The following is a 71,084-nucleotide window of genomic DNA, read 5'->3' as shown; positions in this document are numbered from 1 at the left end:
TTGGAGTTATTGGTGGCCCCCAGATGCTCGGATTCGGCAAAGATTCCGTTGATTCGGATTGTCTTAGTTGGGGGCTCGACATCGACATCTGCTTCTCGCCTTGGTTGGGCAACTGGTCTATCGATATACTGGTCACACTTGCCTTCCTTCACGAGCTGCTCAAGGTACCTTTTCCATGTGGTACAATCATTGGGTTATGTGCCCAGGACCTCTGCGAAATGCGTTGTATTTGGTGTTGTCCATCCTAGAGGTGTCGCCCTTTAAAAGTGGTGGCAGCTTGAACCATAGCTTGTCCTTGAGGTCGTGAACGATCTAGTTGACCAAGACTGAGAACCTAGTGTATGTCTTAGGCGTTGTGCTTTCTTTGCTAAGGATCGGTCCCTACGTTTGTCTCTTAGCTTGCTTTTGTTGTTATGCGGTTTATCGCTCACCTTCTTCCAAGTTAGTTTCGCGTCTTTGCACAGCTGCTCAGGCAGATTATGGGAACGCTTTTCCTCATCCCAGAGGGAATGCTTTTTTGCCAAAGCATAAGAGTTTGCCAGAGACAGGTTTTCGCCCATAATCAATTCTCCAAAAAGCGGGTGATCTACTGGAAGCCTATTTCGGAAAGCTGAGCATGCGATGCTGTTATCACATCCAACAATCTTTGCATTCACCGCCTTGAATCTCTTGATGTAAGGACAGAGTGACTCTTTTGGTTCATTCTTCATGTTGAAGAGGTGGTCAAACTTCTTCTTGATCAAGTGGTAAGACGAATATTCCTTAGTGAAAACCAAGGAAAATTCGCTGGAGTTCCAGATTGAACGTGGCAGCAAGGTGTGGAACCAGTCTTGTGCTTCGCCTTGAAACGTCATGGTAAAGATCTTGCACATGAAAACACCATCGTTGGCGTAGAATGTCATGGCACTTTGGTAGTGCATCAAGTGCCTATCCGAATCTTTATCTCCCTTGAATAAGGTGAAATATGGCAGGCTGAACTTCTGCAATGGCTTTAACTGCTCGATCTCATCTATAAAGGGTGACCTGCTCAGGTTGGCCACATCTCTACGACTGGCATCGTTGGTAGTATCAATAAGCTGGAATCCGTGCAGCTTCTCTGCTACAAGTCTTTGTACTTTCTCCTGGATTTACGCCTGGTGAGTCAATGGAGCCTTTAGCTGCCTAAGGTGCCAAGCTGCCGACCTATGTTGCTCTTCGGCATGTCCTATTCATCTATGTCATGGATGTTGTGCACGTGCTTCATTTTGTGCTGCTCGTCATCGCGCCTAGCAGGGGCTGCTAGTGGAACCTAAGCTGGAATACTCACATGCTCTTCTCTATGCGTCATGCAGTTGCCCACTCCGTTGCCTCGTAGGAGGATATCCTTGTGGGCCTAGCCTCATGTAGATGCTTCTCCCGAATTATCTTGAGTGCTCGTCGGAGTATGAACCCAACCTCGAATGCACACTGACTCATGAGCTGAGTCTTGAATGAACGCTTCTCTGCTTATCTAGGAAGGAAAAGACGTTTCCCCAAGGGCCCAAACGAGAGTGCACATAAATCGAAGGTATAGTTCGTGGCGGGCTGAGCAACTCTTAACTGGGACATCGCTGGAATCAGTCACATTTTTCTGACCTTGTCTTGCTTGGGGACACCTCATCTGGGATGCCTTGCATCTCGATGCGTTCAAAGAGCTGGTTCACCAAGGTGGTCTGCTGTGCGAGGGCGTTCGTCAAATTGGTGACCTGCTGTGGTAGGTGGCGCTCGCCATTTAGATTGGAAGAGCTTGGATAATGGGCCTCTCTATGTGTGGTGGAACTATAGTGGACTGCATGTACAAAACTTGAGCTAAAGCAAGGATTCCTGCAGAAAAGTAGGGTGTAAATAACCCTGAATCGATCGCATAACCGGTGGTCGGAATCTGGATCGCTGGAGATGGCTTTGGAATGGATCCGCAGGCCGGATTGTCGGAACGGGTCGCAGGGTGCGTTGGACCGATGCCTACTCACCTTGGGCCTGCATGGCTGTGGGCCCTCCTGGCTGTTGGGCTACCACATCATGGCTTACTGGCTGGGTGGATTGGGCTTGGGCCCATTAAGCTGCCCGACTAGCAGTAGCTACCAAATTCTAGGCTCGGGCTTGGGCCTATTGTATAACAAGGCCTGCTATTGCATTAGGCTGGGCCTCCTACCCAGGGCTTACTGTGGCAGCTGCCAAGTTCTGGGCCTCCTGCCCATGAGCTTGCAAACGGACCTGGGCCTCCTGCCTAGGGTTTGGTGGGAGTGGTGTCGTGGCCTGGTGGCCTTGACATGGTTGCTGGGTCACGATGGTGATGGTGGTAGCGCGGCTCCACGGCGATGGGGCTCCTCATGCCATCGCGTTGAGCCTTGAGGATCTCTATCGTGGGGCTATGCCTTCTTCTCCACTCTTCGGTCCAAATCCTTCCACATATGAGGTTCCATTCGTCATAGTTTCTGAATTTCTTGCCATTGTATCCTTTCTCCAAGGATTGATCAAGAAACTTTTCTAGGAAAAATTAATTGATACGATGTGTGAGAAATTCAACGTAACAGAAAATTCAAGAAATTAATGCAAGAGGCTTCTTTGAGTGTTTTGAATCAGCTCTTAATGAAAGCACCAATTTGTCGATACAAATTTATGCCGTCTTCAGTCTTGATGAAAATGCACCTGCAAAACAATCAACACATTTGATCAAAGACCTAAGCCTCACGCGCCCAAAAGGTGGGGGGGTTTAGGTCAACAGATCTCCAATGCTTAAGTTAGTTTATGTGAGAGAGTAAAGTGTTTAAGGCTTTTAGGATTGCAAAAGCTCTCAAAATTTGGTAGAATATGAGGTATTTATAGGGCTAAGGCCGGTCATATAGTGTTTAATGGAGAGATATTCTCTAATTATTCCCAAGATATTTAATAAGAGATAATATCTTGAGATAATAGGATAATAATCCTTAATTGATTTAAATTAGGATTACTTACTTGATTGGAATCAATCTTCAATTAGGAATGCATTAAAGATAGGATTTGGTTAATTAATCCTTATCTTTAATTCCTTACCAAGGGCAAGTGAGTTGTGGGTAGTTGTGTTCAACTGCTGAGACCTCCAAAGGTGTGAGCTGCGCGTGGAAGCATCTGAGAAACCTGCCCATTAATCTTGTCTTTCTTGAATAAAAGTTCACGTGTCGCCTTTAGAATATTTGAGATTATTTTGGGCACCACAATAAATATTTTATATGAGAGTATCCTAATACTATAATCCTTGCTACACAGAATAGACCTGCTCTTAATGTAACCAGATATATTTATATGACAGTCCTAGAATACTAGAATCCTTGCAGCCATTGATAAGCCTCCTTTCAAGCGTAAACTCCTAAATGAGGGTACCAGAATACTATAATCCTTGCTACCATGAATATGCCTCCTCTCAACCCTTAACTGCTAAGGCATGCATGTCTATAACATCCAAATTTAAGACTTGTCTATAACATCCAAATCTATAAAATCACAAAGCTCCACGTGGTATATGACTCATCACAAATGGACAAGTCATCAATGACATGCGGCACAAATCAAGCAAAGGAAGCTCAAAAGCATTCCTAAAATTCGGCAAAGGGGAAGAAATATCCTTAAAAGCAAGGGGTCCAAATTGCTCTCAAAACTGAAAAGAAAGCTAAAACATCTTCACAAAACAAGCAAGAATTGAAGATTGCTCACAAAATAGGTAAGAAAGCCCTATAATTCGGCCCAACAAGGGAAAGTGGTTGAAATAAGACACAAATCAAAGCCAAATCCACCCAAAGGCATGGCTTTGGAAGTCTAAATACAAGGTCCTAAGACAAACAAAAGGTCGACAATTTCTACATTCAAAGGCCGAAATTCTCACATTGAGAAGAACCACTACCAATTCTTTGAAGACTAATACGCTGCCAAAGCTCTCTTCAAAGAATGCATAACCAAAGCCGAAGCTTTCTTTCAACCAAAGCCGAAGCTTTCTTTCAACCAAAGCCGAAGCACTCCCTTGAAAAATTAACAAGCACTTGTGCCGATTCCTTAAAGACTTTGCTGTAAGCTCAAAACTTGTAACGACGTTCGATTCAAGATCAAGTCGTCAAGACCCTTGAATCAACGAAATCCTACATCAACATCACCTTGGCGCAGGTCATACACAAACCTTAAGGTGAAGACTATCCACGCATTGTTTCAGCTCAAAACTTAAAGCAAATCGTTCAATTGTTCATCCAAGATCAAGTCATCGTGACCCTTGGATCAACAACCTACGCATCTACATCAAATTTGAAGATTGAATCAGAGGAAAATTGTAAATAGAGATTGTAATCCTACAAATTCATCAATACAAATCTACTTCGTACAAATGTTCTCGTTTCATTCATTACTGAATTTTTGTGTTTACAAATTTAGCACGCCTAATGGACATCTCTGCCTCTAATCTATGTCTTCAAATCCACAAGAAGCACAAATGGCATCAAGAAAGGATCAAGTTGTTCCCACAACCAACACAAAGAACAAGAAAATCTTTGCTGCAAGTGATGGCACTTTGGGCGCCACAACCCAAAGCAAGGTAAGAACTCTTTTTACTGTGCCTTTCACCCTGCCGAGTGAGTAAAAGCACCCGAGGCACGAGCCCGGGATCACCATGGCCTTGCTAGGAGCACCAAGGGAAAAAAAACCCTAGAAGGTACTCTAGGTCATTGACTTCCGATGTCGACTTAAACAATAGCTCGTATCCCGTAGCCATGCAAGTCATGACTACTGGTGCAACTTCAATCGAAGAGCGGCTGGCACAAATGAGTGAAGCAAACGCAAGGCTGATAAGGATCGTGGAAGAAAATGACATACAGATTACTACACACGTCAACCGTCTAGAGGTGCAGCACGACGAGAAAGCTGACCCAAAGGTTGATCCACCAAAAAAAAGAAACTAACGAAGAAGAGGAGCCTTTGGTAGAGAAAGTCGAAGAGAAGTTGGAGGTGGACCGAGTTACCATGCTCATGGGATCTCTCTCTATCCAACAGCTGTAAGAGATGATGATAAGCACCATCAAGGCGCAGTACGAAAGGAGCTCACATGATTCCGTGTTGTACTCAAAGCCATACTCTAAAAGGAACTTATTTCCATAAAAATTGACAATCTGGAATCATAATAAATTTATTAAAATGTAGTAGTACAACAAAAGTGTGTGTGTGTGTGTGTGTGATTCAGGATGTGACAATTGTAAATCACGTAACAAGCTTCGCAGCCATGTAAGTTCGCAACATGTCTCTATCATTGCTCTATATTCAGCTTTCATTTAGGAAAGAGATATAGTCATTTGCCTCTTCGTTCTCCATGTCATTAAAGAGTTCCTGAGGAACACACAATACCCGATAGTAGACCTTCGAATAATCGGGTAGCTAACCCAATTTGAGTCATAGAATGCACTCAACTTCAGGTTGTCCTTGGTTGAAAGTAGAAGTCCTTGTCCATATGCACATTTGAGATATTTGAGTACACGTAAAGCTGTCTGCATATATGGTTTACAAGGCTCATGCATAAACCTGCTTAGGACATGTACAACATACATAATATCAGGCCTTGTGATAGTGAAATAGATTGAGTGACCTACCAATCGCCTATTAAGATGGATCCTTGAGTATTTCTCTAGAGTCAAGCTTGGTTCCTTGCTCCGGAGACAGGACGTGCACCTAATATGCCACCATCTTTGAGAATGTCAAGATTGTACTTCCTTCAAGAAATGCAAATACCCTTCTTTGAATGGGAAACCTTAATCCCACAAAAAATAAAAAATAAAAATAAATAATAAATAAAAAAGAAAAAAGAAAAAACTTCAAATCTCTAAGATCCTTAATACAAAAACGAGTATGAAGAAATTTCTTAAAGGACCTTATAACCTTTTCATCATTTCTGGTGATCAATATATCATTAACATAGATCAATAAAACTGTGAAATGTGTACCTTGCTTTCGAGTGACTAATGAGTAATTAACCTTTGATTGAATAAAGCCAGTAGCTTTAACAGCTTCTATAAATTTTGCAAACCATTGACACTTTGGATATGCGAAGACCACGCCAGTGGAAGATCACTTGCACAAAAGGTGTTAACGGGTGGATACTACTGGCTTACCATGAGATAAGATGCTTTGGATTGCACCTAAACTTGTGAGAAATGTCAAAGGTACGCACCCATGAACCATGAACACGCATATGAAATTAGCATTTTAATTGGGGCATGGCTTTTCATGCAATTGGTCATTGATCTTGTCATTCCATTAAAGAAAGCTCAAGGAACAAAGAGTATATGATAGTGGCAACATACTATTTCTCCAAAAAGATAGGCATAATGTATGTCTAGAATCACAAGGCGGCAATCAAGTTCTTCGTTTAGAAGAACATCATCTGTCATTTTAGAACTTCCCACACCATACTCACAATCTAGAATCAGCCAAGTGGTGGCTTTTAACTTTGACCCTGAGTACGATTACTTCTATCTTGGACCAGCGTGCTAAGTCAAGTACGCTCTGCGACACCATGTGTCTAAGTAGGTCCAAAGAAGACATCCTGACTAGGAAATCCTCAAGAGGAGTTTTATTCCAAAAGAACTTTTGATATCCAAAAAAAATGCCTTAACCAAGTCATCTAAATGTAATCTGATTGGAAACCCTCAGGTCCGATGGATAAGGTATGGCAAAAGGATTCCAAAGGTGTTTACAACTCATTTGCAGGCGACCAATTCTTTAATAAACTTTCATCTAAGATTCACTAAGGACGAACACACAATTCGGAATAGGAAGGAAACCCCTTCTTGGTGACAGTGCGACAATAAAAATCCTCATTCCTGAGGCAAGGTGAACAAACAAACAAATAAACAACATTTTAATCAAAGAGAAAATGACATATCCATTGAAATGCCGGAGGCCATTCCGAACAAATTTCTTCACTTTCTAATCCTTAATTCAACAAATGCACTATGGCAAGTTCAGAGTAAAAGATTTCTTAAGTACTCGGTGTCAGAGTAAGGTGATATTTCGACTATTGCAGTGAAAATCTTTACAAGCACCAAGTTTGAGAGGTGATGTTTCTTCGGATCAATGTTACCTAGGGGCTTTGCCCTGGCCCTACAAGCTTGCTCGTATTTCACTCTGTTATTCACTACTCTAAAGTTAAATTACTTTGAAAAAATTAGTTGAATTAAAGTTTCATTTTGCCAGTAAGAAGTAAAGGATTAAAAGTTTCAAGTGCTTTATTCTAACAAGATCAATGACTTGAATAAAGTGGAATTTAATACAAAGGTGTAAACACATGTTTATTATCAAAGTCCCATGAATAGGGCAAAAAGAGTAGAATTCTTAGGGAGAGACAATGCCTTTACCCCTGGCACGAAAATTTTCCCAAGGGTGCTACTTTCTACCAAGCAGTGGTGCTTGTTATCTAGCTCGTTCGAACTTATAGAACACCAAGAGAGATCTAATAAAGAAGGACCTTCTCAAGAATTTCAACACTATGCTCAAGTTGAACCCATATGCGAAAATTGTGAGGAGCATATCGTTTTTGGTTATGGAGCAAAGTGTGGAGGCCTTAAGGGAAGAAGAGTCTATTCTTGAAATGTTACGGTTCATCCTTATTTCACTTAATCTTTTTTGACAAAGGTAAACAAGGATGTGGCAAGTTCCTTGGCTACAAATCCTAATCATTGAAGGCTCAAAGTGGAGATTGGGTTTGAAAATTGAGGGACGGAAGAAACAAAAGGGATCCATGTTGAAACTCAAAAGAAGGTACTTAGAAAAATAAAGTCAAGTTTGAGGTATTTAAAGAAGAGCTGCTGAGTAATCTCATCGTCAAATTTAGAAAGCCTCGCTTAGAGATTTGCGTGTACGAAAGTTGAAGCTACTCAGAGATGCAAAGAGCCATCTCTTGTTATTTCGTGCACAAGCAACATGACGTCCCTCATCATTACTGGTATATGCACCACAGTTCTCGAGGTTACACGTCTGAATTTAGAATGTCAAAAGTGATGCAGGTTACAAAGTCGAGATGCCATGTGTTAGAAAAGTTTGAAACGGCACATTTATCAATTTACTCTAAAAGACATGATCTTTGGATAACTATCAATTCTCAAGAAAAACAAGTCATTTTCAGGTACATAGTTATGGACAATTGTGAGACCATAAATTTTCAGGGCCAGAATAAGGCAGATCAGAATACGAATACTTCGAACGTCTGGTCATAAACTCAACAACTTCTTCAACAGAGATGCTTAGACGGAGCATCGACGCCACCATCATTTTGTTTCAAAGCATTGGGTGAAGTCCGACGACTTCACTGAGATTGATCATGTTTGTTCCGCAAGACACGGGAACCTAATCCAAAAAGGAATCAATAGATCTCCTATATTCTTGGAGTCCTTACAACCTAAGAATTGGTATGCTCCACAAGTAATCATGCTCCTAAGAGGAAGTCATATCTACTTCCTAGATATCATCTCGGATTCTTTCGGTTTAATATGGATTTCATATCCTAAAAGGTTTCTATCTCAATTAGTATAAATACACCCTTCTAAGGTTGATCTTTGGTAACAAAATTATTGCTCACTTATCCACTTGTCTACAGCTTGAGTCTCATAATATTGCTTACTAACTTGACTACTAGAGAGTCTTTGGCCGGCGCATACTACCGGTTATTTGTTCTTTTATAGGTAAACAGATTTATACATCTTTCACCATATATGGCGGTGCGCGAATTTGATTTCAACGGTCACGAAATGGGAAGCACCGGAGAAAGAAAAATCTAACATATCCAAAATTGGAGCAACTTCCGACGACTCTAAAATTTGCCTATACAACCTCCATTACATCCCAATATTGAAGATTCTTTAAGAGTACTATTTTCTTTAGAACTATTTTCGTGACGATTCAGATGGATACACTTAAGAACACAATGTTGTCAGACTCTACTAACCATGAAAATCTTATGCCACGGGAAAAATTCAATGAAATCCTAGACAAATATAACAGGGTAAAGTACAAAAAACTACCTCAACTATTGGTGTCACGACACTTTCATACCTTATCTTTTAAAATTGACAATGTCATACCTCATCTTTAGAATTTGTGCCAATGTTATACCTTCCGTTAGCTTGGCCGTTTATTTCTCAGTTAAATGCTAACGTGGCTTGATCCGAGAACCATTTTTTAGTAAAAAATTATTAAAATATTATTGAAAACTAAAAAACATCATTTAATATTTTTAAAATATTAAAATAAAAAAAAAAGTAAATAAATAAATAATAAATAAATTAAAAAAAAAACTTAGGTCTGTTCGTCCCTCCCCCCTCTTTCTTTTCCCCATCTTCCTGCAAAGAAGGAGGAAGAAAGAGATTGTTTTAGATATGCGTCCTTTGTGAGGCAGAGCAACGGAGAAAGAGAGAAAAGAAAGGTACAAGTCATGTTTAATTGCAACCACACGATCTGACTAAAGAGATTAGACCGCTAAAGCAACAGTTTTGGGGTAATCTGTAGAATGGGTTCAAGGATTCGAACTTCATTTTTCAAATTTTAGAGGTAATACCAACTATGTTCCCATTTGAAGGTGAAAACTCATTTGATTCTGATTAGAATGGGTTCACAGTTTTGTTTTCTGGGTTTTTTCCCATTACTTTTTGGTACCTATATATCAGTCCTTGTCTCCTTGAGGAGCCTAAGTTGCTGCCCATAAATTGGGAAAAAAGATCCCAAATAATTGAACCCATTCTCCAAAATGGGAATTTACAAAATTCAGGAAAAGGTGTTGTGCAATTTAAATCAAGCAGGAGGACACCCAAATCCATTCTCCAGAAAATGTCCAACTGGAAAAACCAACAATTCCAATTCCTTGAACCCATTTTTCCAGAAAATTATAAAGAAAAAAATAAAAATCAAATCGTTTAACCCGTTCATCGAATTGCCTATAATGATAAGGCGGAGGAAACCCATATCTGGATTTGAGAAACAACATGCCAGGAAGAGATAGAAAGATTAGGGTTTTGGTTTGCGGTTCGTCATTCGAGGGAGAGAAATGAAAGGACAAAAAGAAAGAACAAGGGAAAATGGTCAGGTGTTTGATGTTCTGGTCTGGAATACCAACTGTCACTAGTGAGTTGGTGTTCCTGGTACTTAGAAAAATTTCTCCCCCCCCCCCCGCCCCTCTTCTCTCTCTTCTCCCCCATCTTCATCTTCTTCTCCCTTCCAGTCCCCTTCCTGCAACCCAAAAAAAAAGGAGGAGGAAGAAGAAGAAGAAGGAAAAAAAAAAAAAAAAAACTGGAATCTGCAACCCAGAAGAAAGAAGAAGAAGAAGAAAAAAAAACCCCCAAATCTGCAAAAGAAGAAGAAGAAGAAGAAAAAAAAAAAAACCCCAAATCTGCAAAAGAAGAAGAAAAAAAAAAAAAAAAAAAACTCGAATCTGCAAAAGAAGGAGGAAGGAGGAGGGAAAAAAAAATCCTAGATCCCATTAAGGTGGAATCGGGAAACCTTCATGACCTCCTTCCTCCTCCTCTTCTTCTTCCTCTTCCTCCTCCTTCTTCCTCTTCTTCTTCTTCTTCGAGCGCGGCCCCCGAGGGGTGGTTGTTACCGAGGGTTTTTTTTTTAATTTTTTTTTACTTTTCTTTTAATATTTAAAAAAAATTTTAAATAAATTTTTTTTTTTTAGTTTTTAATAATATTTTATTAATTTTTTAACATAAATTGGGCTCCGAATCAAGCCACGTCAGCATTTAACTAAAAAATAAACGATCAAGTAACGGAAGGTATAACATTGGATCAAATTCTAAAGATGAGGTATGAAAATGTCGTGACACTAATAATTGAGGTAGTTTTTTTGTACTTTACCCAATATAATAATAATGATCAATATACAAATGATTATGTTGTGGTAACAAAGTACAATTAAGACAATGACTGCTTCAAGTTTTTGTCCTCATATGTGCAACACAAATGGCTCACACTTTCACTAGAGCTGCTTCAACTTTAGGTTCATACGGATTATTGCGAATGGATTGCTTATTTGATGCAAAATAAGATTTTTTTTTTTTTTTTTTTTTAATTTTTTAGAGCACTTCTTAAGAAGATAGTAATTGGGTAGCAAAATTAGATTTGCTATGACACGTAAGAACAATGCATTTGAAACGAAGGTTGCAATCCAATTAATAAATTAAAGAATTGTAAAACAGTATAAAAGTGGGTCGAGGAGACAAAACTGTAAAACAGTATAAAAGTGTCAATGCGATAGCAAATTATACATTTAAAAGAAATTTTTGCTATGCTTTCGTATAAAAGTTAATTAATCAAAACAACTCCAACGATGAAGATTATTTAAAAATAGGAGAATACTTTTCGTAATTGAATCTCAAACCACAAGAACTTTAAAGTCTCCTGTAACATTTCTGATAAAAAGAAACTTGCTATATATTCAGATCAAAAAGAAAAACAAGTGCTTGTATATACAATTGGAGCAAAAACAAAAGAAACTGGCGAGATCCCGTATCACAAAAAGTGCACGTGCCATTTCGTTAACCGTGATTGTCTGGAATATCTATCCCTCTGCTCGTGTGTCTAGTCTAATGTCTCCCAGCGCTTCACACTTCCATCCCTTCTACCAATATAAAATAGAAAACGAAAATTACAATTTCACACCATTGGTGAACAAAAATAAAAAATATTTTGGAAGGTAGTGAACTGGCTTCCCTTCAGTTCTCTTTGGCGCCTTCTGAGTAACTCTATAAAAAATAAACGAATAAACAACTAAATTTAAAACAAAAAAATAACCTGAAAAATGCTAGCAAATGGGCGGTGGAGCAGTGCGGGTGGGAATAGTAGTACGCTCCGTCCGTATCGCCGGTCGCGAGAGAGAAGAAACCCAGGCCAGCCACCTGGCCACAAGCTTGAGCTGTCGTTGTTGTTGTTGTTCCTGTTGGCTCTCATTGCCCCACGTGGCTCTGTTCGAAAACCTGCTCAGGCCCGTGATTTCCAACACGCTTCTCGAATTTATTACGCTCCCGCCGCCGCCGCTGCCACCGCCGCCACCACAGCTCCATGATCTCCTGTTCCCATCAATCCCTCCGGGCCCTCCTCCTGCCGCGGGCCCCGCGATCACCTGCTGCCTATTACTATTCTCATTCTGCTGCGCCCGCTGACGTGTCATGCCCTCGCTCATGATCATTTCTGACCGTAGATACAGAAGATCCGACGGCAGTACGTCGCTCCATCTCTGCTGGAGCCCACCGGGATCAGACCCCGACCCGGTAGGAGACACGATGATCTGGTGCTCCAACCTCGTCCTGTCTTGACCCAACAGGAGTCCATCTTTTCTGGGTCGGTCGAAGCATCCGACGGTGGCCGGCTCGCTCTTCATTCGGATTGCTGTCCAGCTGTCCAGCGACCTCCGAAACGACCACGTTTGGGTTTGATGATGTCCCGGTCTGTGTTCTCCGGCGAACGAGTGCCGCCCCGAAATCCGACGAAAAACCGGGTCGTTCTCGATCTCCAAAACGACATCGCTATTCTTCGGATGCAACAGCTTTGCGGCGTCGTCGACTAAGAGGACGTCTTCGGGGTCGACCCGGTACCGGCAGAGCGGGCAGGTGGAGTGGGCGTCGAGCCACGTATCGACGCACTCGACGTGGAACGCGTGTTTGCATTTTGGCAGGAGACGGAGGACCTCGGTTTGGTCGAACCGGGTCAGGCAGACCGCGCACTCGAGCCCGTCCTTGTGGCCGCGAAGGGACCTGAAGCGGAACACTGGTAGGGACTCGACGATGGAGCGGTCAATGCCGGAGTTTTTACGTGGGGCGGGTCCGGTGGGTCCGGAATTGGAGTTTGAGCCGACGATAACTAGACCACCGCGCTTGCAGTGCTTGGCGTAGAGGAGAATAAGGAAGACGACGGAGAAGACGGTGGTGAGAACGGCGACGATTATGGCTATGCTCGGCCGGAGAGAGGAGGACCTGGTGGGGCCCGCGTTGTTGGGTTGAAGAGGATGGGGCGGTGAGGGAGATGGGTTGACAGAGCTGGCAATGTCGCCGAAGCCGGGGGTGGAGAGATGGGAATCTGCTGCTGCTGCGTGTGGGTGCGCGCGAGTGGGTTTGGTGATAAAAGAGAGGAGGAGGGTGGGGAGGAGGAGGAGGAAGAAGGTGGCGGGGGTGGTGGGCTTGAAAAAAAGAAAGAGGAGGCCCATTTTTCTGTTTTTTTTTTTTTTTTTTTTTGTGTGTGTGTGTGTGTATGAGGCGGGAGTGGCAGCAGGAGGCGGAGGGAGGGAAGAATCTTGGCGGCGTGAGGGCGAGAGAGTTTGTAGTTTTGTAGGCGCAAAAGGAGGAGGGGCGTCTTTCTTGAGATTCTTGCCCAAACATACAACCAAAATTAAACCTGACAATTGCATATGTCGGTATTCGTTTAGATTCGCTTTCAAAATAACTGAAATCACTTTTAGAGAAAATGTTTTTGGGTTCCAAAAACACTTAAAGTGATTTCTATAAGAAGCACCAGTTATGTGCTTCTTCCAGGAAGCACTTTAAGTGTTTTTCCAGGATTTGCTTACATTTTTACTAAGGATTGGTTCCAAAAACATTTTTACTAAAAGCGCTTTCAATTATTTTGAAAGCACATCTAAACGGGTTCTATATCTCTATCATTTCTAACTAAAACTATATCATCATTAATGCATTTATTTCATCTTCCTCTCTTTGGATAATGCTAGGGATATTATTAGGGTAAATTATACAAAACTACCTCAACTATTGGTCTAACGATACTTTCATACCTCATCTTTTAAAAATGACAATGTCATACCTCATCTTACGAATTTGTGCCAATGTCAGACCTCCGTCAGTTTTTCTGTTACTTTTTTTGTTAAATGTTAACGTGACTAGAGACAAAACCCACTCACTAATCCAACTGGATTAAAAAATAATTAAATATTCAAAAATTAAAAAAATTAAAAAACTAAAAAAAAAATAAAAAATGGCCTACGGGATCCGGCCTTCCCTTACACCCGCACCAACCATTTTTCTTCTTCTCTTTGACAACCACCAAACCCTTCCCTGTCCCCCCAACCTTCCTCCACCACCCTCTCTCTCTCTTCTCTCTCTCCTCTCTCTGGGATGCGGTCTCCCTCCTCCATCCCTCTCCCTACTTGCACTTGTCCTTCCCTCACCACCACCTCCCAACCCGACCCATCCCTCCCTTAGTCCCTCCATACCCAACATTCCTTCACCACCCCATTGCCGCCTCTCTTCCTCCATCTTCACCACCCTACTGAAGAAACCAAAAAAATCAAGCCCACACCTAGATCCCACACCAAAATAAAAAAAAAAACAAAAAAAACAAAAAAACTAAACTCACACCCAGATTTCCTTCCCCTCCTACACACCCATCACCCTCTTTTTCTCCACCCAGCCCATCCTCCGACCTCTCTCCTCTGTCTGATTCGTCGTCGATCCCACACCTCCTCTGACCTCTATCCTTCGTTCGACCTCTCTATTTCCTCCTCCTCTTAGCCGTCAAAACCCTTATCTTCTTCCCACCTCCGCTCTCTTCGCCTTCAGACCCTCCTTCTCCTCCCTCTCTTTGTTGCTCTCTTCCTCGACGCCAGTGGTTGCAGAGAGAATAGGGAGTTAGAGTGGGAGAGAGATGCGGGAGAAGATAAAGAGAAGAAAGAGAAAAGGGTTGGTCTGCGGCGGTGGTTGTAAAGAGAAGAGGGAGTTAGAGTGGGAGAGAGATGCATGAGAAGATAAAGAGAGAGAAAAGGGTTGGTCTGCGGCGGTGGTTGTAAAGAGAAGAGGGAGTTAGAGTGGGAGAGAGATGCATGAGAAGATAAAGAGAGAGAGAGAGAGAGAGAAGGGTTGGTGCGAGTGGAAGAAAGGAAGGCCCGTATCCCTACGCATTTTTTATTTGTTTAGTTTTTTAATTTTAAATTTTTGAATATTTAATTATTAAAAATATATTTTATTATTTTTTAATCCAGTTGGATTAGTGAGTGGGTCCTGTCTCTGGCCACGTCAGCATTTAACAAAAAAAGTAACAGAAAAACTGACGGATGTCTGACATTGGCACAAATTCTTAAGATGAGGTATGACATTGTCCTTTTTTTTCAAAAAAAATGAGGTATGAAAGTGTTGTCAGACTAATAGTTAAGGTAGTTTTTGGTCATTTACCCTAAATTTTGAGTAATGCTAGAGAGACTCAATTTGTAGACTAAATTTTGTAAACTAAATGGCATAGAAGTTGATGATTGGATTATTACTTAATCGTTGATAAACGTGCTCATTTTTTATTGTTAACACCTCATTTGATTTGCTAATTTAGTCTACAAATGTAGTCTCCTTAGCATTACTCTTAAAATTTCAAGAGTATGCTAGAGAGATTAGATTTGTAGACTAAATTTTGTAAAATAAATAACATGGAAGTTAATGATTAGATTATTAATTAAACTTTGATAAACGTGCTCATTCCCTATTGGTGACACATCATTTTTTTTTTTTTTTTGAACAATCTACACCAAATGGAGGAGATGAGCTTTGTCTGACAATGAACTAACAATAATGGGGTTCAAATTCTTCTTTGGCAAGAATCTAACCTAAGAACTATCACTTATAAGTAAAGAGGAATACCACTAGACTGTAGTATTACAAATTTTGGTTGCAAACTCTACAAATTTAATTCCTATAGCATTACTCAATTTTTAAATTAAATTTGTAAACTAAATAATGTGTCACCAATAAAAAATATAAGTACGGTAGTCGACGTTAGTTAATAATCCAATCATTTATAATCACATCATTTGGTTTAAAAAAAAATTGATCTCTCGAATATTACCCTTTCTTTTTACAAAATTGTGATATTAGGAGACGAATTAGAACGAGGATGATAAATTCTCTTCATCATTGCAACTACAAATATTTTAAAGGGGCTTTTAAAGATGAGGACTTGTCAAAGACGATTTTTTTAAAAATACAACCTGAAAGGCTTTCAATATCTAAAAAAAATCCCTCATTTTAATGCATCATGACACATCACTTATAATACAACCACAAATTTTACCACTATTTACAAGAATGCCATTTTTATTGTCTACAGTCTAACATCCACCATCAAAGTTTGAAAATATAACGGTATATTCATTATCAGCAATAAAAGTAACTTCCATCTTTATTGTCTAAAAAATGCCATCTTTACGTCTATAACTACCTACCTCTTATTGTTGTTGTTGTTGTTGTTGTTGTTTTATTTATTTTTTTTATATTTAAATATTTATTCAAATTTGATATCGTGTGGAGGATGCACTAATTTAGGTCCAATAGTTTCGGTACAGTCAATTAGATATGTAATATAGTTTAGGTCCGATAGATTTTGTATAATCAATTTGGTACGATTTGTATTTTTTATGTTTTAGTTCACTAAGTCCGATAAATTAGGTCCAATACATTATGTCCGATAAATTAGATACATTATATAGTTTAGGTCTAATAGATTCAGCACGATCAATTTGGTATGGTTTGTATTTTTTTATGTTTTAGTCCATTAGATCAAACTCGGTATCGTAAATTTTTTATGTTTTAGTCCATAAGGTCCAATCAATTTGCTACGGTTTGCATTTTTTATGTTTTACATTATTCATTCATTAGGCCTTATACATTAGTTATGATTTACAAAATGCTTTTCAAATTTTTTGTGTTTGATCCCTTAAAAGGAGAATATATGCAAACTAAAAATACAATAAATTCATGAAAAAGTAATTAAATTTGACATGAAATATATAATTTGACATGTAATGTATAACTTGACATGGACACAAGTTAAAGGACTATTTTTAGTTTTTCATCTTACATACGGTATTATTAAAAACATGATTTTTTTAGCGATTAAAATGAAGTTTTTTATATTTTAAATTATAGTAAAATTTTGTTCATTTTATGATGTAATAAATGTACAGATGACGCTTTACCACAATATAGGAAAATAATTATACCTATGCAATTTGGTACGAGTTCGATCCTACCAATTCTCCTCTTTCCTAACAATCAACCATCTAACCCACTAACGCTATTATTTTACCTAAAACAAATGATGTGACATGTTTTTCTTTTGGGTCTAAATGATGTGATGATGTTTGTTTAGGTAAGTTTGTAACAAATTTGGATTCATTTATTTCTAACAAATAAGATTTGCTCACCATGAATCATGATAAGTATAGAGTACAATGAATTTATCCGATTTATGATTTTTGTTTCGTTTTCTCTTTAATTTTTTAATATGAATCTACGAAATTTGAATTCAGTCATCTTCAAACGAAGCAAAGATAAAAATGTTACTACTACTAGACGAAATAGTCTTAGGAGCATTATTGAATCTTGATTTCAACCAGCTAGGGTTTAGAAAGATTTGCATTATTATAGCCATCGTTGCATTATTGTTCCTTAATTGGTTAGACAAAGACCTTACGGAAAAGAAAAAAAAGAAAGAAGAACAAGGACAAGAACGGAACAACATCAGCACTGAGCCAATAAGAATGGCTGGTTTTGATGTGGAAGATAGGATGTACTGTAGGCGAAGGAAATTCATCCCCGCGTGCGTCCAATGAAGTATATACTTAAACGAATCCAATCAATCACAATGATACCAGAGAGGAGATGGAACAAGTTTACAATTAGCTAGTGTTCATGTTTAATAATATGTTGTCACGTATAAATTTGTATTCACGTGACAATGCATTATTAGACTGAAATGTTATAATAATAGCGAATAAGAAAAAGAAAACACTATAAAACCACACCATGGTGTAACAGAACGCGTGATAGATGCTTGGGATTGAACTCAACAACGAACAGCGCACAAGGTTGGTGCCCCGCTGTTCCTGCGCCCTTCTGGTTGATGATGGAATGTATTGGACTGGACTGCCAGGACTGGTCTAATTGTTCGTGTCCCGTGCGTTATTTCATGTTTGCTGCCAGGACTGGACCAGCATAAGAAATTTTGTGAACTTTTGGTTACATATGAATCCAATTTCCAAACCAGCAATTTACCTTTATTCCGTAGAGGGCATGGGATTGGGATTGTGCCTTTTGAAACGGTGGTTTGCTTAAAAACTTTTTATCTGAGCGCATCCACTACACAAGTAGTACAACCTGCAGACATCTCCTTTCAAGATCCACCCTGCTTAAGTTAAAATACAACTTTATACCTTACAAATAACAATATCAATATTCTTGTAAAATATAAGATAAAAGAGGACAATCGGAGGCAATTTTATAAAAAAGTGCATTAAATGTGATGGAACCTAATTTTTTACGATTTTAGTGGTAATTACTAATTAGGGTGGTGCCCGAACAATGTTATGGATTTTATGTAGAAACTTTTAAGATATATACATGTAGAAATCTGTACACATATACAAAGTTCTAAAAGATGATAGGCGCTCAACTTAATACTACAGTCTAGTGATATTTTTCTTCAGTTGTAACTGAGAAGTCTTAGGTTCAATTCTTGCTAAATGTGAGTTTAAACCATATTATTGGTAACTCATTGTGAGGTTAAGACTACACGGTTAGGCGGAGACTAGGCCCTAGCACCTAGACGATTAGGCGGACTAGGCATATTTAAGTAAACTCATTATATATTGTACAAATAAGTGTCTATTTATACTTAAAAAAATATAATTGTATCAGGATATATAAATTAATAAATAAAATGATGTATAGATTATTCTATTTTGTTTTTAAGAACATTTAAACCTAAAAGTATTTAAATTCTGATAAGTAATGAAAAACTAGTAAACAACCTCATTCATACACATATGAGTATACAGGTTCTAATTTTAATAACATGTTTATTGATACAAATTAGTATGAAATAAAAAGTTATAGCTTGTTTGGAAGTGCTTTTAAAATGACTAAAAGCATTTTTAGTGAAAATATTTTTGGGTTTCGAAAGCATTTTAAGTGTTTTTCCAATATTCATTGCATTTTAACTAAAGATTGGTTCCAAAAGCTTTTCATCAAAAACAGTTTTAGCTATTTTAAAAGTACTTCCAAACGAGTGACTCCAACTCATGCCCTTTTTATTAACATATATGAATCAGACTATATGTGAGTCTCACCTTAAATTCAGTAATATATTGCCTTCAAGATCAAGAATCTAATAAACTAAAAATGGATAATCCGGTTCCCACTCCTTACTGCCCATATTCCTAACTTACGCAATTCGCCCATTCATCTATTCCTCAAATTTAAATAAGTAAACACGTTAATCCGTAGTTAAATACATACAAAACTAGGAATTAGATTAATTAGGATGCTAATTGGTCTCATACCTATTTAATTCCCTTACTTATTGATGACTTATCTGATTTTGTGAATTCTCTCATTCCACGTAAGTATAGGCTCATTTGAAAATACTTTTAAAATGGTTGAAAACGTTTTTAACGCAAAAATATTTTTTGAAATCAAATCTTAATAAAAAAACACGAAGAAAAAAAAAAAAACAAAACAAAACCTAAGCAAAAAATAAAAATAAAAATTTCCCGAATGATAAATAGCAGCCCAATCTCAAGCAACAAGCCCATTCGTATTGACCCAACTGTAAAGCCTTTTGTTACCCTTTCTCTTCTTTTGTCATTTAAATTTGTTTATTTAAATTATTTATGAAAAAACATAGAAAAAGAGATAATAAAGAAGAAGAAGGAAGGCCTTAACCCTCGGGCCTCGACGTCGCGATTCAGAAAGAAGGTGAGAAAGAGGCGAAGAGGATTCGAAGCTGCTCAGCTGATCGTGAATTCGGCGGAAATTCCCCCATATTGATTCAAGTAATTGGCTTTCCTCTAGGTTGTTCTTTGTAACCCTAACCCTAATTTCCCTAACCCTAACCCTAGTCTCCGAATCCGCTGGCAGGGCAAATTATGAGTCTTTTATTTTGTTTGTCGTTAATGTCGATAATGTTACGCTTATTTGAAACGCTGGTGTCGATAATTAAAGGTTTGAATTTTGCAGAAGCGTAGGCGTGGATGGAGGTACAGACATGCGGGAAACCAATTGACTCATTGCTCGAGAAGGTGCTTTGTATGAACATTCTATCTTCCGACTACTTCAAGGAGCTTTACCGGTTAAAGACGTACCACGAAGTCATTGATGAAATTTACAACCAAGTAGACCATGTCGAGCCGTGGATGACCGGGAATTGCCGCGGTCCGTCCACTGCCTTTTGTCTGCTGTACAAGTTCTTCACCATGAAGCTCACCGTTAAGCAAATGCACGGTCTTTTAAAGCACGAGGATTCACCTTACATAAGAGCGGTATGTAGGTTAATCTGACATTATATACTCAATTTTATGTGTTGTTTTGAATTTGGAGATGATTATGTGCTATATTTTTTCTTAATGGATAATCAGCTTACTTTTATTTGATTTTCAGGTGGGGTTCCTCTACTTGAGATATGCTGGAGACCCAAAGACTTTGTGGAATTGGGTTGAACCCTATATTAAAGATGATGAGGTAAATGATAGATTATGTATTTTGGTTTTCAAGTTTCTTACTTTTTTTATCATAGCTACGGAACTACTTTGAGACATAATCAAATGTTCCTGGCATGGACTTCTTTTATGTTATCGAATCATGTCGTCTACACAAGACTCTGGTGAAAGTAATGAAAAGGGGCATGTGGTGTGTCGTATATCCTGGAATGTTGCCACAAAGTAAAAATATTAGCTAATGGCTAATTTGAAGCGTGAACAAAATTTTGTTTCACTTTGTAAATGGTTTCAGAGTTCATTTCAAGATTATACTTTTTGGCTTGGTGGGTATAATTTTGTAGTAGTCAAGGCTTGTACATGGGGAAAGATGTTTCTCTCGGGGAAAAACAGAGGATTTCCTAACAAAAGGAAAACTCTGGTATTTGACTAAGATGTTTCTGTCATTAGATTGGAAATAGTGTTCAATATAGAAGGTATATATGTTAATATAAAATATTAGGAGATGTTATATTTAACGCTTCATTTCTGTGAACCAACGAAAATATAAGTCATCTACAAGTTTGGGTTCTCTTCCTTTTGGAACCTATGTTTACAGTTTACCGACTCTGAGTTTTGAATGATTCTTTGGTGCTTCTGCATGAATAGGGTTCTCAACATCCTTGCAAGTTTGTACAACAAAAAAATGGTTTATGAATTTTAAAGATTCTGGTCAAAGTCCTATGGTTCTTATAAGAGCTGTCCTTTGGTTCTTAAAATTCAAAAGCTGAAAATCACATTATTATTTTTTTTCTTCCAATTTTGATGGATTGGAAACTCTTACATTGTTGGCTGTTATATACCAATGGTTGTTCTCTTCACAAAACGTACTAACCATTTACTTGTGTCTCAATTTTCTTGGCATGAATTTGTGGTAGTGGTGGAGTTGCTATTACATGGAGTAGGTTCCTTTATCGGATGCTTTGTGTGTAAGTGTTAAATACGTTTCACTTGCAAATTTGAGACACAGGCGCTTCTTCAACTTAGTGAAGTAGTTCAATTTGCTTTCGTTATGCCTTTGGCTGAAATGAAGTGATGTTAACCTACGTAGAAAATGTTACTAATTTAGATCCATGTAGTAAAGTTGTATGTGCTTGTGAAGTTCTTTTGAACTATCTTGGCTTATCTTGTTCTTGGCCCGTGTTTTCTTAAGGTCTAGCTATTTATTGGCATAGATGATCACACATATAGAGGGCATTGGACGTAAATTGCTTTTGACACCAACTATTAGAATATAATATTAATCGTGTTCTGACACCTGTCTGTCAGTATTTTCATAAATTACAATATTACCATTGGATTTTCATCCAATGGGTAATAAAAAAAAAGTTTAGAACAGTCATTTAACCATCTTGGTTGAAAGGGTCTTATAAACATTCTAAGTAGTGTTCTAAAAAGCGGTCTAGGCGGTGGGCGGCGGTGCTCCGCCGTGATTAACCCGAAATCGTTCATTAAATCGGCAAGGACATTATGCGGTGTAAGGCGGCCGCCTGGGCGGGCTTGGCGGATGTTGGGCGGTCTGGGCACGGCCTGGGAAAAACTTATGTCGCGAGACTCACAACCTTCTTGTCTCCCCGAGTCTTGCCGTCTGCCTCTTTGTTTGCTAGAAGAGGAGTCGAATATGGGGAGAGGGAGGGAGGGAGGGAGGGAGGGAGATTTTTGCAATTGTAGGGATGGGTGATGGCGATGGGTTGTAGAAGGTAAGTCTGCAATTGCAGAGATGGGTGGGGCAGCAGGTTGTAGAAGATGAGTTTGTAATTGCAGAGAGGTGCGACTGCTTTAGTTAGGGTTTTAAGCAATTAGTAACTTTTTCTTTAGCTAGCATTTGTTAGGTTTATTTAAACAACTGAGTCGGTGAAAGATTAATTAAAAAAAAGAATGCAGGGCCAACCTTTTATTTTATTGAGAGGCCCAACAATATGGGATCACAAAATGATACAACTTTGGAACTTTACATATACACTCATATTTAACATATATAGCTATATATATTCTTTATTTTTTTTTAAAATAACATAGTATCAATGTTTATTTATATATTATGTAGTAAATTTAATTAATTTATATGATGTATTACTTAAATCTGCCTAGTCCGCCTAGGCCCCACCTAGCCACCTAGGCGCTAGGCCCTAGCCCACAGCCCGACTAGCCCCAAGCGTTTTTTAGAACCTTGATTCCAAGTGGTAAGTGTCTAAACCCTACTATTAGGAGATAACTTTTATTATAGTTTCTTTTCCAAATTTTTTGACTTGGCTTTGTCTTGATTTATACATTGACATGTAAGGATACTTCTGGACATAATAAATTACACTGCCAAAGAGGGGTGTCACTGTTAAAGAGTTGGTCTAAATGGTTTTCTTTAACATTGAAAATTAGTTCACCAGAGGATCTGCAGTTTAGTGCCATGGCATTTCAGGAAGAGAGGAGCAGCAATTTTGTACTGCCTGGAAGTGGGGTGGCAGTATTTAAAAGTTGATTGAGATTTTCTCCTCAACATTGATAGAAGATAACAATTAATGGTCAGAGTTGCCCATAGGATCCACGGTTGAGTGCATCATGGATTGGATATCTTGAATACTTTTTATTGTTCTCTTATGTTATTTTTTGTCACAAAGTCATTTGTATAACTCTTTGTATCCTGTGAATACCATCTGTTTCCACCTAATCTCATCTGTGTATGGTTCTGATATATTTCCCACTGATGCAACTTCTATGACAATTGTCACTTGTTTTTATTTTGTATTGTTATGTTAGCATATTAATTTTGTACTCCCTTAGTTATTCATTTATGTGTTGGCTTTGGTTTCAGGAATTCTCTCCTGGTTCCAATGGACGGATGACAACTATGGGTGTATATGTGCGCGATTTGCTGCTTGGGCAGGTTAGTTTCGTTGAAGAATGCACTATATTTGAATTTTTTTTTGGTGAAAACAATTATGTTCTCTATCTCTCTTCTCCCTCCCGTTCTCCCTCACTCTGTGGGGATCTGCCAGTTGTACTAGTCACAACAAAGACACAGCCTAATTATTTATTCTGTATGCATTTGCTGTACCATATCTAGAATGCTGATGTACCTAATTCTACTGCATACATGTCTAGCATTTAACCAGCCAAAATTACCATAATTTATTAATTTAGTCTGCCAACTGGGAGCTCTTTGTTCTCCAAGATATGCCTATTATCTCCCTCCAAAATCATGTTTCGATCAATTTTATCTGATTATTAGTTGGATAAGTTTATGCACTTTTTAACTGGAGAGGATATCTATAACAAAATACACTACTGAGAGTGATCCTTTTTTTTTTTCTAATGAAAGAAAAAAGTCATGACTGGTGTAATTTGAGATTCGTGTACACCATATAGCAGAAATGTTGAACAAGTACCCTAAATATGAAGCTAGCTTCGCATTTAAACCAAGAATCAAGCTACAGTTTCTTTTGTTATCAAGTGGCGGTACAGTTATTTACTTGTGTGGCATGAGAGGGCTCTATGCACCAGCTTTTCGTTTCAAGAGTTCATCTGCTGAGATACCACACCTAGTACTAAAGTGGGTAGGAGAAAGTTCACCAGCTAAAGTTATTTGGAGTTATTGTCTCTAGTAGACAATAGTGGTTGACTAGAAAAAAGAAATGTACTTTCAATGTGTTTTTAGTACACTTACATATATCAGACTAGAAAGTATTGGGTAAAATACTTAGTGATACTTCTAGGACAGTAATTTAAATTCTTCTGTCTAATGCTCCGCCGATGCAGTCCTTTACAGTCACAGCTGCTGGTTTTCCAGATCACAGTGCGATTAAGGTCTGAATACATGTTCTTCTCGGAGTCTTGAAGCATGGTCTCAGAGTGCTACTGTATAAGGTCTAAATTTAACATGTGAACAATACCGTTTCTTCTGAATTTGAATTGCACCATGCTGAAACTGTCCAAGAGAGTTATGAATTGTTTGTTAGTTGGTGTTCAAAGCTGAAGTTAGATGATGATATATTTTCTTTGCGATATACAATATATGTAAGTTTATATACATCGGTAGTTTTTGTAACTGATCATAGTTAATTTTTCACATTTTCTGCATAGTTTCTGATGCAGCTTATTTAGACAACAATTGCTCTTAACATGCAGCACTATAAATACTATTTTGCTGTCCACATAACACTTTTCATTGCTATAGTTGCTGAAGTGATTAAACTTTGTTGTGCTATTGCAGTACTATTTTGATACCCTTTTCCCCCGCATCCCTGTTCCTGTTATGCGGCAGATTGTTGCTAATCTTGAGAAGATGAAACTCCCCACCAAACTATCTGGTGTTACTGGAGAGGCTACCCGCCATGGATCTGATGACACAGCTCGTCGCCCACCTTCTGTGAAAGCTGCTCTTTCAGTTTCCTTTGGTCAACGTGCTCCACATCGCGCTTCAACAAGGGACTCCTCACCTGTTCGTCGTACCTTACCGCCACCACCTTTTGACAAACCCAGTAGTGATGATCAAACGACCCGTCGCAGTCAGAGCCGTGAATATCCTGACAGAGAATATTCAGACAGGGACAGGGGAAGGGACCGGGATCGCAATCGGGATAGGGACAGTGATCGGGATCGCAATCGGGATAGGGACAGTGATCGGGATCGCAATCGGGATAGGGACAGTGATCGGGATCGAGAAAGATACAAGGAACGAGAGCGTGACCGAGACAGAGCAAGGGATAGAGTTAGGGATAAGGAAAGAGAGCGAGAGAGAGATAGAGAACGAAGTTCTGATTATGATCGGAGGTCCAAATATGGAGAGAGAGAAAGCCGAAGGGATCCATATGAGAGTAGCCGCGATGGCGGTAGGCATTCCCGTAGGAGTAGGAGTCGGAGTCGGAGTCGCAGTAGAAGCAGGAGTGGAAGTCGGAGTTTGCAAGCGGGCAGCACACTTCATTCGAGCCCACAGAGAGATGTAACCAAGGATAGAACATCTGCGTCTAGCAACCTGGCAAAACTTAGGGATCTTTATGGGGATGTAAGTGACCAAAAAGGTGATGCCAGTATGGACAGGATTCCCAGGGGAGATGGTGGTGGTGAAGAGGTGATTAGACTTGGCGGTTCTCGTTGGAAGTAGCACGGGGAGAATCTTCTCTTCTACCTGTTATCAGATGTGTCATTTGAGTCTTGTGGGCCGGATACTGTTTTTGATCATCAGGAGAAGGCAGAAAATCTTCCCATGTGTTGTCTTTGGTTGCAGCATGCTCATGTCGCGATGCTCCATGTACACCGGACATTATTTGGAACTCCAACTCCAGTCTTACAATTGATCCTTATGCGCTGGTTGTTGGGCATAAAATTAACTTTGTAAGAGTATGTAATAACTCAAGTTTCACTATCGTTTCAAGTCTCTGAAATTTTGTATGTGTTAAAACATAGGTGCTGCAGCAGGGTTTATGCTAATTCTGTTGGATCAGATATTGCTTAGGCTTTCCTTGCTTTCCTTTCCTCTGGACTTGCGAGCTGTTGGTAGACGAGACTCGTGAATAATTAAGTTGTCTCAACTAGTTTGGTTTTTTGGGTTACGGCCTTCTGGATTCAACAAATCAAAACAGAATCGATGGACATAAACAACGAAAGGAATGCACAAGGGGAAAAGAGGACCTCCGTTTTAAAGAAGGCGTAATTGTATCACAAATTAATCAAACAAGAATCGAATCTTGTTCAGTCTTACCAAAGAAGGGTGTTTGACACGTCACAAAGTAATCAAACAAAATGTTTTGGCGTCTTCCCTCGTATTCCTTAGAATCCGTACAACGAGACGAGCAGAGCAGCAGTTGACAAAGCCTGTAGGTCCCACCGCTGAGTGGACCGTCCTATTACTTTATCGCTTGCTTATCTGTCAGGAATCACTGAATCAGATCAACCGAAAGGACGCGCTCTGTCCTCGGAAGGCTTTACCTCGCCTGCTCACTGTTTGACTAGTGCATTCTGCTCTAGGGAAGGCTTTTTGTGCACTCACAATACAATTGTATGTACCTCCCTATCAACTCAAATCAAATCTTCCATTACATACAACACGCACACCCCTCCCTCTCTCTCAATCCCACTCCAAGCCGCCAAAACACACATTAATGTCTTCACCTCTACCTGGTCAGCCACATCCCCTCTTTGCTGGTACGGTATTACTTACTCCTGTGCCATAATATTCCTTTCATCATCAGATATCTGACATGTTATATTCTGCCTATATCTAGAGTTTAGCTATATCTTTGTACAAAAAGGCTATCTTATCACTGGTTTAGATTTCACAGTTTGACAACCTAACGTAACGCAGTTTCCATCCACTAATCAAAATCTGATTTGGGTTTGTAAATTTTGCTTGGCAGATGGGGTTGAAGCAGCTAGAGAGCACCTACTGACAGTGGACAATGGAGAAGCCCATGGGGACGTGAAATTCCGGATACAAAATCTGGCCAAGAAATCAGACACCACAGGAGCTTCCATACTCAATGGGTTGACCTTGGACATACCCAAGGGCGTCATCATGGGGGTCATTGGCCCTAGCGGCAGCGGCAAGTCCACGCTGCTCCGAGCTCTCAACCGCCTCTGGGAGCCCCCGTCCGGGACTGTCTTCTTGGACGGCCATGATGTTCTGGACACGGACGTCCTCAGCCTCCGCCGCAAGGTCGGCATGCTCTTCCAGCTTCCTGTTCTTTTTGAAGGTAACCCATTTGATCATTGCCCCAACTAGCACTCTCTCTCTCTCTCTCCCTCTCTCCCTCTCTCCCTCTCTCTCTATCACATATCAGATCAGAACATATCAGTTGGCAAATTGTTTTGCCAAATTAAGGAATTGATAACTTGTAACTTGTGCTAAACAGGTTGCTTAATTTATACGGTATTGACTTGGTTGCAGTTGGGTTGCTAATTGATTGTGTTTTAGATTGGAAAGAAGATTCTTAGCCCTCCTAATCTCTCTTCCCTTCCCTCCCCTCCCATTTGAACGGTTGCGGTTATAACGTTTTTTTATAGAGACATAAAACAAAAAGCAATACGTGAGAGGAGGAGAGGGAAGGGGATGAGAATAGGAAGGGAGAGAATCCTGCTCCTTTAGATTGGTCATTGTAATAGAGATTTACAGTGTGATTATAATATGATTAGAGAGTGATTATAATATGAAAACCGTGGTGGGTTGGATTAGTTATATTGTAAAGTATTTATGCATCTTTGTCACTGTTGATGTAAGCATTCTAATTATAGATTTTTTATATTCTATACTCTGGAGTTTGCTAGAAAGTTTCAAAACAAAAAGAGAACAAATTCTATAGTTATGTGAATATTCCAAAGTTTTTAGCCGTTAGATTTTCATTTAAATATACAACAATGAAGATCTAATAGTTAAAAATGCTCTGAGACGCCCTAAAATATTATTTTGCCTTAAGTTTATTGAGCCCATTGCTGACTTTCCTTTGGGGTGGGGTGGTTCAAATCCAAAGCTTACTCTCTCACATTTAAAATTTAATACCCAATCAATTACTTGTAGGTATTTGCCTACCATGACCTGATTCTATAATAGCAGTGGTTAAACCTACTTGTCCTCTTATTTGGATGGTGTTTTCCCTTTTGACCTTGGACATACCTAGTTGGTTACTCTCTCTGTCTAAACTACGAAAAAGGGATTAACATGCCTGCACATGTTCAGAACAAGACCACTTTAGAAAATATCAAATTTGGATGACTGTAATGTCAATTTTCCCCCTCTTTTGCCTACTTTCTCTCAACAATCAAGATTAAAAGAATTTGATCTTGTGCATTTCAAATGCAGTTTGATATTTTTATTTGAATTTCTGGTATCAGGTCTACTTGGAAAGAATTTGGAGTGCAGTAGTATATGAATATCTGGAAATTCTCCCCCACACATTTTTTTTTAATTTTTTTCGCGAGTAAACGGTTGAGATACCATTCTTTTTTTACTTAGATGCGCAGGAGAGCAAAGCTCTACCAATATATACTTGAGTATCTGTTTTCAATTGCAAATTAAGAATTGAGATCAATTCATTCATCAGGCACAGTTGCAGACAATATACGTTATGGTCCTCAACTGAAGGGGAGGAAGCTGAGTGACGAGGACGTTCACAAGTTGCTGAACCTTGTAGACCTTGATTCATCCTTTGCCACCAAGACTGGTTCTGAAATGTCTGTGGGTCAATCCCAAAGAGTGGCACTTGCTAGGACCCTAGCCAATTCTCCTGAGGTAAAAACCAGATACATGATACCATCAACTCCTTTTTATGTGAATACTTGACTCTCTACATTCAAGAAGTCATTCCTTCTTACAGACAAATCATTGTTTGATACTTATCCAGACATTCCTCCGTTCATGATCTTAATGTGTTCATATGACATTTAAGAGGTCATTCTTTCGTGCAGACAAATTCTAGTTTGACATAGCATTTTTCTTATTGTGATTATAATAAGTTACTTTTGCATATGTCTGAATATGATTTGATGGTAAAAAAGGATGACTCGTTACATGTACGGAGCCAAACAGTGTTCCTTTTCGTTACGTATGGCATTGTTAGTAATGTGTTGTATTATACTTTTGGGAAGGTTTTGCTGCTGGATGAGCCGACAAGTGCGTTGGATCCAATATCAACAGAGCACATAGAAGGTGCTTTAGTGAAGCTGAAGCAGAAACAGGGGATGACCATTGTAATGGTCTCTCACAGCATCAAACAAATCCAGAGGATTGCTGACATTGTTTGCCTCCTTGTGGATGGGGAGATTGTTGAAGTTCTCAAACCAGACCAACTCTCTCAAGCCAACCATCCCATGGCACTACGGTTCCTTCAGCTCAGCTCTTAAGTTGTCTCTCCTCTCTCTCTCTCTCTCTCTCTCTCTCTCTCTCTCTCTCTCTCTCGATTGATTGGGGAATTTATATTGTTGTGTGCACAATGTTTACATAGCATTTGCTTGATGGTGCCTTCTGGAAAGGAAGAAACTTTTGCTTGTAACTACTCTAATGTTTGTAGTGGTTACAGTGATTCATATACATTTGAGAGGGGCCTAAGAACTATATTTACAGAATTTGTATACCAACTCACATTTCTTTCTCTACTCCCCCATCCATATATACACCACCATTACATATACACCACACATATACTTACACACACACACACACACACACACACACACACACACACTAATGTTTGGCTTTCTCTACTGAGCAAGTTTCCAATCTGACCAAAACTGGGGTCTTTGCATGTCTTCGCTTATGATTTGGCTTTGTTGTTGTCGTGGTTGATGACACGATCACCTCTTCGTGTTGAGCTTTGCTGAGCATGTTCCACATAATCTGTACATCTTCATATCCACACATTTGTACATCATCCTGAAGCTTTACCAGACCACCTATTCCACCACCACACTCGCCACCAACACTCCCTGCAACACCACCACCTGCTCATGAAGACAATGCAACATATATTCCTAATTCATAATTCACCTTACATTTTCTCTAGTAAAACATGAAGAAAACTATTATTAGCACTCTAAAAAGGTCGCAGCTGTAATGCATTCCTTGATGAAATTTCTATTCAACAAACAGTGCACGATGACTTTTCTGGAGTGCTAATAAAAGCTACGTAGAAATCTAAATTCCTTTTCCATGGCTACAATAATCTGAGCCCACAAAACCCAATTGCCATGAAAGGGTAACAAGAGTGTATATGGCATTTGACTTTGATGGAGTACCAAAATGGCATGTTAACATAAAAGTGGGAAAGAAAGCAAAGTGGAAAAGTAGATGAAGTAGGTAGAGGGAAGAGGAAGAACAAACCAAGAGATTTCCGAAGTTTGAGGGTGGCAGAGAGAGCAAGCAATGCCTTCCTTAACTTGTGCAGCCAATCCATCTTCAAGGTCCCAGGCTGGGACTCCACACTCCCAGCTCAGCCCAGCCCCTACCTTCCACCAGACTCCACACTTACTCGGTCTCACCTCTCAACAACAACAGATCATCCTATCCTATCCTATCCTATCCTATCCTAGAGAGAGAGAGAGAGAGCGAGAGAGAGAGCAGATAAGTGGGTAATTGCCAAGTGGATTTCTGCATTTATACACAAACTGTAAAGAAGAAGAAGAAATGGATTTGAATTTGGATTTGGAGAGAGAGAGAGGTGATGAGCGAGCTTGCGGCAAGAAAGGCACCGAATCCCCAAAACACGTTTCTTGATGAGCTTGCCAGGCGTCCATCTTCCAAGCAGCTCCATCAGCCACGACCCCCTCTTTAATTCCATCCCTTCATTGTCTTCACTCTCGTTCTTCTCTCTCTCTCTCTCTCTCTCTCTCTCTCTCTCTCTCTCTCTCTCTACATTTCCCGTTCCAAGACAACTCTCAATACTCATCATAGTCGGTTACTCTCTCGACTGACTGACTGAGTGAGTGGAATGCCTTGAAGTTGTTGGATTTGACTCCCTCATTTTTGTTCATTTTTTGTTGAGAAATGTTAAGACACCTCTCTCAAAGTGAGATTTTATAGATCTTTAAAATCTCTACAGACTCATTGTCTTCTTATAATTTAGCATCAATTTTTATGTTAATATTATAAAATATTGTGTCAAAAATACAAAGTAACAGAGAATTTACGAAGAATTCCCTTTTTGAAAGAGTCCTCTTAACATTTCTCTTCTTTGTTTACTACTGCTGACTGTAGATTAACACCATCATCATCATATTATATACTTTTTTTATTCGGTTACATCCGTCCCTTCTGTTTACCATTCACTCTTTCTTTCTTTCTGACGGTCCACCTCACTCTTCTAGTCAAAAGTTTTTCCCAACATAAACTCTTTAAAAAAATTCATATGAATCACTTGACTTTTGCTTATAAATAAGATATCTTAAATTGAAATCTCATAAAACGGACGAATTCAATATAAAATTATTACATATGTTAAAACATCATTATGTTAAAAGAAAATTCTAATTTAACACACAACTACATAATTCATTACAAAATTGTGGAGAGACGTATTATGGTTGTGTAAAATTATTAATTAAAAATGTGATTGTGTAAACTTAAAGTAGAATCCCTACAGGTTTTGGAGATCAAATCCTTATAGGTTTATATTACTTGCAAGACAAGAAAACCTATCATGGTTTGTATAAATAAATGTTCAAGGCCAAGGTGTGAGGACATAATTCTCATACACCTAAGTCATTCTCTCTCTGGCATCGCTTGCCAAGCCAGACCTTGCGAAAGCTTTTCACCATCTTCATCAACATTCAAGTAACCCTAAACTGCTAATTTATTTGATTTTAATTTAATTTATGCCTTTCTCATTGAAGTGGAGTGTTCTATGGTCGGTTACTCACAAGTGTCATTTAGAGTTCGGTATTCAAACAATCGTACGACGTTCACCATAAAGATGCTCATTTCCTTTGAGTATCTTTGTCCCTGATATAGATTCGGTGCACCTATATTTTCACAACTATAGTTGAAGCAGGCGAATTTGGTGCAGAAGGTTGAACTTCGTAGGAGGAGGCGTAACCTTGTGTTCAAGTTTTAGAACCCAAGGTCGAGAATGTTCCTTTCTCGGCTGAAGTCGCTCGGTGTAGAAATCGGCAACGTGGTTCACCGTCACACCATCGCATCCATCATATTCACCCGACTGAGCTCGGTAGCGAATTAGGAAAACATAAAACTCTAGGCTCAATTCAAACAATACAATATCAACAATAAAAAGCACCACACCAACAAAATTCACAAAAAAATACCCACTAATCAAACCGATCAAAAAACCATATGGGGACCACTAAAAGTGTGAACAAACTCTAAAAATAAAAAAGATTCGATCTATTAACCACATTATTATGGCTTCCCATTTTTTCAATGTATTTCTGGCATCGCAAGCCACCACAGTGCCCTTGTAAACAAAGTCAAAACATTCCTGACAATCTTCTAATTTAATCGAATCCAATTCATGCTATTGAATCTCACGGAAAAGAAATCCCCAATTTTTTTTTCAACTAGGTCGTATACTGCCTCAGAAAGCAAAGCAGAATTAGAAGACGAGATAGAGAGGTGAAGTAATTAGGTCATACAATAAGTGATGAAGGTGATTTTACGAGATTGCCCATGAAAAAGCGGTCAAGTGGGGGGGGGGGCACGTGACTGTTTTTAACATTGATTTAAATGAACGGCAACAAAATGACGACATTGATTCGCATGGTTAATATTTAAGAACTAATCATCAATTTTCATATCATTTGTAATAAAGGGTAGAGGCAATACTAAGAGATTAAATTTGTAGACAAAATTTGTAAATTAAATTAAGTATCATTAATATAAATGAGCACGTTTATCAATGCTTAAATAATAATCTAATCAACTTTTATATCATTAGTTTACAAAGTTTGTCCCTGGCATTTAGAAACGTAAAGAATGAGAGAGGATCCTCACGGGATCCTTTTTGTGAGGATCACTCACATTCCTTCTTCGTACATCGTGCGATCAATTTTCGTTAGGTACTATTTATATTCAATTTTAAATAAAAAATTTACAATAATTATTGACCGCCCGATGTACAATGAACAAATTTGATTTAAGGATCTTCGAGATCCTCACAAAGAAAATCCGGCGAGGATACTCATTCCTAAAGAATTATTTGGGACAGAAACCCTACGTGCCATGTCACCATCCTACTATTGTTGCGTTGTGATAGGGTTAAATGTGTACGTGGCAAAGATTCGTTTACAAAACCCATTGACTAATGGGCCTACAAACTGGACGAAAGCAGTTGAGTAGGCATACGCAGTCGCCGGCCCATTCCCAACTCTTCCTGCTTTTGTATCCCAAAATTCCCACCTCTAGGGTTCGTTAAGTTTCAGTCCCTTCTCCCGTCACCCGTCGCCCTGCGCCCTTCGCCCTTCGCCCTTCGCCCTTCCCTGCTATTTTTGCGTACATCTCACAATCTGAAACCACCGCATAAACCTCAAAAATGGAGGCAGACACGGCGGTGGAAGCAGGCCTCTCCCTGATAAAGCAACTGGCTTCGTGCGATAAAAGCAGCCGAGACAGAGCCCTCAGGGTCCTGCTCAAAACATGGCTGCCGGCGCAACTCAACGTCCAAGACGACGACATGAGGAAGCTCTGGAAAGGCCTTTTCTACTGCCTGTGGCACGCCGACAAGGTCCCGGTCCAAACCCAGCTCATCGATCGGCTCTCCGCTCTGGTCCTCAGCCTCCACCTCCCGCTCTCCCTCCACTACTTCTCGGTGTTCTTGCTCACCATGCGCCGCGAGTGGTCCGGCATCGACGCCCTGAGGTTAGACAAGTTCTACTTATCGATTCGCAGATTTATGACTAGTTTCTTTACTTTGATGAGAAATAATTTGTGGGATTTGGAGCTTGTGAAACGTCTGATGGGTGTGTTGGAGGAGAGGACTTTTTTTGCAGATGATAAGTGTTTGGGGAATGGGGTTAATTACCACATTACCTCTGTTTTTCTAGAAGAGCTTAGGCCGTTTCTTCCGCTTAAGGCTGATGTTCTTGAGGTTCTGTTAGTGGGTTTTATTCGGGTTTCGGCTCAAGTGTCCGATAAGGTGTTGTTGGGGAAGATTAAGAGTAATATGTTCGATGTGCTGCTCGGGGCGGGGAAGAGGCTGTTGGAGGTTAAGAAGTCAGGGGATGATGTAGAATTGGGTGATGAGGTTGTTGTCTTCGGGACAATTGCGCTGAAAATGGGGTTTGCGAGCAAGTTTTATGAATCAGGGTCTTCACCTGAGTGCTGCCAGGGTAATAGGAAAGTGTTGTTTGGCTTGCACGAGGGGTTTATGAAGTTGGAGAAAGAGTTGGAATCTTCTGGGATTGAGATTTCTTTTCCTGATGTTGTTTATCAGGACGATGAGGAAGTGCCGAATTTGGTTCCCCTTGATAGTGAGGAGATGGACGTAAGTAAATCGGAGCCTGCTGATGTTGTCATGGTCAATGGGTCTGCCGGAAAGCGTTTGAAGAAGTGCAAGAAGAATGAGAAGGGCACTGGTGGTGCTAATACAAAGGCAGAGAAGAAAAAGAAGAAGAAAAAGAAGAATAAGAAGGAGAATGGGAGTTTTGATTCAGACTCTGAAAAGAGCTCTACAGACAGGGAGAATGAGAGTGGAGCTACAAATGGTGAGAATTCAGATGATCATCAGGTAACTGATGCAGATGCTTTTAAATTTGAGGATAATGTGATATCGAACCTGCAGATGCAGTTTGAGAAGATTGCTGCTGAAGCCGGCTTGGATGACGACGTTCCAAGCGCCTGTGATTTGCCTACAGTTTCAGATAAGGGTCCTATCTCTAAGAAGAGAAAGAGAATGAAGAAATCTGTTGAAGAAGAAGCCGAGGGTGGCACCAATGCAAAGAGTGGAGAGAAGAGTGCAAAGAAGGTAAAGTTTTCCATGAAAAACAATTTGGTGTGGAAGCCCCAGAGCCCTTTACCTCCGCAAGATTTAAGACTGCCTCCTTCTGCTACGCCTAGAGGAAGTGCACTCAAGAAAGGAGTACCTCCAGGTCCGATTAGGGAAATGCCTTCGCCTACTAAGAAGGTGAAAATGGTAAGAGTTGTTGCTGTCAAGAAGGCACGGAAGGCTGTCAAACGTATAAAGAAGTTGAAATCTCGTCCTACTTAGAAGATATCTTTTTGCTGGAATTTCTTTTTCTGTGTTTGTTTTTCCATACACAAACATTTGCCCCATATGTGCTCTTTCTTGTTGCCTATGCTCTATTGGGTTTATTCATAAAGTTAATTCTGACAATGATATTTGCTTATTCGTAAAATTGATTGAAATGATGCATTGGCACAGATGCCCTTTGTTTGGTACTTTGTTACTAACTGTTGGAGAACACACTTCCTCTGATGCTCTATAGTTCTATACTCTAGGAATCATCTATGGATGTTATGCTCGTCAAAACTGGATGTTTGTGATATTTTGCCCTATTGTTATTTGATTTTAGTTGCCTCCCTTTCTTCTGTTGTAGATTTATATTTGGTTGCTAGCAAAGGCCTTGGTTTACTTGGATAGCAGCCAGGCCACGGTTAGTTTGCAGCATGTTGTGCTTTTATTTTACTTAATTTTTTTGGTTCTTTCTGTGTTAGATGTGATACAAATTCCAACTTATTCACCAAGGGAGATGTAGCTTATTAGTGTCATGCATGTTAGAAGCATATTAGTGTCATGCATATATGGAAAGCTTGAGATTGGGTCAGAATGTCTATGTTTCTCCTGAAGCGACTTTGCCTTGGGGTTTTAAGAGGAGTGTAATATGGAGAAGTAAGAACATGTTCCTCACAAAAATGCCGAATCATCGGTAGCAGGTGCCTGCATTGTGTTTGTTCATGCGAAGTTAATGATATTCTCTCTTTTGTTAACAATGAATTATTGCCATTTCTTGAACATTTTCTGTTTTTGAAACGAGTCGTCTTTGTGGAACATTGATGCCCCATGAATCCATTTCTTGAAGCTTTGAATTCTTCATTTGTAAAGTTTGTTTGCATCTTTATTGGAAGATTCAATAAATGCCACATTTTCCTTGAATATATGTTGAAGCGCTTCTCCTTCTCCCTAATGTCGGCATATACACTTCCATAACGACCCATCCACTGCTCGTACTCCCATACATTGGATAAGAGAATGGCCCGAGTTGCCGTCTCCGTGCCCGAAAAGTTGGTCGGTATCCTTCGTGTCCCCACAAAATGTTGTGCTATGAAATGTTAGCTTATGGAACTGTTATTTTAATTTCAAGGCCCCAAAAGTCTGTCTTTGCATATGTGGGTCAAGACAAAATAATTTTTATATACAAATTACTAATCCTTTGTTTTTTTTTATTATTTTTTATTTTTTTATGCGGAGTTCGTTATCTTGGAGTATACCAAACCTCACAACCTCCCTCGATGGCTTTATTGATTCGGTAGTAAAGTAATTTTTATTAATGTAATTTTTTATCCAGTTGGTAATTCCTGTTGATCTTTCTTTCTATATCCCATGTACGTACGTACATACATACATACATATGTATGTTTTTGTGTGACGTTTTGTTGTCACCATTGCGCAAACCTACTTTGCGTGATGCAATTCGCTCCGTCATGCAAGTATGTTTTTGTACTAGTGTAATTAGTGATTAACCTTCTGTTATTACCAATTCAACCCGCATTCTTCCATTTCACAGTATGTGTAGAGAAAAATTTATGCATGATAACGCATTATTAGATTGGGACATCATGATGATGACCTATTGCGGTTCCATTAAGATCATTTTTCTCCAGTAGAGGCGGCAACCTTCCAAACTAGGTGATAAAACATCTAAGCTTCAGGTTTACTTGTGACATCCGAAACTGTCTCTATTGGTTGTTGCCTAACAAAGTTAGGTTGCTTGTGTGCTTAATTATACTCAAATCATAGCTCAAATGCTTTGTCCTTTGATTGTTTTAGAGACTCTTGGAAATGCTCGTATCTTAAATATTAACTGTGCTATAAACGGCAGACATTAGCCAGTCAATTCTCCACCGTTCATGTCAAAAACACTTGATTTGTCTATTTATTGGTCATGTGGCAGCGTTACAATTACTCCCTAATACAAAAAAAATATAAAACATATAGCATATATCTCAATCTTTTTACGTGGAATGGAGGAAATCGATGAAATTCATGCAGCCGAGCACTCAGGAGGAAATCCTTGTGGGAAGCGCTTGGTATCTCTGCAGTAGTTGTAAATCATGTAGTTCTTCTGAACCCATTTCATTCTCTCTTGCCCTGTGGAATCGAGTGACTGAGTTAACCAGCTCGACTCGTTCGGGGACTCTGAAGGACAACGGGAAGTGCCTGAAGACCAAGTGCAAGCTTGGGCGTTGAAGTTTCTGTAGGAGGCTGTGAAGGGGGCTTTGCTCCAATCCGTCTTCACAAGTCCGCCGCGTGTGGCCCAATCGTCTGCATTCCATAGGCTTGAGTATATCCACATGCCTTGGTCCTTTGGGAAAGAGACTCCCTTAGATTCTAAGTTCTTGAACTCTCTAATGGGTGTTCCATCCACAGAGAAGCTATTCAACAAAGAAAAAAAAAAAAAAAGTTTAGTATACATCATGGAAAAAATGAATAAAACTACATGCATGGGCTATCAGCGATGCTCTCTTTACGACTTGTGTTGGACTGTAAATTTAGACCACACGTTCATCAAAGAACTCAATCCGATCAACGGTTTAGATGTACAATTTTATGACAACATAAAATGGTAGAACACTGTTTTCATGTTACGTATATGTACCATATTTACTGAATATGCCACTAATCATGTCTCTAGTTGTAAAAATGAGAATTCGTTAACACGTAACTAAATATCTTTTGAATCTCATTCAGTAAGACATGCAGTCAGTAAATATGGTACCTATAAGGAAAAAAATAATAGAGAGAGGGAGGGAGCCTAATTTTACATGATGGTTTGAGGGTTCCACAAGATGGAGTAGGTATGGAAGTCTTTGGTGGGATCAAACCAAAGGTAGAACTGTTGCTCCCTATTCCCCTTCCCTTGCGTGAAAACATTTGTGTGCAGAATATAAGGGTCTCCACTTAGGTTGCCTAGAAACTCGAAGTCAATTTCGTCATGAGTAGAACCCAACGACGACAGCTGCAAAATCAACAAATACATAAAAATATTAGACCCGCAGTTGCATGCAGGATATAAATATGAAGTATGAAAAACCAGAATAATTAACATAAATTAAGTTGCTAAGTAAGTTATACAGGATGAAGTATAGTATATAAATACTCACATAGTAAGCTGTAACGGTGCCAGCAGAGTTACCAGGCACAAGCTTTATCTGCATATCAATTTTTCCAAACAAGTACTGATTCTTCGACCGAAACCCCGACCCTGATGTCTTGTCCAGGGACAGCGTAAGACTCTGCCCGTTGTCGAGTATTTTTGCCCGACCATCGCCCCATGTTATGTCAAAATCTTGGTTGAAGTTTCCGGCCAATGCCATCACCAAAACATTGAACACCAAAAGTACTAGAACAAGGAATATCTTAGGCATGGTTTGGTTTGTCAAAGAAGAGAAATGGAGGAAAGGCAAAGAGAGAAAGGTGTTTCGTGAAAATGCATGGGAATGACGAGGGGTATATATAGTAGTTCGATGGGTGCCGGGAGAGTATGGGAGAAGTAGGCTATTACGCGTATATAGCTAATAGGCAATGGAAAGGATTTAATCAGTGGTGTGGTGGTGAAGTGGTTGGGGAATATGCATGCGTTTGCTTAAGAGATTTGGGTTGACTTGGCTCGGCTGGGTGTACATAGGAGATCAGTGGGGACCCTTAGACAGCTAATAAAGATGATGTGTGCATTTTGTCCAAGTTTCTTTACGTTCTTTCTCCAATTGCATGGATGGCCTTGGGAAATTGGGAAAATGATCTTTCTATTCGACGCGGTTGTGAAGTAATGGAAGGCAAAGGCCTTGGGAGAAGATTCAAACTTCAGACCCCATGTACATAATATCACAGCTGTTTAGTCCTCTTAGTTTTTGGATATAAAAGATAAAATATTACAAAAATACTTTTACAGCAAATCGTTAATTCACTTATACATACTATTTATTTATTTACAACAAGTCACAATTTAATATGGAATTCACTACATTATATGTATCGTCATCAAATATATTTGAGTCGAAAGTGAAACTCTCTACAACCTAACAAGACGAAGACACTCTAAACTAGCTAGTCATGTATGTCACAACTGTTGATTCCTTGTAGGTTAGATTTAATTAAATGGTCTTGTGATACCAAGTCTTCCCTCTTAATTATCATTCTTGCTCCCCAAACCAGAAAAAAAAATTATTAAACTTTGGTGTGGACTTCAACTTTAGTAATTAATTGGTGATAGAAAATGTAGGATTTCACACTGAGAATAATTTTGTCCACCACATTTGGTTTGACAATAATGCAGCATTGCTAGTACTATTCTGCTAATCGTTTCACTTGTCATGGACATAGATTAACTTTGATTGACTTTTTTTGGCAATAGATACAATCCCACGTCTACAAATGTCAAATATGAATCAGATTTAATTTGTATTTGAATCTGAAAATGAGTAATTAGAAGGATATAAATTTTCAATTTCTGTCCAATATATAACCAGTTTACGATCAAAATAACAAAGCCTATTACATTAACAAATAAAATATGAGCCAAAAATACGATCCACAAATACAAACGTTTATATTCTAGGTTAATAATGACTGATGTTATGTCATTAAAATATAAAGGACAAATCACTACAAGGTAAATAAAAAAAAGACAGTACCGTATCCATTCATTTGCAAATAACGTATCTTGAACATATAAATTCAACGATCGGAATCATTTAATTTCTTAATCCTTATTTGAAGACACTTCTACAAAAATCATTCAAATCGGAAATAAAATAAATGAATGTGTCATCATAAATATGTTACTTGGTACCTACACCGTTGATTTGTTCTATATTTCAATGACTAAATGATCTCCAATTCAAATAATTTTTTTGTAGGGGTGAAATGTAAATTAAAATTAAGAAATTGTACAATTCCTATTATTAAATTTGAACATTATTTGCATTGGAGAAATGAGTTCATCCCTTCAGAAGGAGAATGTACGTAGTTGTATAATACACATTAATATAATACGTACGTAACTACACATACTATACGTGAATTACCAAGTAGGCTTCATATAAAAGCATACCTAGCCTTTTATGAATAAGTTGCGTTGAAGTAGTTCTTGTAGATTAGTTAAGGTGTTGAAGATAATAGTCAAGATAATTGGTTATTAGTAAGTAGTCACCAAGCTGGCGGGCTTTTCTCGAACTTTGTGTATGGAAGTCTTAAAACATGACGCACCATTATTTGAATTGTAGATGGAAGAGTATGTATGGCTCCTCCTCCTCAATCGTCATGCCTCAGCCAGGCAGGAGGCAGCCAGCCAAGAAATTTTTTATTATGATCAGAACACGAATGATATATCATATGTTTTTATACAAATAACAAAAAATTTTACTTTTTAAGTTATTAACTTTTTAACACATATATTCCACTATTTATATAATAACATGTGGTGTACCACCTGTCCACCATTTATATAATGACATGTAGTGTACCACCTCATGTACCGGTCGTATTGAAAAATCTCTCCACCCAAGGAGGGTAGGTTATGTAACATCAATATCAATTTCGCCAAACAACGGTCGTCACCAGTCAAACGTTGCTTTCATGCAAAGCTGTTTCCATATGGACTTATCGGATAGGCCTATAAAATAAAAGATAGAATTTTATTCCTTTGTTTATAAAACCTAAAATATTCTTTTTTCTCTAAGATTGATAAAAACTACAGTAAGAAATAATAGGAAAAAAATAAAAATAAAGCAATGACGTTTCTACTTGCATACATCAGGGAAGTGGTTTTTACACACTGTTTTTTACTTCTCACATACTTCTTTTTATTTGTGGTATCAGATTGAATAAATCAAACAGAATCAACGATAATAATTAAATAAGGGTGTGTAAGATACTAAAATTGACGTTAGATTATTATTTCTCTATATTTGAGGCAAGTTCTAATTTCCAAGGTTTTGAGCTTAAATTTCAGCACAAAAAAACTTCTTGTTTTGGGGACACTCTTCTGTTGGATTTTTCATAACCTCACCGTACGTTTTCATTAAATAAAGCAGGGTAAAGTAGTTATAAGTTGGAGACCAAATTCTATGTGTTAGTGGTTTTTTTCACACACAACCGGAAAAAAGAAACGCTTCTTTTTAATAGTTCTTAAGAGCTTTCGTTAGATGATATTTGGTTAACGAACTTTGAGTGCACGGTTAACTACTCACTCATTCATATATTGGTTTGGAAAGAGAAGCATCATTAGTGTTTGGTCGCCTTTTTTTTTTATCTCCAATTTATTGTGATTGCATTGTTTTAGTTACATTGGCCAGTATTGAACTCTACAAGTCAAATAGAACTAAATTTCAATTAAATAAAATCTCGTAATAGTAAACGATTTATTAATTACAACCTCACATAAGCACAAGATACATATAAATCTCCTAATTGTTTATAGTGATTACAACTAATAATGTGTTAAGACTTATAATATGTGTAGGGTAATACCTCTAGATAAACTATAATAAGTTCATATGTAAAATAAATATATTAATAATTAAAATATACATGGTCGGTTCGGTTTGATTTTGGTCAGTTTCAAAAGCATCAACCTGAACCAATCCAAAAGTAAATCGGTTCAATTTGATTTTAAATTGTTTGACCTTTTTCTTGGTCAAAATCAAACCAAACCGACCAATATGGTTCGAATTGATCGGTTTTGTAAGTTTGATGTGCAGCCCTAAAGTTAAACTTGCGCTAGTATGTCGATGATGATTGAACCCCTTATGTATAGTTCAAATTGCCAAATCCTTCATCACCTATAATTGTCTATTGCTTGCTTTATTTGTTCTGCAAACCCCAAACTTTCAAACCTCCACTACTAGTGTTGCGTGGTGATTAGTCTATCTTAATCCCTAATTCAATCATTAAGGTCAAGAATCAAGATAATAAGATAGAATAGAAGCCACGTCATGTTTGACATGATTAGGTTGTTTATATTGTGGATATCATGATCGAAAGATTTATTTAAGAGACCCAATTATCCTTGTAACACATTTTAAATTAAGTGAATAAAACGCATGCTAATCTGTGGTTAAATGAAGGCTGAAATACCTTTGTGAGTCTTTCCAGCTTCCGAAAATAATGGATAACATTGACTTGCTACCGGTTGTCTCTCTTTTTATTAAAAAAAATATAAAACGTATGTTAATCCGGTCCTAATAAAAAAACATAAGTCCTCGTCAAATGTTGCTTTCTTGCTCAACCTCGGCCAGAGCATAGTGGTTACAAGTTGCACATAATTGCTATTGTCAATTTGAAACCAAATGATTGATTTGGAAGTGAGCCAATAGATTTCAAAATGGTTCATTGAAACTATTTGCAATAATATGAGACCTCATTCGTCTGACTCCGAACACCAATCCCACTGGCAATATTAGTGGAGGATTCACTAACTGGTGCATAAATATGGAATCGGATCCCCCTGAGCTTAGGAGGCTCCTCAGCAAATTACACGGGCCGTTGAAATTTGATCCAACTGTTACAATTATTATAACTTTTAGAAAAGTTTCTGTTTGTAACCGTTAGATCAAATTTCAACGGTCCGAATCCTTTGTTTAAGAAGCTTAACCTCCTAATCTCATGAGGGGGTCCGGTTCCCATAAATATATGTGTAAACTCCACACGTCACACACACATCTTTTCAACATACTTTAATCCTTCGAAGAAATTAAATCTCTACATGGATATCATCTTCCTATTCCTATTCATGTTTGGATTTCAAATCACCAAAAGCGTCTCTGTGTTGGATAAAAAAAAAAAAAATTAGAAGTACTTTTGGGGTTCAAAAAAACATTTAAAATACTTTCTGAAAGAAACGCCATCTGTGTAAATTTTTCAAGAAGCACTTTAAGTGCTTTTCCAAGAAACACTTCATGTGCTTCTAAAAAAGTGCTTTTAATGGGTTAAAAAAAGTACGTGAAGTGATTTCTGAAAGGAACACCATTTGTGTGATTTTTGCAAGAAGTATTTCAAATATCTTTTCAGAAAGCACCTCAACGTGCTTCTAATGGAAGCGCTTTTACTGAAAGAGTTTCTAAACACAAGTGCTTTTACTAGAAATTGGATATTCATGCCAAACAATTCCAACAATCACACATTTGATAATCATGTAAAGAGATCCAAAATCTACCTACAATGCAGCTCAAGGGAACATTGTTCATCTACTCAAAGCAATCCGCAAACTTGACATTCTTTTTCATGAAGCAAACATGATGAGAACTTCCGTGCCTCCAAAATAGGGGCTTTTCAAGCATCTTGACATATGAGTTACTACATTATCTTCGTAACTACCTGCACAGTTTCACCTTTTTTTCTTTTTTTCATCATCCGCTTTTCTTATTGCTCATCCATCATTTTGGTGCCACCAAACAAGTTGGTAGAACTACTTTGCATTCCAAATCACTCGTGTTGAAATCGAGCAAGAAAGGAGAAGAAAATTTGATGCGATGAATTACGCAAATAAATATTGGGAACTAATATTGGGACTGTGTCCACGAAAAGCTTATACATTACAAGCAACATGGCCAATCAATATAACACGAGGACACAACACGTTTGATGAAGGACAATCAGAAGGGATAGGAATACAGAAGATATCCGGACTGACTTCCCGTCTTTGGCATCACACCAAAGGTGTATCGGAGTCACTCCAACAGTGGAAATAGAAAAATTCCGGCATCACACCGAAGGTGCCTTGGAATCACTCCAAGGTTCGTGCCTCACAAACAAGCAAGAAATAAAAATTTCTTGCACTAACAATGATCTTAAAAGAAAAACAAAGTAGCCCTTCTTATAGGTAATTGGCACATGAATCTGGAAAGATCCACATCAATATACTTAGGAATTCTAAAGATTCATTTATGACACCAAATACATTAATATTGTAACGTAGCGAGACTCAAAGATAATGAACTTGCAGACTGTGTGTAGACAGGAAAGACTTAGAATTTGAACTTGGCTCGGTTTGATGCATCGCTACTCCAAGAGGAATATCTGTAAACCTGTTGTTTGAACCTAACAAGATGCTACGCATACAGAACCACTCATGAAACTGCTCAGAAATTGCTCTCTGAATGTTTCCTTTTCTCCATCCGCCCCCACTCTTCTCTATTCTTGTTCTGGATCATGACATAGTAAAAATTTAAACCAAACCCACGATAATGACATAGCAATTTGACCCTACTGAGGAATGGAACTTCTGGAGTGGATAACCTATAAACTTTTGCTCTGTAATCAGCAGTGATCTCATAGCTAAGAACCCGCTCACTAGCACCAATGATAAATGCAAAAACTCTTTACGATTGGGCCACATCTATATGCACACAAACACAAAAGACACATCCATTCTCTCAGAAGCAGCAGCATCAACGATTACATAGTGTGTTAAGTTTATAATAATTTGCAAGTATTCACTCAACAGTAATATCTCAGCACACGGAAACTTCACACAATAAGAACTTACATTGATTACCCAACCTTCATTTCTTTCACAAGTTTGTTCCCTCTATTTTCATCATTGTTTAATATTTGCTACCATTCGTAGACCTATTTTGTTTCATACGCATTCTAGTTTCAACAAAAAAAGCTCGTTCTTTCTATTCATATGTATGATAATTGCAAAAGAAAAGTTCGTACCACAACAACAACAAAGCCTTAGTAAGGTCAGCATTGAATCCTAGAATGCCAATAGAAATAATGTTTTCTAAATGTTCTTCAAGCTACACAATGTCTAAGCTTCAATCAAACTAGTTAATTATGTATTGAGAAAATAACCATCCAGAGGTTAAGAGTTAAGACTTTCATCAATAATGAGCTGGGGAAGAAAACAGCAAACTGAACAAGTTTACCACGAACACAGGTTTTACAGAAACACACATCGGTTCAGCAAACATTTATCTGACAATAAGAATGTTCCCATAAGGTTCATTCAACCAAATAGGAATAAGAGATCAAATATCTAACGTATTCCAGCTGGACGGAAGTCCAATTTCCAAGTTCCCTCCACAATGCTACATTAACTCGATAAACATAAAACCCAAACCTAAAAACCACAAAGGAAACACAAATAAAATAATTTCTCGGCTCCTGAAGACCATATGCATTGGCATTTAGCTTTGCCTTTATTCACATCATCCAAGCAAAGAAATTGCACAATGCAGTTTAAAATAAATAGATAGGTGGGAATGGGAAAAGAACATTTGGCACATTCGGCCTGAGCTAAATTATAAAGGGGGAAAAAACACAGCTCTTTTTATTTACTCATAATGTATGTACTGAGTATTTCCCCTACACAGCTCATGTAACAGGATAATGAGTAGACGTTCACTATTAATCCAGATTGTTAGTAGCACGCTTAAAAAACAAACTCTTCCTCTAGTACGAACAATCAGTATATATAATAAGCACATTTCAAGAAATAAGAAAAATAAACAAAACCCATTACAACAAAAACACTAAAAAGTAAGCAGGGATCTGTACATGTGAAGTTGGACGCAGAAGAAATGGAGTAATGGAATGCTGCTGCTACACAGGTGGAATGTTGGAGAAGGAGAAGCCCTTGTACCCTTTATACGCATAGTAAGCAATCCGCGTGTAATAGAAGCCCGGAAGAAACAAGATCCCACCAAGTATCGCAAAAAATAACCCTGAAATTATTGGAAAAAAAAACCCACCACAAATTAAGAAAAAAATTGAAAATTGAATAAAAGGGGTTTTACGGTTAGGGTTTGTGGGGTAGATTACCGTGGGCTTTGTCGCCGCCGACATGGTTGTAGGCCATCAGGATGCCGATTACAAGGCCCAGAGTGCCGGTGACGAGAAGGGCGAGGGCGAGGGCGATCTCTTTGATGGGAGGCTTGTTGCTGACCGTGTAGGAGTCCTCCATCATCATGTCCTCGTCTGTAATGGAAAACGCGTGATCGACGTACGCCATGGCTGATTGGATTGAGCTGTGAAAACTGGGTTAGGGTTTGTTTGGAATTCGAATTTGGGATTTTAGCTGAATTTTGGGTTTCGGTTTTGTGACAATTCAAAAGATGGAAGCTTTGGAGTTTTGGTAATGGTCAAAAGAGGAGAAGGGTCAGAGTCGGAACAGGATTGAGGAAGAAGAAGGTGTGATGGACACCGCGATTTGTGTGGTGCTGCCACGTGACATGTATGGAGTATTACGTCAGGTGTTACGTTTTCTCTTTCTTCATTTTTCGGTAGATCACAAGATGTATGATCCGTTACATAAGTTAACCTCGGTCCTCGTGTCACGTACACACACAGCGGATCTTTACTTTGCTTCAATTGGAAGTTGGTATTAACACATGATTTTTAGCAAACATCTTCACCCAATGCAAGTGGTCCTTTATACAGTGGTGAAAATGTATTGAATTCTTACATAATGGTGTGGGTTTGAAATTGTCAGTGACTAATCTAACAAAATTTATCCTTTAACAAATAACAATACAAGTTATGTCACTTAGTACTATGGTTTAGTGATATTTTTCTTTACTTGTAAGTGAGAGGTCTTAGGTTCGATTCTCACCAATAACGAATTTGAACAACATTATTACTAGCCCATTGTGAGGCTAAGCCCACCCCTTTCCCTTAGTGTAGATAATATCATATGTTCAAAAAAAAAAAAAAAAAAAAAACGATACAAGTTATAATTGTCCACGACACATTTTCATATTTTAAAAATGCTGCATTATAGCTTTATTATCAATGGAAGAAAAGTAAATGTAATTAGCAATACACATGATTATATACTCTATTTCTCCACGTCTCCGCTTTTGCAAGACTACCGATTCTTTTTAATTGAGAAAATTCACTACTTGAATGCATATCAAAATATAATTCCCAAGTTGATCTTGAAGTGCCCAGAGTTGACAAGTGAAAAATTCATTCAGATAAAACTTAGGAAAAACAAATTAGCTTTTGTTCATCAAAATCCAATAGAGCTATTTTATCTAGCAATCAGAGTGCATGTATGAAAGACAGCTCTAACCTTCAAAGGAGCAACATCCAAATTATCCATGGGTGTACGCTGGAGTTCGGAGAGTCAACTAACCCCCTTGCTCCTTAATGGGTCTACCCCTATGTTCAATGGAATTTCTTTTTATGATTCATAAGTTCAATCATTTTTTTTCCGATAGTTTTGTTTCAACATTCATGCTTTTAGTGAATTGAATAAATTGCTAGGTTGATATAATTTCGACAGAGTAGCTTTCTTGATATTTTGTCATCATAGGTACGAAGCCCCAATAAAGAATACAATGAGTTATTCTGCCGATGGTACCAATAAATAGCACCATTGTTGTGAGCCCCATTTTCGAAGCCTACATTGTAAGGCAGAATGACCAGCACTGCTCTCCAAGACTGATCAGTTTTGGAAGAGTAGATGTTGATCCTGATCAGCCGCTGCGACGATGCCCTCGACTCTTCAGTAACAAAAAAAGAGATTGTAAAAGGCTGATATCAGTGGATCAAAAGCCAAGTTGATCGGACTCGCAAGTCCTTTTTGTTGCTTTCACACTTGGGTGTTGAGACACCAACTCTCAAATAACTCAATTTGGACGAAAATTCACTACTCAACACAGTCCACTGGTGGAAGAATATACTACTTATTAGCATTTCTACACTTGTACCCCATGGATAATCCATTATGGTAACCACGAACTACGGTTAAGCATCTATGGTAAAACACATACAATGCATATTATCGTTTATGGTAATTACATATACACGCATAACCATAGTTAATATAAAGCATGACGCGCCTTACAGATAAGAGCAAACTAGGGACATCAAATGATTAATGTAAGACATGACGTTTCCTACAGAATAAGAACAAAATTGTCAAATGCAGCAGGAAATGAAACGAGTTTATGAAGAATGGTGTGCTGCCATTGGAAGCTATTGGAAGCAGTATTCTGCTTTTTGGAGACATACAATCCAGCAACTAGAAATAGTCCAAATTTACATTGGAGGAATGGTTCGTAACCTCCAGTAAGTGCCCCTATCCACCAATTTTCTGCTCCTATTTTGTTTCACCATAAACAATCATATGTGGATCGTGTTAAATCGGCGGCTGAATCACGAGTCCCTGACAAGTTATGGGTGATTTCTTCTGATTTCGATGTACGAGAGTAGCACGACTCAACTTGTTGCGAAGAGTACAATTTAGGCCAAATTAAGGTGGCAGCAATGGTAACCAACTAGTGAGAGTATGAATCTCATATCGTGAAAGTGCAGAAAGCAATCCCTCACAAAAATGACACGAGTCGGCTTCTCATCCAAGTATTACAGCTACTTGGTTTCACATAATAGTACATATTAGCTCATTTGCTTTCACATATCAGTCAACCCCCTCCTGATCCAGGCAGTTTAATCACAACCGCTGTGCTGCTGTATGGAGTATGGCCAACTCTAAGGCTGACACTAAACCTGCTGGAGAGATCACTTTCTTGGCGTTGGTGCTTTCGCCCTATGGGAGAGTTTTAAACCTAATGTCAACGGCACAAACTATACAAGTTATTAGATCACACAAACTGCTTAACTCACGGCTTACCAGTTTAGTAGTTCTTTACTCTGTTTGGAAGAAAGGAAAAGAACAAGTGAGCCATACCATGTCTTCATCTTTTCCAGTCTATCCTCACTTCTCAAGCCTTCTTCCTTAGTCTGCAAATTATATAACCTCCCTGAATTAATATTGGCTGCATATGCTGTAATTATTCCAGATTTTATAAAAGAAAAGACATAACTTTCTCATATTAAAAGCCACAATCACATGCATACCTTGATCACGTTCATGCAGAACTTCATTGCATAGAGCATTTTCACGAGTTGCCAAGTTAAACGATATTGTGAACATTGATTAGGTAACCTGACTGATTGCATCAATAACAGTTGGCTGGGAGTACAAGGATTTGCAGGTGCACAATGTTGGTTTCTCTCCTGTCCCCGCTACATGTATTGGTTGATTGATTGTTTCCATATGCTACTACTCTTTGAGTTCTTTGACGTTAACTTGGATGAAGACCCTGTCCAGAGACTTGTCTTCTTATCAAATGGGCAAGTTCTGCTTGAACTCTCGTCTGCACCACCAGATGCATAAAGAGAGGAACCCCATTCTGATTTGACCTTACCTGGTTCTACATTTCTCTCAAATTGATTTTCTTACTGAGGCAAACAATTGAAAGCTGTTCATCAACAGAGCGGAACCTCTTCCCCTATACCTCGATCCAACTATATCCTTTATTTTTTGGCACACCTCTTTCTATCATTTCCCTCCTTATCTTTGTAGCACCTTCCCAACTACCTGCTTCAGAGTACACCTTCGACAACAGTACATAAGGTACATCGTTTTCTGGAACCAACTGAACTAGCTTCTTAGCAGTCCATTCTCCCAACTCTCTGTTCCCATGTATCCTACAACCGCTAAGCAAGGATCTCAATATAGCAGGCCAAGGAGTATAAGGCATCACTTCAATCATTTGTCTAGCATCTTCAAGGTATCCGTGTCGTGAAAGCAGATCAACCATGCAACCATAAACATCCTGAGATACTGGTTCCATCTTGTAATCGGAGTTCATTAACTCAAACAAAGAACGACCTTGATCAACCCAACCCACATGACTGCAAGCTGCAATAGCAGACACAAATGTGGCTTGGCTGGGCTTTAGATTTGCCAACCGAATTTTCTCAAAGATATCCATCGCTTCCTCGGCCAGACCATGATGAGCGCAAGCCATGATCATAGCATTATATATAACCACGTCATCAGATCCAAGTGACTGGATAAAGGTCATCCTTGAATTTCCAATATCCCCACATTTTGCATACGCATCTATAACTGCACTAACAACAAAGACTTGCATGTGGAATCCCATTTTGATGACAATGGAATGGACAGATTTAACTAACTGATAGCTTGCAATATCGGCACAACTATTTAGAATGCTTCCCAATATAAATTCATCAGGCTTCCCACCAACTTCTCTCAGAGAGTTGAAAATCTTAATAGCTTCAAAAAAATGTCCCTGATGCACCAGAGCAGATATCATAGTTCCCCAAGATACCAAATCTAGTCTCTCAAACCCTTTAAGAAACTCAAAGGAATCATCCAGTAGTCCAAATCTAACATAGCACTTAATTAATGAGCTACAAACATATCCGTGGAAGGAGATGCCCGACTTGACAACTGCACCATGAATTTGTCTAGTCATATATTGGTGTTTATCATTATAGCAAGCTTCCAGTATGATGGAGAATGTGACTTCACTCGCTTCAACTCCCAAGTCCCATAAATTACAAAAGATCTGCATGGCTTCTGAATAACAATAGTTTGAATTATACCCAGAAATCAACTCATTCCAATAAGTTATGTTTTTGTAAGGTATGCCATCAAAAAACAAGTGTGCCATGTCCATAGCGCCACATCTAGAAAACATACTGATTATTGAGCTTTTGACATTAGGTTCATTCCAGAACCCATATTGTAATGCAAGGCAGAAAAACTGACGCCCAAGGTTAAGATCAAGTACCTCACCGCATTGCCTAAACAAGACTGAGAACGTAATATGGTTTGGCTTCATGTTTTCTAGCATGAACTCATGGACTAAGTTTGCAATTTCTCTTGCATTCTTGCCTTCAAAGAAGACCCCAAATGCGGTGTTCCACGATATGACATCTTTCGTTTGTATCCTATTGAAAACGTGCAAAGCCAAATCCATCCTACCATTTCTAGAGTACATATCCATAAGAGCATTCATGACTGAAGTACTTAATTTCAGCTCACTTTGGATGATCAATCCGTGAAGTTGCTTCCCAAAATCCAAATTTCCAACAACAGAGCAACCCTTTAGAGCATTAACAAAGGTGAACTGGTCCATGCTTATACCTTTGCATACCATCAAACATACAACTTTCAATGCTTCAAATCCATAGCCACATTGCCTGTAACCTCCAATCATAGCATTCCAACCGGCAGTATCAAGATTGCTTATAGACTCAAACACCCCCTTCGCCGATTCGACATCCTCCAACTTAGCATACATGTTCAAAACAGAACCACCCACATAGCAGTTCTGTTCGATCCCAGTTTTCAATGCAAAACAATGAACACTCATGCCGAATTCATATGCTTCGATACTAGCACACGCTGCACACCCCTTGAGAACACTACCAACAGTGAATTCATTCGGCCTCAACCCACTTCTTACCAGTTCCAAATAAAACTCCAAGCCCAATTCAAACTGACCGTCTTGGACGGCAGCCGAAATCATCAAAGTCCAAGTGACGAGGTTTCTCTCAGGCATTTCACCAAACAGTTGGAACGCATCACCCATAATCCCACATTTTGAGTACATTTTGATCAAATTATTGAATACAAAACCGTCATTAGTGAATCCCAACTTGATGACACGGGAGTGGATTTGGGTACCAAGAGAAGCTGACTTCAAATTGTCAGAGAGGGAAAGAGCAGCGGCAATGGCAGTTGGGTTTTTACCCATCACGAAATTGGAGGATGAAGTGCAGGATTTTGAACTGTAGAGTTTGGAGATCGCATGAAAGTGCCTGAGTGAAGGGCAGAGGCTGCCTTTTGAAAGTTCGAAGGTGAATAATCCCTTTGCCCACATTGCATTGCAGGTTGAAGTTGGGTCTTTTGGGAAAATGGGGAAAATCTTTTGAAATGTATTGGGTTTGTTTCGAAACTTGTTTGAAATTAAGATGTAGAATTCTTTCCCTCCTTTTCTCATCTCCTTCCTCCCCTCTTTCGACGTAACCTAATCGTTAACCGTTTAAGTAGGAAGGGAAAGGAAGAGAGATTAGAAGGGGGAGAGAATCCTCCTCCGTGTAAATTACTAAGGATTTTTTATAAATAAAATAATTGCATAGAAAAGACTATACTAACAAATGGATGAGAATCCTCTCCGGATCCTCTTTGTGGGCCTCCTAGGAATCCTCACATCATAATCGTTCATCGTACATCGTACGGTCAGTTTCGTTAGGTACTATTTGTGTTTAATTTTCAATAAAAAAATTCAAAATGATTTCTACCTTCACGATGTACGATAAACGGATCCTAGAATCCCATAATTTGGATCTAGATGGGATCCAAATCCCAAACAAGCAGCGGCCACCAGAATTAGGGGTAAGTTTGGTACGTACCAAAATTCACATGCCAATTACCACACTAAACTTTTGGTATGACAAACTCTTTAATAATTACCATACCAAATTTTCGGTATGTCAAATTTCGATATGCCAAACAGTTTAGTTCACGTGGCATGATAATTATAATTATCACTTTATTTTGCGCTACTTTATGGATCAAAATTTGACTTTTTTTAATTCAAAGCTCAAACATTTGTTTTTTCTATTTTTATGGCTTTATCTCGTAATCATGTTGCCTAAATTGAAAAACCTAAGGGCGTGTTTACTAACCCGGAATCGAAATGAAAGTACGGAGTTCGATTCCGATTACAGATCATACATGTGTTCACTAAAATTGTGAGTAATCAACAGTGCGTGGGACCCACACAAAAAAGTGGAATTCAATTCCTGGAATGAGAGGAATTGGACTCCCTACATCAATGTGGTAATTGAATTCCGAAAGGATGAGGGAATTGGGAATCCATTTGCTCTTCCTATTATGCCCTCCTATCAATAGGCCGTTTAATCCAACAAATTAATCTCACAAGCTTGGAATCTGGTAGGGTGAGGGAATCGGAAATTTGATAGGTTCAGGAGATCTGCGGGTCGCATGCGAGATCTTGTCCCCGAACACCGGATCGTCGTCGTTCAGGAGGCGATGGTCCAACCTCTTTGACATCGCCAACACACACGCGTGGGTGTAGCTCCGGATGATAACGCCAACATCAATATCTCACGAATGTGCTTCTCGCTCGCCGACTCATCCTCCTGCAACATCGCTTTGATGATCGCGACCTCGAGGTCTAGGGCCAAATTCCTCATGTTTTTGGGTTTTTCCTTCTGCGGGGAAGGAAGATGAATGCAGCTGGGTTTTTTCATTTGCGAGGAGGGAAGATGAATGCGGCTGGGTTTTTCCTTTTGCGGGGAGGGAAGATGAATGCGGCTGGGTTCTTTATTTGGTTTTTACACAATTGTGGATATTTAATTCTTTAATTTAACTAAATAAGTAAAAATAAATCGTTAAAACGTTTTTAAAAATAAATACATACAATAAAATAAAACAAAAAAGGGTATTTTAGTAATCATGTTAAGTCTTATTCCGATTCAGTTGAATTAGTAAACAACTACTATGAACTCAGTTTCATTTCTATTTCGATTCCTAAACATTTAAGTAAACAGCTTCAACATGAATCCGATTCTGATTCCTCTTCGTTTCAATTCCTCCTCAATTCAATTCCTCCATAATCTAATTCCTCCTATTTTGATTACAGTTACGTAAACGAGCCCTAAATAGAATCTCTGCATTAAGAAACCACAAGCAGCAAGCACTCGCAAGTAGGGGTGGAAAGTTTTACCAAATTACCGTACCAACCGCCCTACCAATCATACCATACCAAATTATTACCAAAAATTTGTACCAATGGGTAATGGTACAGTACTGGTACCCAAAACCAATATTGGTGGTATACCGTACCTACCAATATTATTAATATTATATTATGTATTTATTCATATAATTATTTGAGGGCAAAATTAATAAAATTAATAATAATTATTGTAGAAGTGTGAAAAATGTAAAAAAAAAAAAATATATATATATATATATATATATATATATACAATCACTCATAGTGACAAGCTTTACAACTTTCATGAAGAGGTCAGCTTGTCACATCCCGGCCCATGCCCCCACCACAACCCGGGCCCGATCCACCACCGTAGCACGATATTATCCGCTTTGGGCCCCGACCACGCCCTCACGGTTTTGTTTCTGGGAACTCACATGAGAACTTCCCGATGGGTCACCCATCCTGGGAATGCTCTCGCGCGCTACTCGCTTAACTTCGGAGTTCCTATGGAACCCGAAGCCAGTGAGTTCCCAAAAGGCCTCGTGCTAGGTAGGGATGGGAATATACATTTAAGTATCACCCCTGGGCAATGTGGGATGTCACAATCCACCCCCCTTAGGGGCCCGACGTCCTCGTCGGCACACACGCGACCAGGGTTAGGCTCTGATACCAAATTGTCACATCCCGGCCCGGGCCCCCACCACAACCCGGGCCCGATCCACCACTGTAGCACGATATTGTCCGCTTTGGGCCCCGACCACGCCCTCACGGTTTTGTTTCTGGGAACTCACATGAGAACTTCCCGATGGGTCACCCATCCTGGGAATGCTCTCGCGCGCTACTCGCTTAACTTCGGAGTTCCTATGGAACCCGAAGCCAGTGAGTTCCCAAAAGGCCTCGTGCTAGGTAGGGATGAGAATATACATTTAAGGATCACCCCTGGGCAATATGGGATGTCACACAGCTTCAAAATCCAACACTATAATCCTTAAACCTTAAATTTATATTTAACCGTCGATTGTCATTTACGCTTTATTCTTCTTACTGAATTTCATTTTTTTAATTTTCTTTCTTGAAAACATGGTCATCTGGCGGATGTAAGAAGATGAACGTTCAGATCTTTGATATCACATTTCGATATTTATGGTTAACTGAAATATGAGTTGATGTCATATAGTTTGTAGAAACTTTATAAACATCAAGCAATATTTTCACTACCCATAAAACTTTGAACATAATATCAACAATCCAAACCGTTCATCTTCATGCATCCTCTAATAGATCATGTTTTCAAAAAAGAAAATCCGAAAAAAACAAAATTTGATGAGAAAAATGAAGCGTAAATGTAAACAACAATCAACGGTTAAATTTTGATCTATGATTTATATGATTATAATGGCGAATTTCAAAGTTAAGCTCTTCACGAAAGTTAAAGCTTGTCATTACAAGCGTTTATATATTTTTTCTATATTTTTTACAATTCTACATTAATTAAAAAATATTAGATTTTGGGTAAACTAAGTGGCGTAAAACAAAGTGGCAATTACCATTGGTATACCATACCAACCAAACTATTTGATATACTAAAAGTTTGGTATGGTAATGGTAATAGATTTTGCTGTACCAAATATTTGGTATGTTAATTGGTACAGAGGTTTTGGTACGGTAATGTACCAAAACCATCCCTACTTGTAAGCACACCAACACCAATCCATGTAGAAAGTGATAGAGTGTCGAAGTAATATGAGAGGCAATGAAAGATTTTTTTCTAAACATTATTGAAATATTATAGAATTATATATATATACATATATATATATATATATATAGTATAACATATATTTATATTTTTTGATACAGTACGGTAATACCATCGATAATAGTATCGAATACCAATACCGTACTAAAAATTTTCGGTTCACTATAATACTGTGCCCTTACCAATTAGCACAAAAAGTTTGGCAAAAAATCGATATGGTACAATTGACAATTCGGTTGGCATGGTAATTTGGCAATAAATTCCACCTCTAACCAGAACAACACAAGGTAGAGACACCAACGGTCCACCAAAGTAGCAACAAAAGAGGTAAAGTGACACACTCCGACCTAAATCAGAGCATGCTAGCCGTCACATGAGAGTGATGTAACCATGTGCACAGTACGGAAGCAATAATGATATGGAGAAATACGAGTGAATAAAAACCAAACTACTAAAAGTACTAGCTAAAATAAGGTGTGTGAACACGGAAAATTCCTTGAAACAAGAGACAAGAATAACGTGTACAAAATAATATTTTGTGTTTAATGATTTTGGGGTTACGATCTCTCTCAAATTTGGTCCTCTGATTCTATCTTCGTAGGGTGTAGGTTTGTGGATGAGTTGTTGATCCAAAGGGCCGTCGGGGCTTGATCTAAGGATGAACAGTTGATGAACGGATGAACACTTTCTTCAAGGGCCGTCGGGGCTTGATCTTGAATAATAGTTGTGTGGATTTCTTCAAGGGCTTTTGGGCTTGATCTTGAAGGTTGATGGATGAGCGGATCTTCAAGGGCCGTTGGGGCTTAATCTTGAAGAACGATTGGATGTGTGGATTTGTTGAGGTTGTTGATCCAAAGGGCCGTTGGGGGCTTATGCTTAGGATGAACGGATGAACACTTTCTTCAAGGGCCGTCGGGGCTTGATCTTGAAAGAGGATTGAAGAACGAAGAGAGCTTTCTTGATCCTTCGGAATTCTTGGGAATTTGGATGGTTGGAAGCTTTGGAGTTTCAAAGCTTCAAGGATTTGGGGAATTCCTCTTCTAATTTTGGGAGTAGAGAAATGTATTTGTGAATTCCTTGATACTTGATACCTTGATGGAGAAACCTATTTATAGGCTTTGAGAATGAATCATCACCACAAAAATATTTTTTTCCTTTCCAAGCACCATTGCCTAATTTTCCCACTTAATGCAATATTGAAATTGAAGTGGTGTAACTTATGGCCTAATTTCCCACTTAATACCATTTTAAACTTGAAGTGGTGTAACTTATGGCCTAATTTCCCTCTTAACACCATTTTAAACTTGAAATGTGTATGCTTTGTCATTGCCCAAATGAGAAAAACTTGCTTTGATCCGTAATGGATTGAAGTGTGCTTGCCTTGTCATTGCCCAACATGAGAAGAAAAACTTGTTTTGATCCTCAATGGATTGAAATGTACTTGCCTTGTCATTGCCCAAATGAGAAAAACTTGCTTTGATCCGTAATGGATTGAAGTGTGCTTGCCTTGTCATTGCCCAACATGAGAAGAAAAACTTGTTTTGATCCTCAATGGATTGAAATGTGCTTGCCTTGTCATTGCCCAAAAATGAGAAGAAAAACTTGTTTAATCCTTCAAGGGTATTTCTTCCTATTTTGTTGAGTCACACGCCATGTGTACAATTTGTACAACACGTGGCGTATGCCATGTATGCCTTGACACGTCAAAACTTTAATGCATTGGTGAACATTTGTTTCACCGAAATTTCGATGTCTACAAGGTGCTAGTGCGAGATTAAGTGTGAAATACACAATCAGAGCATAAATAGCCTAAGTGCAGTCCGACTGGACAAGTACTAATTATACAACACCCAAAGGTGATCCTACATTTGTGATGTTCTGTTAGAACCACCGTCGAAATCTCGTTGAAATCATTTCCATCTTATGAGATTAATCCGAATTTCTCCTGAGACTTAAAGTTCTTGGTCCAATATACTAGTTTGGATGAGCTAAATGGAATTGAAATGAGAATATCATCGATGAAGTTTTCACTTATATGGTAGCTACCGACATAAATGAAAAGCGACGATATCGAACCGTGTTCCGTTGATTAAGTGACAACGTAGAATTGATTGGACAACTAAAGTTACAATCCAGGTCAAATTCCTTACCAAAATGTGTATTGGACATGTCGTTCCTACACTGCCCAAGGTAACCCTATTATGTTACAAGTGGGAAATGAAGCGTTATGAGATGAATGAAATAGTGCGATATGATGCAAGCCTTACGGCGCAAGGTTTCTCTCAAAACGTTCCGTGATTGATAGCAGCATTATGAAATGTGGTTAGTGTTTTCTCCATGTGGATATAGATATGGAGATTTACATGTAAGTTCCTGAAGAATTACATGGACTGGTTCAAATAGTTCCAAAACCACGGAACACTCTCTTAACTCGCTTTGAGGCGTTCACTTACAATCCGACGGATGTGGTATACCCGTCTAAGTGATTATTTGATTAGTTAGAAATATGAATTATGCATTTGCGTGTTAAACTATGAAGTCTTATTCCAAATTGCTAGAGTTACAGTTTATGTCGTTGACACGAATCTCACTAAGACTCCGGAAGAGCTTGAGAAAACTGCCTCGCACCTGAAGATGGAATTTGAGATGAAGGATCTTGGGAAACTCGTTTATGCCTTGACCTGAAGTTGAAGCATTGTTTTGACGATATTTTAGTCTACCAGTTGAACTACACCTCGAATGTGTCACTTTTGAGTATACCTTTGATCATTCATACGTTATATGCAAATGAGACCTTTGAAGAGGTTTTGGAATCCGAAATTTCATATCTAAGTTCAACTTTACGCTTCCTTGTACTTAGCTCATTGTATTTAGGCAGGATATATCTTTCACTGTTGATCTTGGTAAAGATGTAGCACTGCGCCTACACGCAACCACTGAATTGGTATTAAAGACGTACCCTGAAGGTACTACATGGGCAATCCCAACGCATCTCAAGCGGATCCAACCCCCATGTTCCTCGAAATGATGCTTGCCTTGTTTGTTATGTTGATGCGGGTTACTTATCAAACCCGCACAAGGCAAAATCCCCGAATGGTTATGTCTTTACCGTTAGAGATATCGCAATATCTTAGAGGTCCACGATATGACCTTAGTTGCAAAATCTTTGAAATGTTCTAAGACTCACCTCACTTCACTATGCCACAAGGGAGACATGGTTAGGAGTTCTTGTTGAGCATATTTGAAGTACTTGCTATGTTTTCATCCATCATTAAGTCCCAACAACGATCCATGAAGACTCTACCGCATGTATCAACCCGACCAAGCCATGATACATCAACGAAATCAACACCAAGACATATTGCGTCCACATTTACATCAGCAAAGCATCAGGAGATTGAAGTCATGCAAGCCAATCCCAGACAACCTTGTCGACCTCTACACGATGTCATTGTTGAAGTCAACCTTCCAGAAGCTTGTCCAAGGAATTGGTATGCCTAACTATCATATGCAATACTTGTAGTTCTCATTTGGAAGTTATGTCAAACTCAGGGGGAGTATCCAGAAGTATACTTACTTGATCTTAAGGTACTCTTTTTCCGTACGATTAGGAGCATTTTTCCCACTGGGCTTTTACTACCTAACTAGGTTTTAACGAGACACCCATCATGGGCTGATCATACCCTTGTGAGCTCTTCTACTTACGTCCAAAAGATGTATAGTTTTGACTTAATGCAACTTCTCACCTTTCTCCTTAGACTATGGGTTTTTCCCCACCTTGGGTTTTACCATAGCAAGGATTTGTGAGTTTTACCTTTTTATGCATTCTTCCGTTGATTTGAGACTTGCATTCGCTCATTGCGCCGACGACTTAATCAACTGTAGTTACTTCAACGCTGAAGACCTGATGCATCATTTACTTGAGTATTTACACACTCAAGGAGGATTGTTGCAGTCTTATTGGAATAGGAATGTGATTGTGTAAATCCTAGTAGATATGGGAATATCTCTTATATTCCTATTAGGAGTTGATTACCTATTAAATGTTGTAATCATAAAGGGTAAGGAATTAACCTTCCTTACTACTATAAATAAAGGCACAAAGGGGTGGAATAACATACACCCACAATTACACATCTCTCTCTCTCTTTCTCTCTACTATTGCCGCACTCTATGGCCTCCATAATTGTTTAGTAAATTATGCCTACAACAATATATATATATATATATTAAATGTAGGGGAAACTTGATATAGGTCCAATTTTTTGAGCCAATAGTAGGAATAGTCCAATTTATTAAAATAAGTCCAATTCCTTAAATCTTATTATTTTATAAAAATAAAATTTCTTCCTAATTATCTCTTTGATTATTTATTTATTTTGTTCTTTCTTGTTCTTTATCCCATTTTAAACCCCATTTATAGATTTTAGTTTTTATTTTTATAATCAACCTATATCATAGGTTAATTATATTTATCTACCTATATGACAGATTCTTTTTTTATAATCAAGTAAGATTCATGTGTCTTGCTTATAGATATATTATGTTTTTTCTACCTTTTAGTTAAGTTTCATATCTTACTTATAGGTATGATATACATTCATACATTTGTTACTTAAGTTAGGGTAGAATGATTTGCAGATAGATTTATGTCAATATATTATTTTTTTGTTATAAGATATTAATTATATTTTTTGGGGTTGAAAATTCATAATATTAGAAGATTTTAATTGATTTTTAATATTTTAGAAAATATAAATACATATAATTAGGTAATTGGACTCACTCCTAAAAACCATCTATGTTTTTGAACCTGGATCTAAAAGCCCCTTAAATGTAATGTTTATAACACTAAATGAATATATTTAGAAATAAAATTTAATTATCTTGATGTATAAAATTTTTAATTACTGAAATAATTAATGACGTTTATTAAAACCGTTGAACCTTGATGAAAATTTGAAAAGGAATCAAGTCTCAATGAATAGAATTGAAAAAAGAAGGATGGAAACCTAATTTCTTCACACACACATTATTGCATGCATGCAGTTGCAATATTGGGTGTTAGTGAAGTTTTGCATGGCAACCCCATTGGTTCATGTCCGGGGGTTGATTGCAACATAGACTGCGCAAACAGATTTCCTGGCAGCAAGGGAATGTGTGACCCATCAACCCATTGCACCTGCTATAAAGTCAACCCAGGAAAAGGTAAATGCAATCTGGGTTTGGGTTATTGCGATCCCGGGTGCGATGCAAATTGTTGCTCTGACAAGTGCTCAAAACAATATCTTGGTGGTGTTGGATTTTGTGACGATACTTTTGGACGAAAGATTTTTCAGTGTGACCCAGTGGCGAAGTTACGTTGGGGTGAGGAGTGGTGTCCGCCCCTCCTCTCGTCAGAAATCAAGCCCAAGAGCGGTGGTTCCACCCCTCTGGTCCTGTCAGAAGTGATGATGTTCGTCTGTGTTTTTTGGGTTGATTACTGCAACAAGTTCTCTTTTTTGTGTGTGTGTGTGTGTGAAAACCACACCAAAACGACGTTGTTTTGGTACTGGTTCAAAAAATTTAAAAACTCTTCAGTTGGACGACATCATTTGGGTTATTGAGTTAAAAAAAAAATTAAATAATTAAAGGAGTCCCCGAAGCGTTCACTATCCCAGACCCCAAGCGGAGAGTAGCAGCTCCCCAATTCCCAGCCGCAACATCCTGTTAGCCTTCCTTGCTTCCAAAGTTCAAGCCATCTCTCTGCTGCCAGGTTTCAAGCGCCATCCTTTGGTTTGGTTGGCCACTTCTCTCCAAATTTTTAGATGAAATCTTTAATTTCTAAATTTATATTATCCCTAACCCTAATTCATAATTTAATACAAAATGTTGTTTAATTTATATAGAATCATAGAGTAATTGATCAACATTGTTAATGACTATTAATTATGGATTATTGATAAGAAATTCTATAATTATTGATGAATGAAATTATTATTTAGGGTAAAAATTGAATTTTTTATTATAGATTAATTGATTATTGATATTAATTAATTGAATTTTTGTTTATTGAATAATTTATATGATTATTGTTATTGATTGGTTTAATTAGTTATTAGCCATATAGTATATTCTACTTTAAGATTAAGAGTCTAAGATTATTTTTTCTTCACATCATACAGTTAATTAATATAAAGATACTATATTGAGCCTATTATGCAAAGTTTTCAAGGTATGGAACATCGTTGGCAACTATTGTAATGTGTTTGTATTGATAAACCATGAAAGACATTACTATAAAAGGATTTGATTGTTGTGATTTTTTTTAATCTTGCACTCTTTAAGTTCACCCTTCCTGGCTTCGCCACTTGTGTGACCGGCACATAAGTTGGTACACCATGTGTTATTATACAAATAGTGGGATTTGTGTGTTAAAAAGTTAATAACTTAAAAAATAAAATTTCTCACCACTTACATAAAAACACGTGATGTACCACTGTAGACATCAAAATTTCGGTGAAATGAATGTTGACCAATAATTAAAATTTCAACGCTCACGTATCACATAAATTTTACATGTAGCGTGTGACTCAACGAAAAATCGAAATAAATTGGAAAAATCATCAAATAGGACACGTGTCAATACCTGGCAGAAATGATTTATTTCATCTGATTATTTAAATCCAAAAATCAAGTTTTGGAATTCTATAAATAGGAAGCCAAGGCATTCATTTTGGGGGAAGAAGGAAGAAAGAAAAAAAGAAGGAAGAAAGAAAGAAAGGAAGAAAGGAAGAAGCCTTGAAACTCTAAAGCTCTCAAGCAAATCCCGAAGGATCAAGAAAGCACTCTTCGTTCATCGTTCATCATCCGTTCATCCTTCAAAGTCAAGCCCCAACGCCCTTGAAGAACTTCCACCAACTCAAGATCAAGCCCCGACGGCCCTTGAAGAAAGTGTTCATCGCTCATCATCCGTTCATCCTAAGATCAAGCCCCAACGGCCCCTTTGGATCAACAACCTCAACAAATCCACACATCCAATCAACCTTCAAGATTAAGCCCAGAAGCCCTTGAAGATCCGCTCATCCATCAACCTTCAAGATCAAGCCCCGACGGCCCTTGAAGAACTCCAACCAATTCAAGATCAAGCCCCAACGGCCCTTGAAGAACTCCAACCAATTCAAGATCAAGCCCCAACGGCCCTTGAAGAACTCCCACCAACTCAAGATCAAGCCCCGACGGCCCCTTGAAGAAAGTGTTCATCATTCATCATCCGTTCATCCTAAGATCAAGCCCCAACGGCCCTTTGGATCAACAACCTCAACAAACTCATACACCCATTCTTCAAGATCAAGCCCAACGCCCCTTGAAGATCCATTCATCAACTGTGCATCCTTAGATCAAGCCCCGACGGCCCTTTGGATCAACAACTCATCCACAAACCCACATCCTACGAAGATAGAATCAGAGGATCAAATTACAAAGAGATTGTAACCCCAAAATCATTAATACAAAAAATATATTTTGTACACGTATTCTTGTCTCTTGTTTCAGGAATTTTTCGTGTTTACAACCACTCATGTTCCCGTCACAATAAAAAATTTCTCATTTTGGACAAGCATATACCATATGTCAATGCAGTTTCCGTGTTAGAAATCTTAAGTATTTCATATTTGCAACCATAAAAACTGAGAATAAAGTGTATTTTAACACCTTTATAATCTACTCGATATATTTATCATCAATGAATCAATTTGAATGAGAAATTTTATATGTATTTGTTTCCTGCAATTGATAAATTTCTTCCATCGATCGTCTTAAAAAGTATTACAATAATTTATGTTGTATCATATTCATATATGATTCCGAGGATGGTTTCTTGTCTTCCTATTCCTTCAGCCTTCAGACGAATTAAACATTCTCGTTTATGTTTGGGTTGTTCTAATCTGCCAGCAGGATCATTGTTTGATAAATTAATTTGTAGGCTAACTTGGATAAGGAATTCTAAAATAACGGAATTTAATTTTATAGAATTTGTGATTTAATTGTTTGGATAACTTAAAAAAAAACAATGAAATTTAAATAAAGAATTTAATGTGTATGTAGAGTCATTAATATATAAATGAGAAAGTGTAGTTAGAACTTCGTAAGTATTTGTCCCTAAACTTGTTGTAGTGTGGACCAATAGTCTATAAAAACAAAGGAGAAATGTTATTAGTACTCCAAAAATCTCATTCTACATTCCTCACAAGTGTATTTGTCTTTTTAATTATAGAAAGTTTGGAATACGAAATGAGATTTTTAGAGTGCCAATAACAATTTTCAAAAAAATATATAAAAAAAAAAGGGTTTTCAAGGGGCAAAAAATGCATGGAAGTTCTAATGGAGTTAGCCGAAATGAACTTTGCTCCACATTGTTATAAGTTCAAAGACCAGTTCAGAAACTAAAGCCCCAATCAAAGTTAAGAAATCATTGATCCAATTATCTCTAATCGTTTTCTTATTTGTACTAACCACAAAAGTTAAAGCTGGAAGGTGAAAAAACAAAAAAATCACTAAACCGTTAAAACAGGCTTCACCCTTTGTAATTATGGGACTTTGTCTCACTGTGCAAGTAATAATGAAGTTGAGGAAAAGCAGCGGGACTTTCCTAGTCGTTGGCTCATCAACAAGGCTGGTGGAGGAGATCAGTGTTTTTTCTTCATTTTTTTTTTCTTTTTTCTTGTGTTTTTTCTTCATTTTTTTTTCTTTTTTCTTGTGTTTTTTTTTTGCAGCGCTTCTTTTTTAGTTCTTGAGTTGTTGGATCATCAATTTTGTAGCTAGAATCACCGGTAAGCTTCTCATCCTTAGATTTTAGTTAATTTCATTTGCATGTAACAGTTTTAGTTACCATGATTAACCTCTTTGATTATATCTGTATCACAAACATTTTGCATCTGGGATTTTATTCTGTCTAATTCTCTGTTTAAATTTCCACAGTTTCTTAATAATCTGGGTGGTACTTGAATCCATGATCTAATATTTTTGGTATATTGAGTTATTCTGATACTTTGTTCTTGGCCAAAAGTGGTCTTAATCTTACAATTTCCATGAATTTTACTTGTTTTGGTCGATTAGGACGGAACTCATGTCCATTTTTTGTGATCTGTTGAGATATCTTCTTTGCTGTGAAGATGAGCATGATAATGCTTATCATTCTCGCAATCAATTTCCACGGAAAACCCTTTCCAACAAGCATGATTAATATTATGAAACCTCCCACAGAAACACTTCGCAACCCTTGACATCTTTTACTCCAGATGCATCATCCCTTAAACCGCCACCGACCCGATATAATCAAGTCCTATCTCTTTTTAATTCATCTTCATCGTCCCTCACGCCTCCGTCATCTTTGTCCAAACCACCACAAGTTTCTTCAATCAATACATTTTCATCATCCCCTAAATCACGACAATCTGGTTCTGTTGATTCGTAATCAAAATCCCTTAAAACCCCAACATCTTCATCTAAGCTTCCCCAATCCACTTTTGGTAATTCATCTTCATCACTCCTCAAACTCTCAACATCTTCATTCAAATCATCCCAATATTTCTCCAGTTCATCAACTAGCCCTCCTATACCTTTGCTGTCATCATCTTGATAGAAATTGGGTAGTTCACAGGATCGGAAACGGATGTCGTTTAGACTATCCATCACAATATGGTGTGAAGGATATGAATAGAGAGTGAGTATGGAATTGAATGAATCTGACAGAAAAGGATTTGACAAATATACAAAGATGGAAATATCCTTTCTAGATGAGGAGTATTCTTCAGGGGAAGTTATAACTTTTCATGTTGAAATACAACTGTTCATATCTTTTTAGAATTAATTAATTATATTATTTCATTTATTAATTAATTAACTTATTTCACTACAATCATATGTATATTAGTATACCAATGTTATCGTATACCTTCACACATGATTACACATATTGTGAAAACGATGTTATCATAATCATATTCCAACATCTCCCACTTGATTATGATGACATAAATGGTTTCCTATTCTGATTTGTTTCTCAAGAGTATTACTTATAAAGAAATTCAATGTAACATCAGATATATGGCTTCTTTACTTAGTGCGCAACATTCCACTTTATCTAATAACATTTTACTCTTTAGTAAAATGGCATCATATCCAAGTAACTAGGAAAACCAATCCATACCCGGTTACAAATGATGACTTAGTCCCGCACTATACACCACAGTATTATATAAATTACTTCTTGAAGCTTATTACGAATTTTACTTTCAAGACGATTTATTATAACCTAATTACCTCACTAGTGCCCTCTATCTTTAACCGACCAAGTACTCAAGAACCAGATAGAGTCGCATCTACTTGTCCATGTTTCAAGCGTCCCTAAAATCATGCAACGATGCCCGCCGCACGTCTCACACTACAACACATCTAGATGTTTTGCAAACCCATTGTAGTCACATGCTCTCTAAATTTTTCCAGAGACAATCCCTTGGTCATCAGATTGGCCACATCTTTTCGAAGGGTATGTAGTCGACTTTTACCTCTCTTCTCTCCACTATATCTTGTATTTAGTGATATTTAATATCAATGTGTTTCCCTTTGGAACCATTTGCTCCACTCTTTATCAGAAAGATGGCGGACTTATTATCACAAAACACATTGACGGGCTCCTTGGGTATACCTATATTTAAATTATCGAGAATTCATTTAGCCCATACTGCAGTACTTACTGTTGTGCTACAAGATATATATTATGCTTCCATGGTAGATTCTGCAACACAGTCTTGTTTCTTACTTAACCAAGAAACAGCCATTCCACCAAACAAGATAATGTTACCACTTATTGACTTTCTGTCATCCAAGTCGCCTGTGAAATATGTATCGCAATAACAAACTAAATTCAGATCATTTAATCCAAAACAAAGTTTCATATAATAGGTGCCTAATTCTCTTTATTGTCATCCAATGTTGCTTTCTGGGGTTGGATTGATATCTACTTACCAATCCAACTGCATGACATATGTCAGGTCTTGTGCTAGTCATAACATACATCAAACTTCCAACTGCTTGGGCATGTGGAACATTTTGCATATCAATGATGTCTTGCTTTTGTACGAGACACATATTTTTGGAAAGCATCATTCATTTACAAACAGGTGTACTAACTGGCTTGCAATCTTGCATATTAAATCTTTTAAATATTTTATCTAGATAATTTTGTTGATCCAAATAGATTGACATCTCTATCCCTAGTAATTTTAATTCCTAGAACATAAGATGCTTATCCCATATCTTTCATTTCAAATTTGGATCTCGTGTATGACTCAGTCTTTTCAATCATATCTATAGAGTTACCTACAAGTAAGATGTCATCTACATATAATGACAACATATAGAAATTGTCTTGGCACTTCCAAGAGTAAACACAATGATCCAATGGATTTATTTTATAGCCCATTTCCATAATGGCTTGGTGGAACTTTAAATACCATTGTCTTGATGATTGTTTAACGCCATACAACGACTTTCTTAATTTATAGACTTTGTTTTCATGTCCTTTGACATGATATCCTTTGGGTTGAATCATATAGATGTCTTCCTTCAAATCTCCATTTAAGAACGTTGTTTTGACATCTAACTGATGAAGTTCTAAATCCATTCTAGCAACAATTGCCATAAGAACACGAATAGATGTAAACTTTGCAATTGGAGAGTACACCTCCACAAAATCTATACCCAGTTTCTGAGTATAACCCTTAGCTACAAGTCGAGCCTTAAACTTATCCAAGGTACCATCTGATTTGTACTTCTTACGAAGTACCCACTTACAACCGATGGGCTTTCTTCCATCAGGTAGATCAACCAATTCGCAAACTTCATTTTTTTTTTTTTTTTTTTGTATGGAATCTAGTTCTTCATTCATTGCTTGTTGTCATTGTTTAGACTCAAAACTATCCATTGCTTCTTTATAATTGCTTGGGTCTGGATCTCTCATTAAATGATCTACATTGTTATGATCACCAATGTTTACATCTCCCACTTGATCATGGCCAATGTCATGATCATGAGACAAGTCCTAAAGATTCGAATCTTGTATTGGATTAGCCAAATTAGTAGTTTCAATAAAAGTAGCATCTCTACTTTCGATCAATCCTTTCTCAGGATGATAAAACCTATATCCGACACTATTATCAGGATATCCTATGAATTTACATTCCAAAGTTTTTGCTTGTAATTTATCTCTTAATGGCTTTGGAATGAGGACATGCGATTAACAACCCCAAACTTTTAAGTTTGATAAATCAGGTTTTCGCCCATGATATAATTCATATGAAGTCAGTGGCTTCGCCTTTGTATGAACTATATTCAATATATATGTTGCAATAGACAAAGCTTCACCCCAAAAATGTAGAGGTGAGTCAGCATAAGACATCATAGATCACATCATATCCATCAGAGTTCGATTTCTTCTTTATGCGATTCCATTTTGTTGTGGTGTATAAGGCATAGTATAATTATGCAGTATACCATTCTCTTTGCAAAAATCATCAAAGCCTTCAAATTCTCCACCTCTATCACTATTAAGGGTCTTTATGGATCTTCCTAGTTGGTTCTCTACTTCTTCCTTGAACTCTTTAAACTTGTCTAAGGCATCATTTTTATGCTTCAAAAAATAGACATGCGCATAACGGGAATAATCATCGATGACAGTCACAAAATATTTAATTCCTCTATGGGTGTTAGTTCTTATTGGTCCACATAAATCTATATACACTATCTCAAGTAAATTTGTAGAAGTCCAATGCTGAGAAAATGATTTTCTAGTCATTTTTCCTTTAATACATGATTCACATGTATCAAAATCATGTGCATTTACTTGAGGCAACATTCCATTTTTACTCATGCGTATCATTTTTTATTTATTTATGTGACCAAAACGTAAATGCTATAAATATGACAAGTTTTGAACAGTAGAGATAGAGGCATACTCGGAAGAAATACTTTTATTAGTACAAATACTTTTATTAATACAAACTGAGTACATATCATCAACTCTTACTCCCCTTACATAAATATAACTCTTTCTTCCAATAGTGACAGCACCATTCATGAACCTTGTCTCAAAACCTTTCTTTTCTAAGATAGAGACAAAGACAAGATTCCTCCTTCTATTGGGTGCAAATAGAACATTTTTAAGCACAATGGTAGATTTACTATTGTTGATCTTGCAATTTCATTCACCCAAAATATCAACATAAGTATTGTTGCCCATGTAGGGACGATGTTCTCCTAGTGCTTTCCTTGAAATTGATGAAGCAACTTTTGTCCTTGCATACATGACAAGTTGCTCCTGAGTTTATCCATCATTGTCCTTGATCTTCAACAATGCGTGCTTCAAGACAGTCAAAATCAGTTCTTTAGAATTTTTGTTGTTCTTGCTTCGTTTTGGGCACTTTTACCTATAATGGACAGTCTCTCCACAATTGTAACGTACACTCTCCTTTCCTTTAAACTTGTTCTGCTTGCGGTGTCCAAACTTTTTGAAGTTTGGGCGCTTGTTACTACTACTATGTGGCTTGTGCATGTGTTGCTTGTTTTTCTGAGAATCTTCCGCTATGAGGAGGTTGGCCCTGCCTTGTCCACATTCATTTTTCCTATAATTTTACAAATTTTTTCAATAGCCAACATTGCAGGAAATGTATCCATCATTAAGTCAACTTGACCATAAGTCATGGAAGTAACTACATTTTCCCAAGAATTTGGGAGGCTACCAAGAAGAACACTAACTTGCATTTTATCGGAAACTGGATGGCTAGCATTGGCTAAGTCTTTTGCCAGCACCTCCATTTTAGTAATATGATCAACCATAGAATCAGTTTCCTCCATTTTGTCTTATTGTATTCCTCAAGCAATGACTGAATGTACATTTGAGATTTAAGGCCATACTTCTTTTCAAGTACATCCATGATTTCTTTGGCCAAATCATATTCTTCATAGAGAGGTATTAATTTCTCTTCCATGTAATTGAGAATTGTGGCATTAGCCAACTCATTATCTTCCACCCACTTATTTTAAACTCGGGAGGGCCCAAGGGGTCTCTCGCCCTTGATAGTGTATAAAGTCTTGTCATGGGTTCAAAGATAAGTGATCATTCTCTTCCATATTCGATAACTAACGTTGTTCAACCTCTCTATTTTAAAAACTTCGGATTTGGAAGATTTAGTTGCCATAGCTCAGAAAATTACAAAACAAACACAATGCTTAATACAAACTTAAATACAAATACAAATACTACTAGTGTACTTTTAATTATTACAAGCCACAAATACTAAATGTTCTTAATAAATTAAAGACTAAAAAACAAAATAAAATAAAAGATAAAGACTTATTTATTTTTAGTAGCATATATCGGACGCACTCACAGAGGCTTTGTCCAATCAGTGAAAGACGAGTACTTGTTCAGGCGATCACGTCGAAAGAAGGCTCGTGGATTTCTTGCTTGTCTACTTGGCCAAGCGTGATCAATTCTTTCTCTATTTTCATGAACAAAATCAGCATCTTCTCATCTAGTGGATTCTTTTTCAATTCTCAGTGGCCTTGGTCCCCTTAAATTTCTTGCAATTAAAATTTCTATTTGTGCCAAATCAGGATATAAACCATAACGGGTATTATATTGATCCAAATGATTGAGCACTCTAACTCTTGGATCCCTAAAATTAATCCTTTGCTTCCACTTTTGGTCTTCGTGACTGTTATTCAAAGTATTCCATAAATCAACCTTATGAGTAAAATTATTAGGGTAAACGAGATTAATAAAACCTGAATTTGGTTTGATCGTAACACCCAAACAGGTAGGAAAGGGTTCCAATTGCAATTGTCCCAAATTTTACCTAGAAGAGGAGCCCACTTCAAAGACTTTGTTGACTTGACTTTGTAATAGACACCAATCTCTATTATTGCACTTTGCTTTTTCACGTGCACTATCAAAGTGCTCAGAACAAAAAGCTTCCTAGATTTTATTTGTTTCCCACGTGAAGCCTCCCCATAAACAAATTCTCCTTTTTATTTTCAAAGCAATTCCCTTCTTCTTCTTTATTTCGAAGCACTTCCTTTGGGAAAAAACAGGTTCCCCTCTCTGCTGTCTCTAGAAAAACTTCGTTCTGCAGCTTGACGGATAATCTCAAATAGCAGAGACAATTCTTCTTGGAAGATAACGGTATTGTCGACGTGGTTTATTACCACGAGAGCACAAAACCGCGGCTAGATGACGTGACCATGGTGGGAGAACACGACCACACTGCTGAGTGTTATGAGTCGATAAAATGTTGCAACGAGTCCACGGCGGAAGGCGAGACCATGATGGAGACAAATGGCGTGAAGGGCTTATTTTTCGAGCCGAAAGTTGCGAGTTCAAATTCAGATTTGCAGTAATCTGAAAGCAACTTCGAAGCAGACTTCATGGCACAGGTAAATCCCTTGGGCTTGGTGACCAAAGTGTAGGAAATCGATCAGCACTTGAAGTTTCCATTTCTTGTGCATATTCAGTTTTTGCATCTAGCAATGTCGACTGCAATGGGTTTTCTGAGGTTCTCATA

General features: G+C 38.1%; 6 protein-coding genes and 1 pseudogene across 12 annotated transcripts; 3 read left to right on the top strand and 4 right to left on the bottom strand.

The window, feature by feature from the left end:
• Window positions 1–11,423: 11,423 nt before the first annotated feature.
• Window positions 11,424–13,444, bottom strand: LOC137738403 (RING-H2 finger protein ATL43 pseudogene; annotated as a pseudogene). The gene has a single exon (XR_015954592.1). The product of XR_015954592.1 is annotated as an RING-H2 finger protein ATL43 pseudogene (transcript).
• A 6,152-nt stretch (window positions 13,445–19,596) lies between these two features.
• LOC137736732 (pre-mRNA splicing factor SR-like 1) lies at window positions 19,597–25,973 on the top strand. 4 transcript variants are annotated; one of them, XM_088682545.1, is made up of 6 exons: window positions 19,597–19,856; window positions 20,022–20,323; window positions 20,442–20,522; window positions 23,346–23,417; window positions 24,744–25,119; window positions 25,181–25,973. In XM_088682545.1, the coding sequence occupies exons 2-6, from the start codon at window positions 20,036–20,038 to the stop codon at window positions 25,474–25,476; spliced, it is 1,113 nt and encodes a 370-aa protein (XP_088538671.1). In that variant the 5' UTR covers window positions 19,597–19,856; window positions 20,022–20,035; the 3' UTR covers window positions 25,477–25,973. The 4 variants fall into 4 exon arrangements, with proteins under 4 accessions (XP_088538671.1, XP_088538670.1, XP_068332076.2 ...); XM_088682544.1 differs by having other exon boundaries at window positions 19,653–19,837; XM_068475975.2 differs by having other exon boundaries at window positions 19,688–19,837; window positions 24,744–25,973.
• A 507-nt stretch (window positions 25,974–26,480) lies between these two features.
• LOC137736734 (ABC transporter I family member 17) lies at window positions 26,481–29,617 on the top strand. The gene is made up of 4 exons (XM_068475977.2): window positions 26,481–26,674; window positions 26,887–27,222; window positions 28,567–28,754; window positions 29,111–29,617. The coding sequence occupies exons 1-4, from the start codon at window positions 26,632–26,634 to the stop codon at window positions 29,363–29,365; spliced, it is 822 nt and encodes a 273-aa protein (XP_068332078.2). The 5' UTR covers window positions 26,481–26,631; the 3' UTR covers window positions 29,366–29,617.
• Window positions 29,618–33,293: 3,676 nt separating this feature from the next.
• LOC137737041 (uncharacterized) lies at window positions 33,294–35,366 on the top strand. Its single transcript, XM_068476391.2, has one exon. The coding sequence runs from the start codon at window positions 33,502–33,504 to the stop codon at window positions 35,173–35,175; it is 1,674 nt and encodes a 557-aa protein (XP_068332492.2). The 5' UTR covers window positions 33,294–33,501; the 3' UTR covers window positions 35,176–35,366.
• Window positions 35,367–37,052: 1,686 nt separating this feature from the next.
• LOC137736896 (putative xyloglucan endotransglucosylase/hydrolase protein 23) lies at window positions 37,053–38,646 on the bottom strand. Its single transcript, XM_068476211.2, has 3 exons — window positions 38,310–38,646; window positions 37,971–38,164; window positions 37,053–37,580 (listed from the first exon to the last, which is right to left on the bottom strand). Exons 1-3 carry the CDS (start codon window positions 38,571–38,573, stop codon window positions 37,190–37,192), a joined length of 849 nt encoding a protein of 282 aa, XP_068332312.2. The 5' UTR covers window positions 38,574–38,646; the 3' UTR covers window positions 37,053–37,189.
• Window positions 38,647–45,452: 6,806 nt separating this feature from the next.
• On the bottom strand, window positions 45,453–46,311 carry LOC137737468 (uncharacterized). The gene is made up of 2 exons (XM_068476956.2): window positions 45,973–46,311; window positions 45,453–45,875 (listed from the first exon to the last, which is right to left on the bottom strand). The coding sequence occupies exons 1-2, from the start codon at window positions 46,160–46,162 to the stop codon at window positions 45,754–45,756; spliced, it is 312 nt and encodes a 103-aa protein (XP_068333057.1). The 5' UTR covers window positions 46,163–46,311; the 3' UTR covers window positions 45,453–45,753.
• Window positions 46,312–48,004: 1,693 nt separating this feature from the next.
• LOC137738304 (putative pentatricopeptide repeat-containing protein At3g25970) lies at window positions 48,005–52,097 on the bottom strand. 3 transcript variants are annotated; one of them, XM_088682264.1, is made up of 3 exons: window positions 49,015–52,097; window positions 48,845–48,897; window positions 48,005–48,722 (listed from the first exon to the last, which is right to left on the bottom strand). In XM_088682264.1, exon 1 carries the CDS (start codon window positions 51,975–51,977, stop codon window positions 49,449–49,451), a length of 2,529 nt encoding a protein of 842 aa, XP_088538390.1. In that variant the 5' UTR covers window positions 51,978–52,097; the 3' UTR covers window positions 48,005–48,722; window positions 48,845–48,897; window positions 49,015–49,448. The 3 variants fall into 3 exon arrangements, with proteins under 3 accessions (XP_088538390.1, XP_088538389.1, XP_088538388.1); XM_088682263.1 differs by having other exon boundaries at window positions 48,005–48,703; window positions 48,788–48,897; window positions 49,015–52,020; XM_088682262.1 differs by having other exon boundaries at window positions 48,005–48,741; window positions 49,015–52,013.
• Window positions 52,098–71,084: the final 18,987 nt, after the last annotated feature.

Source organism: Pyrus communis, chromosome 13, assembly GCF_041283825.1.
Source record: "Pyrus communis isolate YQ-2024b chromosome 13, ASM4128382v1, whole genome shotgun sequence".
Classification (NCBI taxonomy): Eukaryota; Viridiplantae; Streptophyta; class Magnoliopsida; order Rosales; family Rosaceae; genus Pyrus; species Pyrus communis.
Note: the sequence above shows the minus strand (reverse complement) of the source record. Positions and strands in the feature narration are given on the sequence as shown.

Bases quoted from the DNA above. Each gene is read 5' to 3' on its own strand.
- LOC137736732 (XM_068475975.2), top strand. From the start codon at position 20,036: ATGGAGGTACAGACATGCGGGAAACCAATTGACTCATTGCTCGAGAAG. The intron at 20,324-20,441 runs GTATGTAGGTTA...TTTGATTTTCAG, and splicing joins ATTCACCTTACATAAGAGCG to GTGGGGTTCCTCTACTTGAG. The intron at 20,523-23,345 runs GTAAATGATAGA...CTTTGGTTTCAG, and splicing joins CCTATATTAAAGATGATGAG to GAATTCTCTCCTGGTTCCAA.
- LOC137736734 (XM_068475977.2), top strand. From the start codon at position 26,632: ATGTCTTCACCTCTACCTGGTCAGCCACATCCCCTCTTTGCTG. The intron at 27,223-28,566 runs GTAACCCATTTG...TTCATTCATCAG, and splicing joins GCTTCCTGTTCTTTTTGAAG to GCACAGTTGCAGACAATATA. The intron at 28,755-29,110 runs GTAAAAACCAGA...ACTTTTGGGAAG, and splicing joins CCCTAGCCAATTCTCCTGAG to GTTTTGCTGCTGGATGAGCC.
- LOC137737041 (XM_068476391.2), top strand. From the start codon at position 33,502: ATGGAGGCAGACACGGCGGTGGAAGCAGGCCTCTCCCTGATAAAGCAA.
- LOC137736896 (XM_068476211.2), bottom strand. From the start codon at position 38,573: ATGCCTAAGATATTCCTTGTTCTAGTACTTTTGGTGTTCAATGTTTTG. The intron at 38,165-38,309 runs GTGAGTATTTAT...TTGATTTTGCAG, and splicing joins GCACCGTTACAGCTTACTAT to CTGTCGTCGTTGGGTTCTAC. The intron at 37,581-37,970 runs GTAAAATTAGGC...TTTGTTGAATAG, and splicing joins TGGAACCCTCAAACCATCAT to CTTCTCTGTGGATGGAACAC.
- LOC137737468 (XM_068476956.2), bottom strand. From the start codon at position 46,162: ATGGCGTACGTCGATCACGCGTTTTCCATTACAGACGAGGACATGATG. The intron at 45,876-45,972 runs GTAATCTACCCC...CAATAATTTCAG, and splicing joins CGGCGGCGACAAAGCCCACG to GGTTATTTTTTGCGATACTT.
- LOC137738304 (XM_088682264.1), bottom strand. From the start codon at position 51,977: ATGAGAAAAGGAGGGAAAGAATTCTACATCTTAATTTCAAACAAGTTT.